General features: G+C 43.0%; 1 protein-coding gene across 1 annotated transcript; it reads left to right on the top strand.

Annotated features, from left to right (window-relative positions):
* The first annotated feature begins 4,146 nt into the window (after positions 1 to 4,146).
* Positions 4,147 to 58,137, top strand: LOC127629290 (protein Wnt-7a-like). Its single transcript, XM_052106447.1, has 3 exons — positions 4,147 to 4,207; positions 26,761 to 27,032; positions 57,655 to 58,137. Exons 1-3 carry the CDS (start codon positions 4,147 to 4,149, stop codon positions 58,135 to 58,137), a joined length of 816 nt encoding a protein of 271 aa, XP_051962407.1.
* The last annotated feature ends 13,952 nt before the right edge of the window (positions 58,138 to 72,089 follow it).

The following is a 72,089-nucleotide window of genomic DNA, read 5'->3' on the forward strand; positions in this document are numbered from 1 at the left end:
CACATGAGCTTTGTGTAGTTTGTTTGGGAGTGGAGCATGCGATGTCAGCCTTCGAGGGGTCTGACTGTCAGCATTGTGAGCGTCTGCGGGGTTGGAGACGGGCTCTGCCTTATCTCCTTCTTTGCTTCGGTGCTCTAGCTCTGAGGAGGTAGAGTTACTGAGCATTTATGAGAGTGACACAAACACTAACACAATAAGGGGAGAGGATTCGCCATCCCTCTCCCCAGCATATGAGGAGCTTATTGAGGTGATAACTCGTGCTGTTGATAAATTAAATATTGACTGGCCAGCAGAAAAAAGAGATACTCGTCCTAAAAGCAAATTAGACGAGCGTTTTCTCACATCTAATGTTTCATCTCAATCACGGGCCCTTCCATTTTTTCCTGATCTACATAGTGAGCTATGTAGATCATGGAATAAATCATATTCGTCACGTCTTTTTAGTCCCCATGTTCACATGTATTCAAATATAAAGGGGCTGAAAGATTTTGGTTATGGGTCGATGCCCCCAGCGGAACAGACGCTCGCGAGCTATCTGTCTCCTGGGTCAGCATCGTCCCTGAGGGATCCTGTGTTGCCGAATAAACCACTAAAAACCACATCCAATTTTGTGGGTAAGGCTTATACGGCAGCAGGTCAAGCTGGAGCCTGTCTGCACACGATGGCAGTGCTCCAAGCCTATCAGGCAGATCTGCTGGGGGATATCGATAGGAGTGAGGGAGTTAGTCCCAATGAAATTCGAGAACTTCGTCGGGCTACAGATCTTTCTCTCAGAGCCACGAAGGAGACCGCCCGTGCTATTGGGCGGTCTATGGCAGCCCTCATAGCTACTGAGAGACATCTTTGATTAAATCTTGCAGAGATTAAAGATAAAGAGCGGGCCTTTCTCTTAGATGCCCCTATGTCTCCCTCTGGTCTTTTCGGTGACTCGGTGAATACGGTTGTTGAAAGATTTCAAGAAAATAAAAAACAATCTGAGGCTTTTAAAAAAATTCCTTCCTCGCCGAGTCCATCCCCCTGGGGATGCTGGGCGTGAGCATCCCCAGCCAAGTTCCTCGCACCGTGTGCAACAGAAAATAAGTGTTGCGTCTCGTGCTCCCCCGAATAAATCTTGGGGACCGAGCCAACGCTCTCAGCCGAAGTCGGCTAAGTCTAAGCCGGATCTGAGGACCGTACTTACAGCTAAGAAGGCTTCGGCTCAGAAAAGGTCCTGACGCTATGCACGTCAGACCATCGAGGACAGCCCCAACCGGGGTGGAGCGGTGTACACCTCAGAATACGGTGCCCGCTCCACTTCGGGGTCCTCATGGGACCAGTCTGCCTACCCCGCCACCCTTGGTGCATCGGGGCGCAGTGGTATCCAGCGAAAGTTCGCCGCAATGTCGACTCGACGTTGCGTCGGATGTGAGCCCTCTGAGGGGGGTTCAAAAACAGTCAGTTCGGTTGTTTCCTGCTAATATGCTTCAGGTCGCCGAAGTGGCTGTTCCTTTAACACCAGAGGCCAGTCTCGAGAGTCTGGTACCCTTAGTAGATTTTCTGACAGAGTGGAAGAATCTGGCGAATATATCTCCTTGGGTCCTGCAGATAATAGAGAAAGGTTACAGAATCCAATTCGGTTCTCCTCCGCCTCGTTACAACGGGGTGTTACCACGGTAGTACATCCCGAGCAGGCTCTGGTAATGGAGCAAGAGTCTCTCTTAGCAAAGGGAGCTATAGAACAGGTGTACTCCCCCGACAGAGAATCGGGGTTTTACAGCCGATACTTCATTGTTCCAAAAAAAGGATGGGGGGTTGCATCCAATTTTAGATCTCCGTTTGCTGAATCGTGCAGTCATGAAATTGAAATTCAAGATGCTCACACTCAAACAGATAGTGACTCAAATCAGATCCGAGGACTGGTTTGTCACGATAGATTTGAAGGATGCTTACTTCCATGTCTCCATCCTCCCTCAACACAGGAAGTTCCTGAGGTTTTCTTTCGGGGGCAAAGAATACCAATATCGGGTGCTTCCATTCGGTCTAGCTCTGTCACCCCGCACGTTCACGAAGTGCGTAGATGCAGCTCTGGCCCCGCTCAGGCTGCAGGGCATACGCATTCTGAACTACATCGACGACTGGCTGATTCTGGCGGAATCAGAGCAGTCAGCGGGTCGGCATCGAGATGTCGTTCTCGCTCAAATGAAGAAATTGGGGTTGAGACTCGATGCCAAGAAGAGTGTGCTTTCTCCATTACAGAGAACCACTTTCCTTGGTGTGGTATGGGATTCAGTCACGATGCGGGCCACACTATTGCCCGTTCGTGTAGCTGCTATCATCACAGCCACAAAAGAGTTGAGCTCCAGAGCTCCAGCCATGAGGAAATTATATACACTTAAGTGGAAAGTTTTCACGTCTTGGTGTCACCAGCATCAGCGAGATCCAGTTAACTGTTCAGTCAACACAGTACTTGAGTTTATCCAGTATCGTTTTACATCAGGTTCATGTCCTTCTACCTTAAAGGTTTATGTGGTGGCCATTGCGGCCTTCCACGCCCCTGTGGGTAGTACATCTTTGGGTCGAAACCCCCTGATTATTCGTTTCCTTCGTGGCACCTTGAGGCTGAGGCCTGCGGTTCGAACTAGGGTGCCGGCATGGGATTTGGCGATAGTTTTGAAGGCTTGTCTGGGGCTCCCTTCGCGCCCCTAGAGTTAGTTTCAGAAAAATTTCTGACGTTCAAGACTATCTTTCTGTTAGCCATTTCGTCCCTAAAAAGAGTCGGAGACCTTCAGGCTCTTTCGGTGTCTCCCACCTGTTTGGAATTTGCACCGGGTATGGTTAAGGCGTTCTTATACCCTAAGCAGGGTTACGTCCCTAAGGTGCCAACCAATATTCCAAGGCTTACTGTACTGCAGGCATTCTGTCCTCCTCCATTTACATCCTCGGACCAGGAAAAACTGAATCTCTTGTGTCCAGCGCGAGCACTGGACACTTATGTCCACAGGGCTGCCCCGTGGAGAAGATCTGATCAGTTGTTTGTCTGTTTTGGTTCACCTAAGAAAGGTCTTCCTGCTTCTAAACAGACAATCAGTAAGTGGATAGTTGAGGCTATTTCTCTTGCATATGAGTCCTCTGGCCAGCCCTTTGGTGGTCAGAGCTCACTCTACTCGAAGTATGGCGGCCTCTAAAGCCCTCTTATCAGGAGTTTCCCTCCAGGAGGTTTGTGATGCGGCAGGTTGGTCCTCGCCGCTAACTTTTGTGAGGTTTTATAGCCTGGACCTGGAAGCTGCCCCAGGATCCCGGGTGCTTTTTACTTAATTTGCCAACAGTTTTTTATCATCTGGCATTTTGTAATTATGGCGGATTGGGTATTATCGTTCCCAAAGCGTCATCGACGCATCGCGAGTTCCCTCGTAAGGGAACGTCTCACCCTAGTTCCCTGAGAAGGGAACGAGACGATGCGTCGCCCTGCCATACTTCCTGCATCCCGGCGATCGACTTTGCTTCGGCTCTAAAAGCTAACGCGAGTAACGCACCGGATGTGCTTATATCCTTTCCTGGTCCTGACGTCACCCGCCCGTGGCGTTCATTCATTCCATTGACTAGTTGACATACGTGCTTCAGAGGTAATCACGCAAAGGCGTTCCCAAAGCGTCATCGACGCATCGTCTCGTTCCCTTCTCAGGGAACTAGGGTTACAGTCGTAACCTGAGACGTTTTAGGTGTGGGGAATTCTCTCGTCAATTTCAAAATGGCAACAGATTAAGATTAAAAAAAAAGTTACTTGCGTTTCAGATCGTTAAAATAGGGTCCAGAGTGTGTAAATCTAATCAGTAAAGATCATTCTACACATGTTGTGTTGGATGTTGTGAACAAATACACAGGTTGTGTTAATTTTAAAACGACACATATGTGTAACACATCTGAATACTTCCAACACATTTTTATCTAATATTGACACAACATGTGTAATCTAGAGTGCTACACATAATGTGTCATTTTTCTACACATTTCTTCTAAGAGTGTACATCTATTTTGCAAGGTAAACAAATAAATGTACTTGGGCGATTCTCACGAAAACCTGTCAAGAAAGTGCACTGGTCCAATTTTACTCCAAAATCAAAGGAAACAAAGAAATCATATTTTGCATTTAGAAAATGAAACATATTTATGTTTCATTTCAGCTCGGCGCTCGGCGAGATGACCGTCTTCGGAAAAGAGTTGAAAGTGGGTATGTTGGAGATTTTCTCAAGCATGTCTAAAAAGAAACATGAAAATGTTGCAGAAGTATTACCAACGTGGTTATATGCGGTTTTTTAATCTGAGGTAAAATAGTTACTTCCTTTACTTGTCACAGTTTGCTCTCATAAAATTCGACAGGTGAAGATTTCCGTGCCACACGCCTGAGATGTCTGCCAGATGAGATATATGAGCGCATGTTTCTTCCCTGGGATCATACATGTTGATGAACCTACAAACCCTTCATTAAAGATACAGGCGAGGGGGGTATCTCTTAAAAATCATGTGGGTCTTTGTAGCACTATTAAAAAGAGAACCCTCTTCTTATCAAGAACCATTTTGGTGTTGTAGCCTAAGGGTGCTTAGGAGATTGAAAAAGTTTAACTTGCCCCTCCTTTTATTTGAAAAAAAGAAGCAAAAATTTAGGTATAGTGAGGCACAATGGAAGTTAATGGGGCAATCCATAAATGTTAAAATACAAAACAAAATTAAAAGTAAAGCTACAAGACATAAACAATGTGTGTGTTAACAGAAAAGATTATAAGTGATTTTATCACAATAAAATCATGTGTAAATTTATATCCAATTGTACAACTTCGTTGCTTTGACGACATAGCGCTGTAAACCGTGTAATCCCGCAAAAAACATAAACAACTTTACAGCTCAAATAATACATTTTACAAGTGTCGCTCACTTCGAGATTTAACAGAAGAATTAATTTAAGTGCTTTCTTTCTTTTTTTTTTTTTTTTTTGTATTAACAATTTTTATTGATTCCATGGAGCAACTCATACATTACAGAAAATGCTAAAATCAAACCACATGAAATCATAACATTTTCCCCCTGAACATTAACCCCTCCACCCCCACCTGACATAAACAAGCACTCCATTGGTCAAAAGCTAACTTACAAAGACACACAAATAGACAATAAAACTGAAAATATTTAGAGACATAAAAATAAATAATTTATTATTTAATAAAAAAAAAACACTTGTCCCTCCCTCTGCCCCTTCCCGAGAGAACCTCCAAAAAGGCCAGATAGCCAGCCCACTTCCTGATGTATATATCCAGGTTGCCCAGCCTTCTATCAACCATCTCCTCAAACGCCACCACCCTGCCCAACTCGATGCACCACTCATGAAATGAGGGTGCACCAGATGACCTCCATCCCCTGAGGATTACCCGCCTGCCGATCATCATGCTGGTCAGGACCCAGCTCTCCATATATCTATCAGCCACATTCAGGACTGCCCATCACCCAAAACACGCAACCAAGAGTCAACTACGTCACACGCGAAGCTCTGAACCCGTGACCAAAACTCTTGGATCTTAACACATCCCCAAAAAAAATGGGTGGTGTCTCCATCTTCTGGATGGCATTGCCAGCAGATTGGTATGTCCTTAAGACCAAGCCTATACATTTTAGAAGGGGTCCAATAAAATATATGTAAACCTTAAATTGCATAAGGTGAACCCTTGCATCTCTAGATGCAGACTTGACATTTTTTAGAATCCCAGCCCACACTCCCTCCTCCAATACCAAGTTTAAATCTTTCTCCCATAGTCTTTTAAGAGAATTTAAAGCTCCATCCCCCAGCCTCTGATTTAACAGGGAGTAATACACTGATGCCTCATGATCCTTCCTAAAAGCAGCAGTAACCACTCCCAGAGTATCTGCCGCTACTCTGTGTTCTACTCCCAAAAACAGTGCAGAGCAGGTGGCACTGCTGTAAATACTTATAAAATTGAGATCTGGGAATCCCAAAACGTTGAAAACAATTTTCAAAAGATCTCAATACTCCACTCTCATATAGGTCACCGAGTGTATTAACCCCCCTCACAATCCAATCTGACCAACAGAAAGGGGACTTATTAATACATAATTTAGGGTTCAGCCATATGCTTGAGGCTAAGTTTAAATAAATATCAGATTTAAACACTCTGGACACTTTTGTCCATAACAAGTGTAAATGCGAGAGAACGTGTGTGACTTCTCAAATTAGTTTGATAGCAAGGCTTTGCAGTGGCAAGATAGGGGCAATAACTTACTTTTCAATACAAAAACAGGGAGGGGCTCTCTCAGGTGGAAGCGACCAATGAGCCAAATGTCTGAGACTGAATGCATAATAATAAAACAAAATCTTAGGTAGGCCTAGCCCACCTTTGTCAATCGGCCTATGTAGCTTATTGAAATGTAACCTGGGACGCTTTCCATTCCAAAGGACTTCGCAATGCTGTCAAATTGCTTGAAGTAAGAGAGGGGGACATCTACAGGGAGAGATTGTAGCAGGTAGTTACATTTTTAAATACAATTCATTTTAATAACATTAACCTTCTCAATCATCGATAAATGTAATGAAGCCCACCTACCCACATTGCTCGGAAAACTTTTTATTAAAGGGTCAAAATTATCTGTAACTAAATATCATAAATTTGCTGGCAATAAAATGCCCAAATACTTAATGCCCTGTTTGGGCCATTGAAAGGTTGCCCGGTTGAAAAGCCATTGCTGGGCAGTATTCAGCTGACAAGCCATCTGGCAAAAAATCAAAAGATTTTTTTTTGCTTAGTCATCAGTTTAGGGGGGTTCTAATGGTTCCACAAAATTTCAAATATCTTCATCAATAGATGAAGATGTGGAACTATAAAGATCAAGATTTTATCAATGACCAAGGTAAAAATTTCCCCACCAGCAAATGTCACTGAGGGAATGGTAGAAAAGACTCTTTCTGCTTTACGCAGAAATATGTATATATGTAGCCAAAAGCTTCCCTGCTTTGTACCCCGACTCAAAGTATGACTGTCCTACCCTGAATACATTTATATTTATGCATTTGGCAGATGCTTTTATCCAAAGCGAGTTACAGTGCACTTATTACAGGGACAATCCCCCCAGAGCAACCTGGAGTTAAGTGCCTTGCTCAAGGGCCCAACAGTGGCATTTTGGTGGTGCTGGGGCTTGAACCCCCGACCTTCTGGTCAGTAACCCTGAGCCTCAACCACTGAGCCAGATATAAAAAAAAAATCTATTCTAGAATAAATCCTATGAACTTGAAACCCTACCAGATGGGTTCAAAAGTCTCCAAATATCTGCAAGACCAAGATTTTGACACATCCTGTGAAGCGTCAATGTTGCTCTAGGGAGCTTACACATTTTTGCTTCACTATGATCTTATGAGTCCTTCAAAAGATTAAAGTGTCCTCCCAGTATTGGGTGCCATGAGGGGTGCCATCCCTTCAAGATCTATAAAAAAGCCCTTATCAGAATTAGGTGCGTAAATATTACCCAAAATCAACCTTTGCCCCTGAATTTCTCCTAAAACAATAATGATTCTCCCTAATTTATCTTTACTCTGTTTGAGATATTTGAATTGTAGATGTTTATTTATCAGTATAATGACTCCCTTACTCTTACTTGAGCCAGCACTAAAGGAAGCATGTCCACCCCATATCTTCCCCAATTTTTTAGCTTCCTATGGGGAAAGATGCGTTTCTTGAAGAAACACTATATCATATTTCTTACGCTTAATAAAATAAATAACCTTCCTTCGTTTTATGGGGTACTCCGACCCATTCACATTCTATGTGGAGAGAGATAACCTACTCATAATAATAAAACATTTTTGTGTCAAAAACAAGATAACACAGACCGTCTAGGTTACTATTGTAACCTCTGTTCACTGATGGAGGAAACGAGATGTTGTTTCGAAGAAGCGACCCTAGGGGTCTCTCTTGAGAGCCTCGTGCATCACTGAACTTGAGAAAAGGCCAATGAGAAATTGGAAGACAGAATTTGCATGTCCCGCCCCCGGACATACGGGTATAAAGGGAGGGAAATGCATCTGTCCATTCAGGATTTTGCCCCGAGGAGCCAAGAATGAGGCCGTAAGAGTGGCTCAGTTCAGCATCGTGACACAACGTCTCGTTCCCTCCATTAGGGAACGGAGTTAGATGTTCCACGCATGTGCGGGCAGGCAGTTGCGTGCCAAAGCGACAGGCTGTGTCAGACTGCACATACACTTCCCCAATGCCCCATAAAATCGTAATAACCTTCTGGTTACTGACACCCCGAAGGGGGGAACAAGGCGACGTGCCAAGCATGGGAGCAAACCGTGCCTGCCGCGCCTTTTCTCTCTCTATGTTTCTTGCATAGAGTTAAAGTGGTTGGGGCCATCTTAACGCTATCACACGCATTGGGGAAGGCGTTCTTTTCCAATTCCTATTCTTTCAAGGGGAAAGACCCTGCAGAGACCACACCTACTCATGCTAGGGGAGGTAAAGATTGGTGAAATACATCACATGGGTTTTAGGCCACATGTGGAAAATGGCGTGGTGGTAGAGGGAGGGGTTGCTACAACACGGTGACCGGGGGGCAGCGGGGACTGCCCAAGGGAGATGCGGGTTTGCGGAAAATACACACAGGGGGATTAATCTACACAGGGGCCCATCCTGTGGAGCACCTATTCCAGTACAGAGTAGTTTCAGTACTCGTAGTGGGTCTGGTCGGGTAATTCCTCCACTGGAGTCATCCAGGGAGCCAAGTTAGTGGGATCTCCTGGGATAAGAGCGCACGTGATTGCCTCAGTGGAGGGATAAGGAGCTAGATGCAAGCGGTACACCCGGTCAGTTGTTTCCGCGTTACCGAGTTCTACTGGCTCGGACCTGAGGGAACACGGGATGAAACCGACTCAACCCTTATAGACTCAAGTTATTTGGTGTTGCCAATCCTGCTGCTCTGCATATGTCTGCTAAGGAGGTGCCGTTGACCAGTGCCCACGAGGATGCCACACTTCTCGTCGATTGTTCTCGAACCCGTCTCTTGGGAAGTGAACAGGTCTACCTGTGCGTTGCCGAACCATTTCCAAATCAGCTGGACAAACTGGGGGTGAAGCCTCCACTCTCAGCTGAGCATACCTTGTTGTGACAGCGTGTCAACTGCCATGTTGAGGCTGCCTTGGATGTGAGTGGCGAGCAGCGACCTGAGTTGTCTGAAACGTATCAAGACGTGCTTGCCCCTAATTAGCATGAGGAAACGCCGTAGGGCAAGAAGTACAGCCAGCAACTCTTGGCAGTTGATGTGCCAACGCAGCGGGGGCCTTTTCCAGAGGCCAGCGGCTGCATGCCCGTTGCACACGGCGGCCCAACCCTGTTTGGAGGCGTCTGTGGTGACCAGAACGCGTCAGGACATCTGCTGTAAGGGGAATCCTGTCCGTAGAAAACAGAGGTCTGTTTAGGGTTTGAAAGTCTGGCGGCAGGTGGGTGTGATAAACGCCTGGTGTGTGCCGTGGTGCCATGCCCTTCTCGGGACTCGAGTCTGGAGCCAGTACTGAAGCAGTCTCATATGCATCAACCCCAGTGGCGCAACCACCGCGGAGGATGCCACATGCCCCTGGTGAGGCGCGCAACCATTGAGACTGAGTCTAACTAAGTCTTGGGAGTGGGCCAGGATGAGCCAGTTGTCGAGGTAGTTGAGTATGCGAATGCCCACTTCCCTTAGTGGGGTAAGGGCTGTCTCTGTGACCTTCGTGAAGACGCAAGGGGACAGGGAGATGCCAAAGGGGAGGACCTTGTACTGATACGTACAAGCTCCGTGCTAGGGGCACTAAGGGGACAACCGTTTTTGACGTACCCAGTGGGGTGGAGCAGCGGGGCAGAGCAGGCAATGCGGCGTCGGGAGGCAAAAGCGCATCCCGAGGCTCTAGTGCTGAGAGAAGACTCAAAGCACTTACCTTGCTCCGCACACCCGGCAGGTCCGGAGGCGGGGGGGTCCATGTCTGGTGTGCCGGGACTGTTGAGGTATGGCGCCGCAAAGAAAACAAACTGAACTGAGGATTCTGCTACCGGCCCTCCACCGGGGGACAGAGTGGTCTGCTTACCAGCTCCGGAGCAAACGTCTCGATCTCAGGATCATCCGTCTCAGGAATGCTCGGGTCCTGGAGGATGTTCGATTCCTGTGGGGCACTCGACGCTGGGGCTGAGAGCTGGGCCAAGGTTGAGCTGCAGGTTTCCTGGAAGCCGCAGGAGGATGCCCTCGGCGAGCAGACGGAGCATGACCCGTGCTGGTTGCGTGACGGGGCATGATGTGAGAAATGGCCTCCGTCTGTTTCTTCACTGCTGAGAACTGCTGGTTGAAGTCCTCGACGGTGTCACCGAAAAGACCCGAACTGGGTGACGGGGGACGTTGAGGAAGCGTGCTTTGTCCATGTCCCGCATCTCGACCAGGTTCAGCCACAGGGGGCGGGACATGCAAATTCTCTCTGCCAATTTCTCATTGGCCTTCTCAATTTCTCAAGTTCAGAGATGCGTGAGGCTATCAAGAGAGACCCCTAGTGTAGCTTCTTCGACACAATGTGGAATTAGTGCAACAATCAAACCCTGAACTTCTCCCTAAAAAGAACAAACAGAAAAAAGAAAAATGTATGCATGTACCCTGCGCATGACACTGCCAAACGGCGTCAACCCCTCTAAACTTAAAAGGTCTGTGTATGCCTACGAGAGCCCCTGTAACAATTTTGACATTGGACTGCTCAAGTAAACAGAAAATACTTTGTAAAACAGACCTCAGCCAACAGGCAGAATAAACACAAAGAACATGTAGATTCATTCACAGAACTGTCTCGAAAGTGTGTTCCTCCACAAAACAAACTCCAGCAGATATAAAGCCATTCAATTTCCTCGGACAGACAAAACATTTTCAGAGAGCCGGCTGATAATACAAGCTCCAGCCGCTAGGCAGAACAGCACAAAAATAAACAAAACAGGCATCCCAGTTCCTCGGTTGAATAAGAGACAAACTCACTCGGAGGCCGCATAAAAAAATAAAAAAATAAAAAAAACACCATGACCAACTCTATATGAGCCTGTCAACTTTATAAGAGGCGTACTTTATGTGAGCATGTAGATATTTTGCGTATAGATGTAGATATGTAGATCATCTATAGTGTCCATTCTTAATCTGGCTGGGACATTCAGTGTAAAAACGATCTTCAGTGCAAACGTTTCTTGAAGGAAGTGTCATTCCACAAAACAAACTCCAGCCACTAGGCTGAACCAATGCAAAAAGAAACAAAAATGGTGCCCAGCTTCCTAGACAATCGAGTCACTGAACAGCGAGACGGTCCATTTTTATTTATGAAGGAGAGTGTCTGTTTCGGACATGTAAATACTTTGCGGCCATCCTTCGTTTCTATTATCAGTTTGGCCGGAAACATCAATGCAAAAGCTATCTTCCATTGATGCAAGAGTTTCTTACATTCCTTGAACCGATCGGGTTTCTCTCTTGTCAAATTCGCAATGTCCGGGAACAAGATAATACTGTGATTCTTCCAAAAATATTTCCTTTGCTCCTCGCCTGGTGCAACATGAGATCTTTATCGGATGATCTCCGAAATTTGGCCAGAACTGATCAGGGCTGTCTCCCTCAGCAGATCTATGAGCTCGATTTCCAGTTTATGGCCTGTTATGTCGAGCAGACTCAGGAAGAGCTCGTCAAGGAATTTCACCATATCGCTGCCTTCTTCATGCTCAGGAATTCCAACAATCCCTTTCCTTTGGCTCATATTTGTGATATATTCCAGTGTTCCAAGTCTGTTTTGGACTCTAGTGAGATTTCCAAGTCAGCAACAACCTTCGTCAGCATCACCGAGATGTTGGACAGTTGATGCTAAATTTCTTCTCCCGACGTGCCTTCCAAATCGAGTCCCCGGTCCTCAGGGCCGCCAGAGGCCCCAGCTTGATTATGTAAGTGTCTTTTAATGTCTCCAGAGTCTAAGGATTTTGACTTCTTTGCAATGTTTACCTCAAAGAGCAAGTATGTAACTGGGTGTCGAATCTCACCGGATTATAACATGAAAATAATTAATAAACTAGCAAAGTGCACAGAGCTAGTCGCTCACACGTCTGCTTCTTCCACGGCATCACGCGTCCTCATTTAAGTGCTTTCTATCATTATAATAAGCTTCACATTTCTACCTTTAAACCCTCCGTAAGTGCATCAATGTAACCTCTTTTTTGTGTGCTTTTTTTTTTTTTTAAAGAAAAGGAGGGACGAATAGAATAATAGTCTAATAATTTAGGTAATCAACAATATACCACAAATGCATTATGCCACAAGAGCTTAACTTGTTTTTGAACCCAAAATATTAATTTAATATTACATTTAAATCAGTGTAATGGTTTATGGGTTATTTAAAGTGTCAGTATACCATCAGCAGATTTTTTTTAACGAAATGGAAGCATGAGCTAGGAGACTCCTATTAGCTGCATGCCTTTTAATCAAATCAGGTATCTCATCCAATCATAATCCAGTCTCTACGTCATAAGCTCCAGCTGTTGTTCATCTGTCTTTATGTCGCTGCTTGTTTTCATGCATGTGAGTGGAACACACGCTATGCCTTTGCTCTCAAGCAAATAATCGGCAACTTTTGAAATATACTTTGAAACGATGTAATGCTTTTCCTTGCTTCTCAAGCAAACAGTCAACTTAATATTGGATTATACATCTTCAGTTTACTCACCTTGATGTTTCCACTCTCCAGCGCAACTCTGTTAATTCTTCTGATTGGGTTTAAAGCTTTTTCAATATTCTCTGTTATTTTACGGTACTGCTTCCCAAATAGTTTTTACAACAATGTTTTACTTTCTGTTTTACTAGTCGGCCAACACCGATTTTCATGTTGCAGGTAAAATTGTGTGTCCCGGCATATTCCAGCATGGGATAATTTTGTCCACATTCTTTGCTCGTCTGTTTCAACAGTGTTTGCATGTTGAAATTCCTGCATTGGGCATCAACATGCATGCACATATATTTATGCATATGTCTTCAGTGTATGGTATGATTATGTCTTTTAGTCAGTTTTCTTTCAGTTGCTCCTCACACAAAACACAAACACTTATGCTTGCAATGCAACTGGTCCCAACATTCAAGATACGCAAGTTCTCAGTTTCTTTTCTTTTGGGGGAAACAATTATCATAGATCTAGCTGGTGGCTGATGGGGTTTTAGGTTCCCCTGTTTTTCATTCACTGCTCATTATTTTCATCATACATAATAGTAAATGCTTTTCAAGCAATTATGTCTCCTTTTTACTATATTGGCGGTGCTTCCATTTTCAGCTCACATTTCCTGCATTTGAGCAATTAGGTTTAGTGTTCATGCATTTATGTATGCACCTCTAGTATTCATAGTCATTTATCTCTATTAAACGTAGACATGTTAATCATAGTTCATATTTCTTTAGTGTTTTCTGTGGCTGTGTTTTTAAAAAAAAAAAAATAATTATTTATTTTTTTACAGTCATGTATCTTTCTAAGCAATTTCAGCTAGACTTGTTGTTATATGTCACATTAATCTTAACTCTTCCTTCTATTCATGATGGGTCTATCACAGTTCTCCTTAAAGGGCACCTATTATGGCATTTAAAATGTTCCTAATATTGTTTTGGGAGTCCCCAACAACAGTTTTACATGCATGCAATGACAAAAAACACTTTTGTTGTCTTATAATATGCATGTATGTTTACCTGATTTGCTCACCGACTCCCAAATGATTCGTTCAACGACTCATTTTTCCAAACCCCTCCTTTGCGTGACGCTAATCTGCGGTGATTGGTCAGATGACCCAGTCAGTTGTGATTGGTATACTCTGTGCAGAGATTGTCGGAAACGGAACGCCCATCACCGCTTTGTAGTAAAAAAATCAAAATCAGAGAAGGAATTTGAGTTGATTTATGTTAGCGATCATAGCCCAAAGTTCGGTGGTAAACACCCAATCAGTTATTGTTTGCGTTAGCCTAATGCATAAACATATTGGTAAAGCACTGCATTACTACAAGTTATTGCTCTATTCTTTATGACAACTCCAATAACATCGACAAACATTTCACATATTTCAAAAAAATTGACATTGGAGACCTAGAAGCTGCGCTGAGCGTAACTTACACAACACACACTAATACTTATTAAGCATGCTAAAAAACACATAAAAGCAACAATTATTAATAATACTTACAGGTTGTGATTCGGAGGAGGAAGCTGATCCAAATAAACTTGGTATTGAACCTTCCTTCAGTATCAACCGGCTCGCGAATCCACACTTGAAAGCGTTCATGTTCGTAAAGCAATCGTCATTAAAATGACGCGAACACAGCACAAGGTTCGGGCTATACTTGTGTGGTATAGTTGTAAATATATACTCTAGCCACTGATTCTTCACATGCTCGTCCCTGGGCAGTGAAAAAAGGTCGCTTTTGATATGCACTTCAGAACACAGCGTCTTGTTGTCGACATGATGTTTTCAAGTTTTCCCTGGTGCCTGCGTGCACAATGAGTGGGCGCGGCCAATTTGATAGTTTTTCGTCTTGACGTCACAACGAAAAGGAAAATGACTCGTTGGAAAAACGATTCATTACATTGACTCAGAGTCGACTCCTACATTTGAGAGACAATAACTTTTTTTACGGTGAACTTTCATATATAAAACTTTGCAGGATGTTTTTGTTCACTTAAATCTATGTTACACACTACATGAAAGGTAATTTTCAAAATTCCATAATAGGTGCCCTTTAAGGGGACCTTCGTCACTGCATATATGCCTTCTGCCACATAGGATGGGCATCGTACAACTATACCATTGAATTATTAAAGCAGCAGGGAATTTCCATGGCAATGTCAATCGTACCATGGAAAAATTCAAGTTTTATTGCTATTGCTATTTAAATGCTATTTTAATTCATCATGCGGCCTTGATGGACATCATAAATATGTTTGGGGTGTCGATGTCTATAGATTTCAGGCATTTTTGATGTTTTTTCCTCATGATGTACGTCTGATTTCACAACTGTTACGTCCAATGAAGAGATGTCACGTCTGTAATGCTGGTTTTCCCCATTTATGTGAAAATGACAATGAGTGGAACTTCGCTTTGCATGATCGTGGCAGTGCCAATCCCTTTCGCATTGTGCCGGTTGTTGTTCCTGGTTTGTGCATTTTGGTTCAAAGGATTTTTTACACAGGGTGTTATCTGCAAAAAAAAAGAAATAAAAAAAAAAAAGAAATGCAGAACTGCTCAAGTGAGCTTACAATATACCTATTAAAATATCAGCGATCGCTTTGAAAATATTGACATTACATAATCATAAACAAGTGACAGAGCACCCAACAGCCGGTGCAGTGTGTTTTTATGGGTAATTCATGTGTGTATTTTCTGTTTACTATAATGTCTATGCATTTTTATATTTGATGTCTTTTGTAACATTGCCAGTGCAGTTTTATTTGTACTGTTATTGGTTATACTGCTTTATACTTTTCTTTTGAATACGGCATTGTTGATTTTTGTAGGGGTATTTCACATACATTGCTCACTATAGCTAAACATCGGTTACCCTTTTCAAGAGTATTGCACAACCAAGGCCCCCCCAACCCCCATACATGCCAGAAGCATTGCTTACTGTTTTCATGTGTATTGCACAACCAAAATGCTCACCCAGTTTGTGGCTCATATACAGTCAGGTCCATAAATATTGGGACATCGACACAATTCTAATCTTTTTGGCTCTATACACCACCACAATGGATTTGAAATGAAACGAACAAGATGTGCTTTAACTGCAGACTTTCAGCTTTAATTTGAGGGTATTTACATCCAAATCAGGTGAACGGTGTAGGAATTACAACAGTTTGTATATGTGCCTCCCACTTTTTAAGGGACCAAAAGTAAGGGACAATTGGCTGCTCAGCTGTTCCATGGCCATGTGTGTGTTATTCCCTCATTATCCCATTTACAAGGAGCAGATAAAAGGTCCACCATTTCAAGTGTGCTATTTGCATTTGGAATCTGTTGCTGTCAACTCTCAATATGAGATCCAAAGAGCTGTCACCATCAGTGAAGCAAGCCATCATTAGGCTAAAAAATCTAAACAAACCCATCAGAGAGATAGCAAAAACATTAGGTGTGGCCAAATCAATTTTTGGAACATTCTTAGAAAGAAAGAACGCACCGGTGAGCTCAGCAACACCAAAAGACCTGGAAGACCACGGAAAACAACTGTGGTGGGTGACCGAAGAATTCTTTCCCTGGTGAAGAAAACATCCTTCACAACAGTTGGCCAGATCAAGAACACTCTCCAGGAGGTAGGTGTATGTGTGTCAAAGTCAACAATCAAGAGAAGACTTCACCAGAGTGAATAGAGGGTTCACCACAAGATGTAAACCATTGGTGAGCCTCAAAAACAGGAAGGCCAGATTAGAGTTTGCCAAACAACATCTAAAAAAGCCTTCACAGTTCTGGAACAACATCCTATGGACAGATCTACTTGATCTACTAAGATCAACTTGTACCAGAGTGATGGGAAGAGAAGAGTATGTAGAAGGAAAGGAACTGCTCATGATCCAAAGCATACCACCTCATCAGTGAAGCATGGTGGTGGTAGTCATTACTCTTGTGCTGTGATGTAATATCTGGTTCTGTTGAGGCTTTATTCCTAACCAATTTAGCCACAGTACTGAATAAACATCTAGGATTGTTGTGGTTATTTTCTCTGAGTTTACTAAAATATGCTGACCTGGCAGCTTTTAGTGCCTGTCTGTAGCTATAGACACTATCCTTCCATGCTCCACGAAATTCTTCTAATTTTGTATTTTTCCACATGCGCTCCATTTTGAGAGCATGAGTGTGATCATTGTACCATGGTTCAGGGCTTATTTCTTTAATTTTTTTAATCGATGTGGGGCTATAATATCAAGAGTGGATTTATATTTTTTGTTATTTCATCAAGTTATTCTGGGCTTTGGGGTTTATTGAGTGTATGAGATAGATCTGGAAGATTATTAGTGAAGCTATCTTTAGTGGTCGAAAGAATAGTTCTACCTGAATGATAGTGTGGTGTAGATTGAGTAACATTGGCTGATTGCAGCATACAAGAGACGAGGTAACGATCCGAGATGTCATCGCTCTGTTGCAGAATTATATATTATCAACATCAACTCCATATGACAGAATTAAATCTAGCGTATGATTATGGCGATGAGTTGGTCCTGTTACATTTTGTCTGACTCCAAGAGAGTTGAGAATATCGATAAATGCTAATCCCAATGTGTCATTTCATTATCTATGTGAATGTTGAAGTCACCATCAATTAAAGCTCTATCTACAGTAACTACAAGATCTGATAAAAAAAGGAAATCAGAATAAGGCCTGGGTGATCTATACATTGTAGCAAGGACAAAAGAAGACAGAGATTTTTTATTTATATCTGATGGTGTCACATTAAGCATTAATGTGACATGATCAAAGCATTTATATCCTGTCCTCTGAGTAACACCAAAAACTTCACTGTAAATTGTAGCAACCACGCCTCCTCGACCCTTCAGACAAGGCTCATGTTTATAACCATAACCTTGGGGAGTAGATTCATTTAAACGTCTAGGTTACGTATGTAACCTCAGTTCCCCGATGGAGGGAACGAGACGTTGTGTCAGAGAACGACACTAGGGGTCTCTCTTGAGCGCCGATATTCACCTCTGTACTATGAAAAAAGGCCAATGAGAGTTGGCAGCCAGTATTTGCATGTCCCGCCCCCGGACATACGGGTATTTAAGCGGCGCAAATACGGGAGTTCATTCAGGATTTTTCTGAGGAGCCGGAAATGGTTCGGCCACAACAGGGGCTCGGCTCAGCGACGTGGCAAGGGGGACACAACGTCTCGTTCCCTCCATCGGGGAACTGAGGTTACATACGTAACCTAGACGTTCCCCTTCTGTCGCTCTCTTACGTTGTGTCAGAGAACGACACTAGGGGTCCACTTAAAAAGCGCCATGCGCTGAGTCGTGTACGTGATCCGCTGATACAGGAGCGAGCAGGTATTCCTACGTGCAGAACGACCAACTGTATCAGCCGTACCCTTCCCCAATGCCCCATTTAAGCCATCAGGATTCCTTATCGTTACCCCGGAGGAGGGAACAAGGTGACGGCCGCCAACATGGGAACGTGCCAGCCTGGCTGGGCCTCTTTTCTCTCTATGTTTCTCGCATAGAGCAACTACGGCCGGGGCCCTTACACGCATTGAGGGAAGGGGGTCTTAGCCCTTGGTAGGGCGGGGAAGACCCTGCGGAGGCCACACCTACCCGGAGGGGAGGCAAATTTGAGTGGCACATACATCGCATGGCCTATACCTAGGCCTTATGCGGAACAGTAGTGCGGTGGTAGCACCAGCCTCAGAGAGGGGGGAGCATACAGCACGGCACCTGAGGCAGCTGTGACTGCCTAAGGGAAACACGGCGTCAACTCACGTGAGGGGACATAACCGTGGTTTTACACACAGGGGAGTCCGAGCAGGAGGCCTTACCTGTGGGGCCCCTATACCAGTACAGGGTAGCTAGCGGTACCCGCAGTGGTTTGGGTCGGCGAGTCCCTCCGCGAGAACTGCGACCCGCAAGGGCTAGGGGAGGAGCCAACCAGTGTCCCAAGCCTGGGATCTCCTGGGAAGAAGGCGCACTGTTTCCCCTGGTTAGGGGAAGGGCTGGGTGCAAGCGATCCACCCGGTCAGATCGTCGGCGTGTCACCGAGTTCTCACGGGCTCGGTACCTGAGAGAACATGGGACGAAACTGACTCAACTCGGAGATTGTAGAATCTCGCAAAAGTGTTAGGTGTTGCCCAGCCCGCAGCTCTACAAATGTCTGCTAGGGCAGTGCCCCTAGCCAGTGCCCATGAGGACGCTAACACTCCTGGTGGAGTGGGCTCGGACCCGCAAAGGGGGGGGCACGGCCTGGGTGTGATAAGCCAGGGAAATGGCATCGACAACCCAGTGGGCGAGTCTCTGCTTGGAGACAGCGTTCCCTTTCTGCTGTCCCCCAAAGCAGACGAAGAGCTGCTCAGAGCATCTGGTGCTCTGTGTGCGGTCCAGGTAAATACGTAAGGCACGTACCGGACACAGCAGTGAGAGGGCTGGGTCTGCCTCCTCCCGGGGCAGCGCTTGCAGGTTCACCACCTGATCCCTGAAGGGTGTGGTAGGAACCTTGGGCACGTAGCCCGGTCGCGGTCTTAGGATCACGAAAGTGTCTGCCGGACCGAACTCCAGGCAGGCGTCGCTAACAGAGAACGCATGCAGGTCCCCGACCCTCTTGATGGAGGCGAGCGCGATCAGCAGGGCAGTCTTGAGAGAGAGGGCCCTGAGTCCAACTGAGTCAAGCGGCTCGAAGGGGGGTCTCCGGAGTCCCCTCAGGACGACCGAGAGATCCCAGGAGGGAAATAGGTTAGGCCGGGAGGGAATCATCCTCCGGGCACCTTTTAGGAACCTGACGATTAAGTTGTGCTTGCCAAGAGACTTTCCGTCTACCGTGTCATGGTGGGCCGCGATAGCAGCAACATACACCTTGAGGGTGGAGGGGGACAGCCTCCTCTCCAGCCTCTCCTGAAGAAACACGAGCACTGACCTAACTGTGCACTTCTGCGGGTCTTCGGCTCGGGAAGAACACCAGTTCGCGAACAGACGCCACTTCAGGGCGTAAAGATGCCTGGTCGAAGGGGCTCTGGCTTGGTTAATAGTGTCTATGACGGCTAAAGGTAGGCCGGCTAGACCCTCCGCGTCCCGTCCAGGGACCAGACGTGGAGTTTCCAGAGGTCTGGGCGCGGGTGCCAGAGCATGCCCCGTCCCTGAGAAAGAAGGTCCTTCCTCAGGGGAATTCGCCAGGGAGGGGCTGTCATAAGGAGCGTGAGATCCGAAAACCACGTCCGGTTGGGCCAGTAGGGGGCCACCAGAGTGACTTGCTCCTTGTCCTCCCTGACCTTGCATAGCACCTGTGCAAGAAGGCTCACTGGGGAAAAGCGTGCTTGCGCAGCCCCACGGGCCAGCTGTGAGCCAGAGCATCTGTCCCCAGGGGAGCCTCTGTGAGGGCATACCAGAGCGGACAGTGGGAGGTTTCCTGGGAGGCAAACAGGTCTACCTGGGCCTTGCCGAACCTGTCCCAAATCAGCTGGACCGATTGGGGTGGAGCCTCCACTCTCCGCCAGGCAAGGTTTGTCTTGACAGCGCGTCCGCTATCACATTGAGGTTGCCGGGGATGTGAGTGGCGCGCAGCGACTCCAGTCGCTGCTGACTCCAAAGGAGGAGACGACGGGCGAGCTGTGACATGTGGGGGGAGCGTACTCCGCCTTGGCGGTTTATGTAAGCCACCACCGTGGTGCTGTCTGTCCTGACCAGGACATGTTTGCCACGAATCATCGGAAGACATTTCTTCAGGGCAAGACGAACGGCCAGCAGCTCTAGGCAGTTGATGTGCCAGCGCAGCGGCCTTGGTTCCACCGGCCTGCGGCTGCGCGCCCGTTGCACACGGCGCCCCAACCCAATTTGGAGGCGTCGGTTGTAACCAGAACGCGACGGGACACCTGCTGCAAGGGTACCCCTGCCCGAAGAAAGCAGAGGTCTGTCCAGGGTTTGAAGGTTTGGAGGCAGGCAGTGGTAATTTCCACGCCGTGCGTGCCGTGGCGCCATGCTCGTCTCGGGACTCGAGTCTGGAGCCAATGCTGAAGTGGTCTCATATGCATCAACCCCAGTGGCGCGACCGCCGCGGAGGATGCCATATGCCCCAGGAGCTGTTGGAAATGTTTCAACGGGACCACGGTGCCTGGCTTGAAGGAAGCGAGGCATTCCAGCACTGACTGAGCACGTTCGTTGGAGAGACGTGCTGTCATTGAGACTGAGTCTAACTCCAAACCGAGAAAGAGATGCTCTGGACTGGGGTGAGCTTGCTCTTCTCCCAGTTGACCTGAAGCCCCAAGCGGCGGAGGTGCTCGAGCACCTGGTCTCTGTGTGCGCATAGTAATTCCTCGCGAGGGGCCAGAATGAGCCAATCGTCGAGGTAATTGAGTATGCGTATGCCCGCTCCTCGTAGCGGGGCAAGAGCCGCCTCTGCGACCTTCGTGAAGATGCGAGGGGACAGAGACAGGCCAAAGGGGAGGACCTTGTACTGATACGCCTGGCCGTCGAATGCGAACCGTAGAAAGGGTCGGTGTCGAGGGCGAATTGAGACGCCCAGACACACGAGACAACGCCTGTGGCCGTCGGAAGCGGAGAGTACTCTACCGCATCCAGAAACAACACAGGGGCGGAAAGGCATCTTTAAAAAGACGCATCCTGAAAAGGACGTTCAACGCCGCTGTGTTTTTGTTCTTTTAGAGGAAATTACTCTTTTAAATAAAATCACTCTTTTATGAATGAAAGACTCGTGAGAGATCTTTCTATCTGCAACTGTTGATGCGCTCAGGGGCAGGAAGTGCACAGCCGTGCAACCAGGAGAAAGCCACTGTTGTGCGCCGCAGAATCCAACAGCATGCAGCAGAGGATAGCAGGAACTCGGTGTGTAGTAACGCAGCAGACTGCAAACACGACCATCGGCTCCGAAGAAATTTTCTGAATGAACTCCCGTATTTGCGCCGCTTAAATACCCGTATGTCCGGGGGCGGGACATGCAAATACTGGCTGCCAACTCTCATTGGCCTTTTTTCATAGTACAGAGGTGAATATCGGCGCTCAAGAGAGACCCCTAGTGTCGTTCTCTGACACAACGTAAGAGAGCGACAGAAGGGGAACTAATATATTCATCCGGTATAAGCCAGGTTTCAGTCAAACAGAGTGCATCCAATCTATGATCTGTAATCATTTCATTAACAACTTGTGCTTTGGTAGAAAGAGATCTATTGTATAGTAGCCCTATTTTTATATGATGTGTATCTTTAATTTGTTTGTTTTTTTTCAAGTTTTACCTTAATAAAATTTTTTCTAAACGATTTAGTGAGGGTTTTGTGTTTGGTAGTTCGGGTAACAGACACAGTCTCTATGAGATATCTATGTGTTGCAGTTTATGTGACCTGTGTCACGTCTCAAGGCAGCTAGCAGGCATTCGGATTAACCAGTTTGTCTGCTTCCTGACCTGGGCCCCAGTAAGTCAAATACTTGAATTATTAAGAGTATGAGCCAAATTAATAGAGAGGAGAGCGGCACCTTCCCTGGAGGGATGGAGTCTGTCTCTCTTTAGCAGGTCAGGTCTACCCCAAAAACTCATCCAATTGTCTATGAATCCTATTTTATTCTTCAGACACCACTCAGACATCCAGCTATTCAGTGACACTAATCTACTATAAACCTTGTCACCACGACGAGCAGGGAGGGTACCAGAGCATATTACAGTGTCTGACATAGTTTTTGCAAATTCACACACCTCTTTAACATTATCTTAAGTGAACGCCGATTGGCGAAGCCGGACATCGTTAGTGCAGATATAACAATGAACGATGAATATAATGATGAATGTTTGAGAATAAGAATAAGCAATGCTAAGCAACCTAAGCAGGTTACAAACAAACACCTGTGCAGCGTGCCATCAGCAGTCTACAATTCTCAGGGTATGGTACATTTAGTGCTCATTTTGTCATACAGGATTATGTTCAATATTTTACATAATATTTCTCTTTCAGATTTGTTCCTGCTTCTGAAGATCTTGTCTGTGCTGTAGTTGTACTAGTTCTCAAGTTTCAAGTTTTATTTGTCACATACATAACCATACACAGTACAACATGTAGTGAAATTCTTGATACGACTTTTCTCCCCACAGTTTACGATAAAGAGTATATATGTATTCTGTATATAGATAAGGAGTAGAACTACAAGTAAAACCACAATATAAAAAAAACTATTTAAAAATGCCCATTTAAAAACAATAAAATACACAAAATAGGGGAAAGAGAAATATAATACATGTACAAAGTATGCATATGAAATAGTGCATTGTGACAGATTTTGTTTGATCAGCCTAGTTGTGTTTGTGTCTGTGTCGTTGTTCAACCGGAGTGCATGGCTGTCTTGTTTGTCTGCCCACGCGCTTCGGCATGTGGTGTTCGTTCACCATGTTTGTCTGGATGTGTTTTTCTATTTTCTTTTCCCCTTTTTTTCTCTCTCCAGTCTCCCCGTCTCCCAGACTGCTGGACAGAGCTTATTCCCCCGCCACCTCCGGCCTCCCAGCAGCCATCTCCATTCCCCTTCGCCTGACACCACTGCCCATTGCTCCCCCTGTCTCATTCACCACCATCCTTGACCTCTTGTCCGCACTGCTCTTGGCTGGGAGTTACCGTTCCATGGACCTAGTCTACGCTTTCTGAGGCCGTTATTGTCTATGGACCTTATCCTCTCCGTCTTGTGCTTGTTTGTTTCACAATAAAACGTGGTTTACCCTGCAAATTGAATCCTCTTCTTTCTGATCCCTGACAGATGTAGAGTAGCAGCAAGAGTTTGAATGGCAATATATATATATATATATATATATATATATATATATATATATATATATATATATATTGCCAGTTGAATCGACAGGGCTGTAGATTTAACACATTAATAACATGCGATTAATTTGACAAAAATAACGCGTTAAAAAATGCTTTTCTGAGAAATTCCTGAGAAATGCAAGCTTGTAGTACAACCTGTTTACTCCAGAGGGGAGTACATGAAATTTCAGCTGTGTGAGCAATACACAGTTTATTAAAGTGAAGAAAACATTAACAACCTTTCAGCGGACACACATCACAAACATGTGTTACATTCTTGCGTTCAAAACACTTGAAGGAGCGCAAATGCGAACTAAGGGATCTCAAGATGTGTTTAAAGATTGAGTATTAAACTATATTTAACTTGACACAGTGACCTAAACATTTTATTTTTATGACGCAACACACCCGAGGTGCGACACAAGCATGTCTGAAGCAGGTCGTATGTTCTTTACCTCACAAATATTTAATTACCAACAAGGTTAAGGAGGTGTCCTTTAAACTGTTACACCGTTTTTACCCAGTCAATCTTTATTTAAGAAACATGCTCCCTGAAATAGATCCACTTTGCTCCTTCTGTAATGCTGTAGATGAATCTGCCCCTCACCTTTTTGGGTTGAATATCTCTGCAAACACCGGTGCTAGCTGGTCAGCGCAAGTTGAGGACCTGACCTGAGATTCCATCTGGTCCTGCTGCCTTCCTGATGTTCACTCTCTGGAAAGACTTCCTCACATAGCACTCTGTGACGGTGAACATGTTTCCAGCGTTAATGCTCTCCACATACAAGCAGCCGTTATCACTATTGGCGCTGTCAGCACCGTTAGTGCGTGTGTTGTAAGACAATTCTTGGGGGGATATAATGAAATTAGGTTCTAATTTCCATTTGAGGTGAGCTCCTCTCCCCTGCCATCATCGTTTTCCAATAGGTTCTGATGGTTTGAGTAATGAATCTGAGCCATGAGACGGGGCTTGCACCAAGGGAAGTTACTCTATCACTACTTAGTGATCAATTCTCATTGATATTAGTCTTTCTGAGAGAAATGGAAGTGTAAGCAGTAGTTCTCGAAGGGAGACACCTAGTAATTCCATGCCTTTTAATCAAATCAGGTATTTCATCCAATCATAATCCAGCCTCTGCTTCAGAAGCTCCAGCTGTTGTTCATGTCTCATTATGTTACCCCATCCACCCCATCACTACCAGTTCAGGTCCCTTCATGCCAGTGTTTCAGGTTCCGTCCTGCCAGTGGGGTAAGCTCCTCTCCCCTGTTGTCATTGCTTTCCGGCAAGATCTCATGGTTCGAGTGATAAATCTGAGCACTGAAACATAGGACGGGTCTTGTGACAAGGGACATTATTCTATCACTACTTAGTGATTCTCATTGACATGAGTCATTCTGAGAGAACTACAGAATATAAAGTACTTTGTAGATCGTGAAAAGATTTTCATATAACATCAGGCTATAAAATCCTTTATGCTTCTTGTTTGAACCTTTATTTTATCAGTGCAATCCCCTTTTCAAACTGAAATTCATCCTATGAGGTTGATATTCAGATGTGTTTATGCATGTATCAGTGTTTGGTATGGTATTTTCTTTAGCCTGAGGAGTTTTTCCACCGGTGTAAATCACAGAGCATGAAAAGATGTCAACTGAGACAACTGTGCTTTTCCTTTGCCAATCCTAACTGCTTAAAATATTGTGGAACTACAGTGTCAGTTTAGAAAGTGTTTGAGGTCTTGCTCAGGTACATTTAACAAAAATTTTGTAACTAGAAAGTGCAATATTGTGTAATAAGAAATGAACAAGGATTTATATTTTTGACTAACGGACAAAAGTTTGACTGAGTTTGTTTCTCACAAATCTCAAAGACCTTTTGATCTAAAGCTTATGTTTAAATGTTTGAATTGTATTTTGAAGACAAACAAATATTTTCCACAAATAAAATGAATGCATTTTTTCATCTTTAAGTGTCCAGCGTACGTGTGAACTCCTACAATACTGTTTAAAAAGCATCTCACGATGAACCTCATGAAATTGGTTGGGAGAGATGCACATCTACACAAAGACTTGAAACTTTGCAGAATCTTAAATTATATATTTTCTTGGTCGCTATGTTAGTTCATAGTTTGAATAACATTACTATTAATCTATAATGGTAAATAGTACACTACCAGGATAGTACAAGCTTTTAGTCAACCAGTTATGCCATTATTCATGTAAAATGTTATCTTGGATGACAGCTTTAATTTACAATTCAAGTTAACTTTTATCCTGTTGATTATACAAATACTGCAGTGTTTGTAAATGATTTGTAGAGCGAGGAATGTGTGATAACCTCAGGATGTAGATGTTCAGAAGTTCATTCCTTTACACAAATGTATCAATAGTTTCTCCTTTTGAGCTCATTCATAGAGCACCATCTGTTCCACCAGGAGTATTGTGCCTAATTTTAAACTCATGTGTTATACAGTATGTTATTTGTGTGTGGAAGGTAGATTCAAAATGTGATACTACTTTTTAAAAGGTTTTTCCTTGATTATTGAACTCACAAATTAATTTCCTACTCCAATTGTTATTACATAGCCAAATTGTCACATAAATCTGGATATGATACATTTGAAGTGTTCAAAGCAAACAATTTGTTCATTTAATGTGATTTGTTTTTGAATATATTCAAATACCTCTTTTTGTCCCAGCTTAATATGCAGAGACAACTATAAGTAAGCCATTTGTTTGAGCATCCTGACCAGCCTGACACAGCAACATTTCTCAACCAATAGCACTAGTTTGGGGTTGTCATATCTGTGTAATCGACCAATAGAAGGCGGAGATTAATATAATTTTTTTTGGTGACACAGTGACGCAGATATGACATACCTCAGCTTTAATACCATTGCTTATGCTTATATTTATAGACCTGTTTTTTAATTTTTGCCAAATGGATGTGGTTCATTAGACGTAGCAGCAGTTCTGAGTTGAAATGTCCAATGTGTGGCACGAAAAGCGATTAGGTTTTTAAGATTAATGCTCTTAAGTTCGAAATCAACAAAACTGACCTCCCTACCCTAAACGGGCCACTTTCAATAATTTAGCAAAAATGTACAATAGATATAGTAACGTGATTGAGTTAGATCAGGTTCCTCATGACTGTAATATAAATGTTATGTCATGAAGTCTTTGTGTTTTGTCCTTTAAAGCATCATTTGTATCTTTCTCCTCTGTGAACAGGAAGTAAAGAAGCAGCTTTCATGTATGGCATCATCGCAGCAGGGGTGGCCCATGCTATAACAGCCGCCTGCACGCAGGGTAACCTTAGCGACTGCAGCTACGACAAAGAGAAGCAAGGCTTCTATAGTCATGTAGATGGCTGGAAATGGGGTGGCTGCTCAGCGGACATCCGTCATGGCCTGGGCTTCTCCAAAGTGTTTGTGGATGCTAGAGAGATTAAACACAGTGCAAGGACGCTTATGAACCTACATAACAATGAAGTCGGACGAAAGGTGCGTACTTGATTATTCAGGGATAAGTTTGGCTGTGTTTTTTGTAAATATCCATACAATTTTCTTTCTTCTGTGTAATACAAAAGGAGATATTTAGCTGAATGTTCATGTTGTTGTTTTCTATACAATGAAAGCAGACAGTGACCAGGGGCTGTCAAGCTCAAAAAAGGCACCATTAAGTAGTCTAGATATTTCATGTCTTCTATAGTCATATGGTCAGTGTTGGTAAAGCTACTTTGAATCTGTAGTTCCCCTTCTGTCACTCTCTTGATGTGTAGATGTAGTGACACTAGGGGTTGCTCTTTTTATTGCTTGTACTTTGAATGCATGATTTCTTGTGAACCCACTTACATCTAGACTTAGTTCACACTTGCATGAATATACCAAAACATCTAGGTTACGGATGTAACCTCCGTTCCCTGATGGAGGGAACGAGACAATGTGTCGAAGAAGCGACACTAGGGGTCTCTCTTGAGAGCCTTTCACATTTCTGAACTATGAGAAAAGGCCAATGAGAAATTGGCAGACAGAATTTGCATGCCCCGCCCCCGGACATACGGGTATAAAAGGAGGGAAATGCATCTGTTTAATTCAGGATTGTTCTGAGGAGCCGACAATGAGGTTCGGCCGCAATAGTGGCTCGGTTCAGCGACATGGCCGGGAGGACAGACGTTCCCCGTCTGTCGCTCACTTCGATGTTGTGTCGAAGAAGCGACACTAGGGGTCCAATTGAAATCACGCCATGCGCTGAGCCGTGTTTGTGTACTGCTGACACAGGAATGGGCAGGTATTTTACGTGCCAAAGTGACCGGCTGTGTCAGACTGCACGTACCCTTCCCCAACGCCCCATAAAGTCGTCAAAGCCTTCTGGTTCTTTACCCCAGAGACGGGGAACAAAGCGACATGCCAAGCATGGGAGCAGGCCGTGCCTTTTCTCTCTCTATGTTACTCGCATAGAGTTAAAGCGGCTGGGGCCATCTTAACGCTATCATACGCATCGGGGAAGGCGATCTTTCCCAGTTCCTATTCTTCTGGGGGAAAAGACTCTGCGGAGACCACACCTGCCCAGACTGGGGGAGGTAAAGCGTGGAGAATACATCACATGGGTTTTTAGGTAACATATGGAAAGTGGAGCGGTGGTAGATCCTGCTTCATTGGAAGGGAGGAGTTGCTACAGACACGGTGACCAGGGGGCAGAGGGAACTGCCCAAGGAAGACGCATGTCTGCTCACAAGGGGACCGTACCATGGAAAATACACACAGGGGGATAAGTCCACGTAGGGTCCCTTCCTTCCTCTGCTGAATTCGCAGACCAGAGGGCTCGGGAAGAGTCATCCAGGGAGCCGAGTTAGTGGGATCTCATGGGATAAGAGTGCACGGTTTTACCTCAGCGGAGGGAAAGGGCGCAAGGTGCAAGCGGTCCACCCGATCAGTTTTTTCAGCGTGTACCGAGTTCTACCGGCTCGGACCTGAGAAAACACTGGACAAAACCGACTCAACCCTGAGATTGTAAAATCACGCAAAGGTATTGGGTGTTGACCAACCCACTGCTCTGCATATGTCTGCTAGGGAGGTGCCCCTGGCTAGTGCCCATGAGGACACAAAACTTCTTGTTGGTTGTGCTCGGACCCGCAAGGGGGGCACGGCCTGGGTGTGATAGGCCTGGGTGTGATGGCATCCACTACCCAGTGGGAAAGCCTCTGTTTGGCGACAGCGTTCCCTTTCCGCTGTCCTCCAAAGCAGACAAAGAGCTGCTCAGAACATCTAAAGCTCTACGTGCGGTCCAAGTAGATATGTAAAGCATGTACTGTACACATCAACGAAGGGGCTGGGCCTGCCTCCTCCCGGGGCAGCCCTTGCAGGTTCACTACCTGGTCCCTGAAGTAAGTGGTAGGAACCTTGGGCACATTGCCCGGTCGCGGTCTTAGGATCACATGAGTGTCTGCCGGACCGAACTCCAGGCAGGTGTCGCTGACAGAGAACACTTACAGGTCCCCGACCCTTTTGATGGAGGCGAGCGCGATCAGGAGGGTCGTCTTCAGGGAGAGGGCCCTGAGTCCGACTGATTCTAGCGGCTCAAAGGGGAGTCTCTGAAGGCCCGAGAGGACCACTGAGAGATCCCAGGAGGGGAACAGGCTTGGCTGGGAGGGATTTAACCTCCGGGCGCCTCCTTAGGAACCTGATAATTAAGTCGTGCTTACCCAAAGACTTGCCATCTACTGTGTCGTGGTGGGCCGCTATTGCAGCTACATACACCTTCAAGGTGGAGGGGGACAGCCTCCCCTCCGACCTCTCCTGCAGGAATGAAAGCACTGACCTAACTGCGCACCTCTGTGGGTCTTCAGCCTGGGAAGAACACCAATTTGCGAACAACGCCACTTCAGGGTGTAAAGTTGCCTGGTAGAGGGAGCTCTGGCTTGGTTGATCGTGTCTACGACAGCAGGTGATAGATCAGCTAGATCTTCCACATCCTGTCCAGGGGCCAGATGTGGAGGTTCCAGAGGTCTGGGTGCGGATGCCAGAGCATGCCCCGTCCCTGAGAAAGAAGGTCCTTCCTCAGGGGAAGCAGGCTCACTGGGGAAATGCGTACTTGCGCTGACCCACGGGCCAGCTGTGTGCCAGCGCTTCTGCCCCGAGGGGAGCCTCTGTTCGGGTGTACCAGAGCAGGCAGTGGGAGGTCTCTCGGGAAGCGACCAGGTCTACCTGGGCCTTTCCTAACCGTTCCCAAATCAGCTGGACTGACTGGGGGTGAAGCCTCCACTCTCTGCTGGGCAAGCATTGTCGTGATAGCACGTCCGCTACCACGTTGAGGTTGCCCGGGATGTGAGTGGCACGCAGCGACTTGAGTTGCTGCTGGCTCCAAAGGAGGAGACGACGGGTGAGTTGTGACATATGACGGGAGTGTATGCCGCCTTGGCAATTTATGTACGCTACCGTGGTGGTGCTGTCTGATCGGATCAAGACGTGTTTGCCCTGAATTAGTGGGAGAAAGCTCTGCAGGGCAAAAAGTACAGCCAACAACTCTAGGCAGTTTATGTGCCAGCGCAGCAGGGCCCCTTTCCAATGGCCTACAGCTGCGTACCCATTGTACACGGCGCCCCAACCCAATTTGGAGGCATCTGTGGTGACCAGGACGCATCGGGACACCTGATGCAAGGGGACTCCTGTCCGTAGAAAGCAGGGGTCTGTCCAGGGTTTGAACGTTTGGCGGCAGGCGAGGGTGATAACCACTCAGGACTTGAGTCTGGAGCCAGTGCTGAAGAGATCTCATATGCATGTGTGACTGCCGCAGAGGACGCCATATGCCCCAGGAGCCTCTGGAAAAGTTTTAAAGGGACCGCTGTGCCCGGCTTGAATGCGGCGAGGCATTTCAGCACTGACTGCGTGCTTGTTGGGTGGGGATGGGGGGGTGCTGGAGGAAGGAAAGCCACGACCGCAACGTTGCCATGGTCATGTTCTCGCAGTGAGAACATGAGCCATCCACAAACGCTGCCTCGGTGTGATCGCTGCCCAGACACACGAGACAGCGCCTGTGGCAGTCAGGAGCAGAGAGCACTCTACCACATCCAGGAACTACACAGGGTCAGAAGGGCATCTTTATTAAGACGTGTCCTCAAAAGGATGTTCAACGGCAGCTGTGTATATGCTCTTTTAGAGAAATAAACTCTTTTACTGCGCTGTCGAAGCGCCCAGGGGCAAAACTGCACTGCCATGCAGAGAAGAGAGAAAGCTGCTGATATGCGTAGTAGATCCAACAGCAATCGTATTCAGAGATGGGAGGAACAGTGTGTGACTCGCAGCTCGCTGCATACACAACCAGTTTGGCCTTTTCTCATAGATCAGAGATGCGAAAGGCTCTCAAGAGAGATCCCAAGTGTCACTTCTTCGACACAACGTCAAAGTGAGCGACAGACAGGGAACTTCATAGCCATGCACACGGATTTTGTGCTCATGGCATATTGCATATCACTGCACTAAAGTATGTCTTGTTGCAGTCTTAAAATAGAGCTTGAAATGTTATATGTATATATATATATATATATATATATATATATATATATATACACTCACCTAAAGGATTATTAGGAACACCTGTTCAATTTCTCATTAATGCAATTATCTAATCAACCAATCACATGGCAGTTGCTTCAATGCATTTAGGGGTGTGGTCCTGGTCAAGACAATCTCCTGAACTCCAAACTGAATGTCAGAATGGGAAAGAAAGGTGATTTAAGCAATTTTGAGCGTGCCATGGTTGTTGGTGCCAGGCGGGCGGTCTGAGTATTTCACAATCTGCTCAGTTACTGGGATTTTCACGCACAACCATTTCTAGGGTTTACAAAGAATGGTGTGAAAAGGGAAAAACATCCAGTATGCGGCAGTCCTGTGGGCGAAAATGCCTTGTTGATGCTAGAGGTCAGAGGAGAATGGGCCGACTGATTCAAGCTGATAGAAGAGCAACTTTGCCTGAAATAACCACTCGTTACAACCGAGGTATGCAGAAAAGCATTTGTGAAGCCACAACACGCACAACCTTGAGGCGGATGGGCTACAACAGCAGAAGACCCCACCGGGTACCACTCATCTCCACTACAAATAGTAAAAATAGGCTACAATTTGCAAGAGCTCACCAAAATTGGACAGTTGAAGACTGGAAAAATGTTGCCTGGTCTGATGAGTCTCGATTTCTGTTGAGACATTCAGATGGTAGAGTCAGAATTTGGCGTTAACAGAATGAGAACATGGATCCATCATGCCTTGTTACCACTGTGCAGGCTGGTGGTGGTGGTGTAATGGTGTGGGGGTTGTTTTCTTGGCACACTTGTAACACTCCCCAAAATCGTTAAGTGGAGTTTACACTAATTATGGGATCTTCCGTACCGTTTCTAATGATAGGTTGTGGAGTAGAGAAAATAAATACCAACACTGATGAAAAATCAATAAACCCAAGTGTATTAACAAAACCAATAATATTTACAACAATAACAAACAAAGTGTATGTACATGTAAAAGTGAAGTCCAGAGTGCACAGAGTTATATACAGTGTTCAGATCAGCCTCACCGGGTGTTTGTATAGTCCGTGAGCACGATCAAGTGATGGAGTGATGAATTGATGAATGACCAATGTCCTCTGATAAAAGGTAATCCTGGCTGCGAGCCAAACGAATAACCTCCAGGAAGAACGGCGTCTCAGCGCTCCCAGGTCAATCACCAGCGTAATCCAATTTAATGAATGAACGGGTTTGTAGTGAGTGTACTCGCAAATGAGCGCTGACAACCGGCATAGCGGTTCTTTAAATAGCAACTGAAAGTTAGTTCCTGTTTACGTGGCAGGAAAACACGTAGATGAATTCACGCGAAGATCTCGCGTGAACAGAGATCGGGAAATAACACACAACAGCTGAGGGATTAACAGAAATACAGGGGAAAGCAATATAACAAATAGGCAAAAATGACAAACATAATTAGTTTTGAGTAATTGAACCAGATATAAAACCTCCCCTTATGTGGCCTGCAAAGTAATGCATTCTTAGTCAGAGTTAGCATTCAATAAAACCTTGAAGCCTTGAAAACACATAGGCCTAGCTTACTGAAAAAAGTGCATCTTGTAATTCTTCTTTCAGATTAAAATAACAACAACTTGATGTCTAGCATTCAATAAAAAAATAAAAAGGTCACCCAAAATACTTGTTTAGAGCAATTGAAAGAATACAGTAACCAATGTAAACTTGAGGGCTTTAAGCTAATACAGAAGTGCTTTTGAAGCACAGAAGTGCTGAACCAACAGAATTGAACATTTATGTTGAAAACACATCGTCCTAGCTTACTGAAAAAAGTGCATCTTTTAATTCTTCATTCACATAAAAATAACAACAACATATAGTAGTAATACACTCTGCCACTCACCTTTTTCTTAAACTCAAAAATAAAATTCAAGTAAAAGTGTACAAGAGCAAAATAATCCATTCTGATGTCTAGCATTCAATAAAAAAAATTAAAAGGTCACCCAGCCACCCTTTCTTAGAGGTATTGAAAGAATACAGTAACTATTGTAAACTTGGGGGCTTTAAGCTAATACAGAAAGTGCTTTTCCAACAAAAAAATAAATAATGAAAATAAACATTCAGAATTCAACATTTATGTTGAACATACTGAAAAAAAGCATCTTCATTCACATGCAAATAACAACTTACACTATGACACTTTCCTTTCACCTTAAGAATACTGTGCGTGCGTGCGTGCGTGCGTGTGTGGCGCCTCTTCAGGTGCTGGTGCATTGCCGTGGTGCTAGAATGGAAGGCCATCTCCATTTTGCAGAGACGACATATCACGGAATTGTTTCCTTTAATGTAAAAGAATTCCCATACTTTAGAGGAACGAGTGCCTTGCACTTCTGATAGTCTGAGGAGCCACTCGTGTTGCTACTACTCTCGGGCGCTGCCATCTTTGTTTTGGGTCTGACGAATCGACGCGCATATTTTGCGTCGACGTATTTTTTGCGTCGACGTCATCGCCGTTGTCCCAGCCCTAGTCAGAATGGATTTAACGGGATATTGTGTACGTCTGTCAGTCATCCGCGCGTGTTTACATAATGTCCATAAATAAAGAAAAGAAGGCCCAGAGCTTCTACAGTGTGCGTGATAATTGCAGTGATGGGTGCAGTAGTAGTTTGAAGCTGAAAGTTTGTAGCCACAAAACATGAGCAACATTGACCATGGTTCATTAAAAAAGGCAACCCTCTGGGGAATCACATGTTTATAAAATAAAGAAACCTTGAACCGAGAAGAGTCTGCAAGCAAAAAGGGAAAGCGACAGAGCCCATAATAATAAAACACAAAACAACATCAGCTTGGTGATGGTGACAACTCTGAGATCTGAAAGGTTCTAAAACTGACCCAGAGATGGCTTTTTCTTGCTCGACAGGTAAGAGATCTTATTGGACCAATACAGGCGCGCCACTAGACCCCTTTTACTGGGGCACGTGCCCCAGTATAAATCTGCTGTGCCCCAGTAAAAGCTCAAGTTTGAGTTTTAACAATTTACTTTATTTGTCAGTGCATTCATTTAGATTGATAATCCCGGAAAAAAGAAATGGATCTATCTAAATGAAATGCAGTAACCCACCCAATCAATGCTTTTAAAAGCAATGCAGTTTAACCTAAAACACAAATCTGATGCATGCTCGCAGAAATCCATGTCCGTGTGGCACGCTCCTGTGCTCATGTTATAGTCCAGGTCCAGGGGCTGCACTAGCTATACGTACATTACAACTTACATTTACATTTATGCATTTGGCAGACGCTTTTATCCAAAGCGACTTACAGTGCACTTATTACAGGGACAATCCCCCCGGAGCAACCTGGAGTTAAGGGCCTTGCTCAAGAGAAAAGAAGCAAATTTTTGTGTTCTATAGTTCGCTCTTTGATTATGAAAACATTGAATCAATCTTTTGGATATGAAATTAATCATTTAATTCGCTAGCACTAGTTTGGACACTACATAAACAGTTGGCAGTAACTATGGCTGCTGTGTCCTAATTACCTAGCGACTAAAAAAAACTATAGTTTGACTTATAGTTTGACTTGAAACCAAACTCAGCAAGTTTTGCTACCAACTCTGCCTAGCGACTTACTCTCTGCTCATTCTGAGACCTTTTTGTGTAAAGCCGTATCTTCTGAGGCCATTTTGCCTGATCAGAATCAGAATCAGAAATCAGAATCAGAAAAAGCTTTATTGAAAAGTAAGTTTTTTTACGCATACAAGGAAATTGTTTTGGTGTTGTAGGTGCGTGTCACACAATCTCTAAATACTGTATATGAAACAAGAATTAAAATATAAGCAATATAAATATAAATATGTCCACGCAGTATCAATTAAAAATAAGTAGAAAATAAAAGAGAGCAGAGTTGGAGTGTGGAGAGTGTCAGGGTGGGTACCTGGCCTTGTTGATAAGGCAAGTGGCAGATGGGAAGAAGCTGTTCTTGTGGCGTGAGGTTTTTGTACTGATGGACCTCAGCCTTCTGCCAGAGGGGAGTGATTCAAAGAGATTGTGGCCAGGGTGGGAGAGATCAGCCACAATCTTTCCAGCACGCTTCAGGGTCCTGGAAGCGTACAGGTCCTGGAGTGGCGGCAGATTGCAGCCAATCACCTTCTCTGCAGACCGGATGACACGCTGCAGTCTGCCCTTGTCCTTGGCAGTAGTAGCAGTGTACAAGATAGTGATGGAGGATGTGAGGATGGACTTAACCTCATCAAGAAAGCACAACAGAGAATGTACAGGAAATACATTCTCTGTTGTGCTTTCTTGATGAGGGCGCTGATGTTCAGCACCCACTTGAGGTCCTGGGAGATGATAGTTCCCAGGAAGCAGAAAGAATCCACAGTGTCAATTGTGGAGTCGCAGAGGGTGATGGGGCAGGTGCAGGTGAGGCTGAGTTCTTCCTGTAGTCCACAACCATCTCCACTGTCTTTAGAGCGTTGAGCTCAAGGGTGTTTCGGTTGCATCAGGTCACTAGGTGGTTAACCTCTCACCTGTAGGCGGACTCGTCACCATCAGAGATGAGTCCGATGAGGGAGGTGTCATTCGCAAACTTCAGAAGCTTGACGGACTGGTGACTGGAGGTGCAACTGTTAGTGTACAGGGAGAAGAGCAGAGGAGAAAGAACGCAGCCCTGTGGGGATCCAGTGCTAATGGTCTGTGAGTCGGAGACGTGTTTCCCCAGCCTCACATGCTGCTTCCTGTCAGACAGGAAGTCAGTGATCCACCTGCAGGTGGAGTCAGGCACACTTAGCTGGGAGAGCTTCTCCTGGAGCAGATCTGGGATGGTGTTAAATGCAGAGCTGGCGTAGGTTCCTGCAGAGTCCAGGTGCTGGAGGATGTAGTGGAGGGCCAAGTTGACTGCATCATCTACAGACCTGTTGGCTCTGTATGCAAACTGCAGGGGGTCCAGGAGTGGGTCGGTGATGTCTTTGAGGTGAGAATGCACAAGGCGCTCAAAGGACTTCATCACCACAGAGGTCAGGGGGACGGGTCTGATGTCATTAAGTCCTGTGGTCCTTGACTTCTTGGGAATAGGGATGATAGTTGAAGACTTGAAGCAGGCTGGCACGTGACATGTCTCCAGTGAGGTGTTGAAAATGTCTGTGAACACTGGAGACAGCTGATCAGCGCAGTGCTTCAAGCTGGATGGGGAGACCTCATCTGGTCCAGCAGCTTTCCGGGGGTTCTGTCTCCTGAAGAGTTTGTTGATGTCCCTCTCATGGATGGAAAGAGTCATCACTAAGGTGGTTACGTGGGGGAGGTGGAGGTGAGGCACTGTGGCTGGAGCTGTTGGGAGGTGTCGTGTGGGATGGTTTCAGGACTGTCCCTTTGTCTTTCAATGTGACAGTAGAACTCATTCAGGTCGTTGGCTAGGCGTCGGTCGTTGATGGCCTGAGGGGCTTTAGGCTTGTAGTTGCAGATGCCTAAGCCCTTTCCAGACAGATGCAGAGTCGTTGGCTGAGAGCTGGTGTTGGAGCTTCTCAGTGTACCATCGTTTAGCCTCTTTCACCATCTTGCTAAACTTGTACTTCGCCTCTTTATATCTGTCTTTGTCCCTACTCCTGAAGGCCTGTTCCTTATCAAACCTTAACCTTCTGAGTTTGGCTGTAAACCAATGTTGGATACCTGATGTTGGATAATGCAACTCTATTGACTTATTTGACAGAGGTTTTCCCGATGTGTAATGTGTAATATAGAAGAATGCAAATGTGCAAGAAAGTTATCTCCGGTTTTGTTATTTGCATATACTGTGTATGCATTTTATGCCATAAAACATGTTAAGAATGTTCATGTACAGTATGTTGAAGATACTTAAATAAATATTTTCATAAAGATTAATATCTCTACATGTTTAAGTTTCCCAGTACTTGTTGCAGTGTAGGAATAGTGGGTTAAGCAAGGTTTTGTATAGTGCATTGTGTTGCACACTTCTTGCACGCTGCAGGCTTTCAAGTAAGAAAAAAAAATTAATGGGGGGTCTGTGCCCCAGTAGACCTTTATGTCTAGCAATGCCCCTGGACCAATAGTTTCCAGGTAGCACTCTTAGTGCGGTAATTTGTAAGATAGCGCTAGCCACTCTAATGGGGCATTTTATTATGGATTGTGATACTGCAGTGCTTGATTTCATTTTTGAGGAAGAAGAATGGAAAAAAAACTCTAAAACAGTTACTTCCTTAGTCTATTTGACTGCTAACCAAGTTATAATAGCCATTTGACTTTATCTGATATGATTAGCAATCATTGTCTAATGTCAGCGTTGCCTAACTTTTGTAACGTCATTTATTTTGAAACAATTGTTTTCAATAAGTCAAAACAACAGCTGAAGATATGCTACTTACCTGCTAATAAGAAATGTTTTGGATATCCTTCTTTTTCTTCCTTTCATTACTTATTTTTAGGGCTGGGATAAACTATTATTTTTTAAACGATTAATCTAGCGATTTTTTTTTCCGATGCATCGATTAATCTAACGATTAATTTTTTTTCCAGTCCGATTCGATTTCGTTTCGATTAATCGACTTGTGACAACACCGGTAATACCGTTTTCATCAGGGGTGGGGGTGTATAAAATGTAAAAAAAAAAAAAACATTTGCCGGGAGTTTGATTGACTGGCGATCTGATCAATCAATCATAATACGCCATTTTTGTCCGACAAAGTAGTCAGGAGAGAGAAGATTAACGTCGGTGGATTTGAATTTGAATAATGGATTGTAGGCTACTGTACTGACATCTTTCCGCAGTTAAAACAACAGTCCTTCTGATGTAGGCTACATTCATGTTTAGCCTATTTGATGCTATAAATTAACCAAGGAAAAGATGATCGGTTCACGAGCAGCTTTAACTGAGGCAATCTGTCACGACACATTAAAGAGCCACAAAATAGTAGGCCTATTTATGGTTTAATTTTCTTTGAATGACCAAATTTGAAAGTTGAGACATTATTAAATGTTACCTGCTTGGTCCTGTCTGTCAGCGCGTTGTCAGTGTCCTATGTATTTTTCACGACATTCATAGCTATAAGCGCATTATTAATAGCTATAAGCGAAGGGGGGCGCATGCGCGCAGTTTATGGAGTAGTCGCTTTTTATAGAGCTCTTCCCCGCTGACACTATATTTTGAATGTTTTTGTAAATTAATCTCTGTGGACTAAACTGAATGACTTGGAAGGATGCTCTCGCAGGCTGAACCTCAAATTTGTGGGAATAAGCGAGGGAGAGGAGCGGGGGCGCCCCTCTGTGTTTATTTCGGACTTGATTACTGAGCTCTTCGGCCGAGACAACTTTCATAAACCTGTGAAAATTGACCGAGCTCATCGGGCCCTGTTACCCAAGCCGTCTGAAGGCCAGAGACCTCGCATTATTATCGCACGGCTCCACAACGATCGGGACAAAGATTTAATCCTTCGTCTGAGCCGTGAAAAGTTTCCTCTGGAATATAAAGGAAAGCGGATTCACATCTTCCCTGACTATACACCGGAGGTGACCGCTCGGCGACGTGCCTTCAGTTCAGTCACGAAAGCTCTACGGGAGGCTGGATTGAAATGGTCCCTGCGTTTTCCAGCGAAACTGACACTGCATTATAACGGTCGGGTGCGCTCTTTTGAATCTCCGGAGGAGGCTAAGACGTTTGTGGATAACTTGTCGAATGATTCGGCGTAACTTCTATGTTTGACTTTACTCATCTTGACCTGTGTGTGGTACTCAACTAACAGAAGTGGACTATTTTTTGGAATATTTAGCTATTTTCATCGTGGTACTTAACGTTAATTCAGATGAATGGTTGTTTGCGCGGGGAGAGCAGGGTTTATTTGGTGTGTGTTACTCCTTGTTTTTCGTTATTTCTGCTCTTTTTGGGCTAAGGTAAGCTATGTTTGACTTACTTTGCACTCTTGTTGTCTCCGAGAGGATGGGGAATACTTGCTGCTTCGGTTCTTGGAGCAGCTGTGGGGAGTTCGTAAGTTCTTTTTATGTTTTTGATTTTTTTTGCACCAGACAATGTTACTCTTGCTACGATTATTACTATTTTTGTGTTTATTATTTTTTTAAGGATGTTGTTGTATGAGTGGCACTATTACTAATAACAATAGCGATGCCGAAATGAATATTACATTTGTCAGTTGGAATGTAAGAGGAATGGGACACCCGATTAAAAGGGGAAAAGTGTTTGCACATTTAAAGTCATTGTCGACTGACATTATTTTTCTTCAGGAAACCCATATTAGACCCAGCGAACAGACGCGGCTTAGGGCAAGTTGGATCTCACAAGTTTATCAAGCCACTTTTTCCTCTAAAGCAAGAGGGGTGGCTATACTTTTTAGGAAGTCTATTCCTTTCCGAATGCACTCTGTGGTGTCTGACCCTGCGGGAATATATATTATTGTATCCGGATCCATTAATAATTTCCCGATTACATGTGTTAATTTTTATGGCCCAAATATAGATGACCCTGCTTTTTTCAGGAAATTATTTGGGCTTATTCCAGATACTAACTCGACTAATTTGATAATTGCTGGAGACTTTAACTGCTATTTGGATCCTCATCTTGATCGTTATTCTTCACAAGTTTCTCATCCTATGCAATCTGTTGGTGTTTTAAATAATTTGATAAAATCCATGAATCTTGCGGATATATGGAGATTACTTAACCCGACGGCTCGTAATTATTCTTTCTTTTCCCATGTTCATAAATCCTATACACGAACTGATTACTTTATTATTGACTCCAAACTTATTCAGGGGGTGACTCGGTCCAAATATCACAATATTTTGATTTCTGATCATAGCCCTATTTCTATGGGTCTGAAAATGTCATTACCAAAGGCGCAGTATTGTTGGCGTTTCAATCCTCAATTATTAGTGGATAAAAAGTTTCAGTCTTTCATGTCTGAGTTTACAACAATTTTTGGAGACTAACGACAAGGGGGATGTTTCAGACTCTTGTTTGTGGGAAACATGTAAAGTAGTGTTAAGAGGTCATATTATTGCATATGAATCCTCGTCTAGGAGGGAGAAGCGCAAGCGCCTGGCTGAGATAGAATCCACACTTCCATCTTTAGAACAAACATTTCGTTCATCTAAAGCTCAGAGTGACCTTAACGCTATTCTTAAGTTGAAATATGAATATAACTCTATTTTGAGTGATCATGTCTCTAACTTGTTAATTAAACTTAAACAGAAACAGTTTGAATTGGGAGATAAGGCAGATAAGCTTCTTGCCAGGCAACTAAGAGGGGTGCAGGCTAGTAGGACCATTCATCAAAATAAAATCTCGGAATGGTACTTTAGTAACACATCCTAAAGAAATTAATAATCGTTTTGTTGAATTTTATAAGCAGCTTTACTCTTCCAACTGTTCTGAGCTGAACACTACAGGGCGCCAATTTCTTGATGCGGTGGATTTTCCAAAACTTAATGAATGTGCCAGAGAGGAATTAGAGGAACCGTTTACTATCTGTGAAATTTTGGAGGCAATTAATTCCTTTTCCAATGGGAAAGCCACGGGCCCTGATGGGTTTGGTGTGGAATTCTATAAGGCTAATGCAAATGCAATTGCTCCTTTGTTACTTAGAATGATAAATCATTCGATTGAGAAGGAAATATTTCCCGACTCTTTTTATGAGGCACATATTTGCCTTTTGAAGAAAAAAGACAGAAATGTTCTAGTTACAGGCCCATAAGTCTTCTCAATTGCGATCAAAAAATGATTGCCAAGATCCTGGCAATTCGTCTGAATAAGCATGTGGCCTCGTTAATTCACCCAGATCAAACTGGCTTCATCCCAGGAAGATTTTCATTTTTTAATTCACGTCGCCTGCTAAATATTGTATACAGTAATTGGAGTAAGATATCTAAGGCAGCTGTTCTTTCTTTAGATGCTGAAAAGGCCTTCGATCGAATAGAATGGAGTTATATGTTTTCTGTGTTGGATCGGTTTGGTTTTGGTGAGAATTACAAACGAATCATAAAAATGCTTTATTTTTCCCCTAAATCTGCAATATTACTAATTCGGATAGGTCTGCTTTCTTTCCTCTTCAGCGTGGTACGCGTCAGGGCTGTTGTTTAAGCCCATTGCTATTTGATCTAGCTTTAGAACCCCTGGCCATCCATCTTCGTAATCATTCTGAGATCAGGGGTATATCATGTGGTCATTCTGAGGTTAAACTGTCCTTATATGCAGACGACTTGCTTTTATATTTGAGTGATCCCTCTTCTGCTTTGCCTTTTTTAATGGAATCACTTGAGGTTTTTGGCTCTTTTTCTGGTTATTCTGTTAATTGGGTTTTGAGTGTATTCATGCCCTTGGGTGAGGGGCTAGATGCTCAGTTTCAGAGGTCATTACCTTTTAGAATAACAGAGGATCATTTCACTTACTTGGGGTTAACTATTCCTAAAAAATGTAAACAAATTTTCAGTCTAAATTTTACAGAAGCCATGAATAAGTTAAAATTATATATTGATAAATGGAGGGCGCTACCGTTATCTTTAATTGGTCGGGTCAATGCTATTAAAATGGTTTCTCTGCCTCGCTTTGTCTATCTTTTTCAGGACCTGCCTATATATTTGTCACATTCTTTTTTTAAACAATTAGATTCCATCATTTTGCCATTTATTTGGGGTTATAAATCGCATAGAATTTCGAAGGCCCATTTGCAGAAGCCGAAAGAGTTGGGTGGTCTAGCGCTACCTGTTTTCCGTCATTATTATTGGGCTGCTAATGCCAGGGCTATGATGTTCTGGCGGATTAGTGATCAAAATGGCGAGAACTTGATGGACACCCAACCCAAGTGGCTGTACATGGAGGCTCGGTCAGTTGTTGGTAGCTCTCTTGCCGCTATTCTTTTTTCGAACCCTGTATCTTTAAAGAAGTTACAATGTAAAAAATTATGTTGTGCTCAATTCCATTAGAATTTTAAATCAATTGAAGACTGTTTTGAATATTACATCCTTCAGTGTTCCAGTCCATTTGTGATAATCATAATTTTTTGCCTGGCCAGTCAGATAGGGTATTTTCACAGTGGAGAAGCAAAGGACTGACCATGATTAAGGACTTCTGATGGAAAATTTGCCACTTTCGAGCACTTGTATAAAACATTTGATCTTTCCCAATCACACTTTTTCCGATATCTACAGGTGCGCCATTTCATTAAACATTCTTTTAATGAGTTTCAGGGGTTGCCTCAGGATCATAATATGTATTGTCTTTTGGGTCAACCCCCTAATGCCAAACAGTTGGTGACACGGTTTGTTTCCTTGTTTGTATCTCAATTTCCAGTCTCTTCAGAGCACATCAAAGTAGCATGGGAAAATGACACGGGAATTAATATCTCAAATGAGATTTGGGAACAAGGACTGAAGCGAATTCATAATTGTTCTATTAATGCAAGATTACAACTTATTCAGTTTAAAGTGTTGCATAGATTACACTATACCAAATTTAAACTTAATAAAATTTACCCTTCAGAAAGCAAATGTGGTGGCCACCTACCCAGGCCTTGTTGAGCTGGAGGGAGGGGATGCTAGATCAATAGCCAGAGCAGTTCTAGCTTTTCTTGGGAAGTGTGGCCTCTGGAAGTCCATTGTACCACCCAGCTTTCATAAATGGCTGGCTGAAATGGTTGCTGCCCTCAAGCTCGAAAGGATTCGTTTTTCTAAAGCTGATGCCTCTAAAAAATTTGATAAAGTCTGGGGCCCCTTCCTTAAGTATCTTTCTAAGAGTTGAAATATGTTTGGGCATATATGTAATATGGATGACTTATCTCTTTTATTTCTTCACTCCATTGTCATTTTTTTTGTTTAAGCTTGATTGAGTGATTTAAAGTGTAATGTCTTTCTCTCTGTCTGGTGCTGGGGTGGGGGGGTGTTTTTATTTTATTTTATGTATAACAATTTTTCTGTAAACATTTTGTGAGACTTGGATATGTTTTGTGTTGTATAAAAAACTGTTACAAATAAAATTATATATATATATATATATATATATATAAAAAAAAAATAGCTATAAGCGAAAACTTTAGGTATCGACAACGTATTATAGCCTACTCCAACATCGAGTGCAAAGTGGGGAGTTGAAAAAAAACTTACGGTGCTCTGTCATTTGCAGCTGCTCCCGGGTGGCGCCTCTTCAGATGCTGGTGCATTGCCGTGGTGCTAGAATGGAAGGCCATCTCCATTTTGCAAAGATGACATATCACGGAATTGTTTCCTTTTAAATTAAAGAATTCCCATACTTTAGAGGAATGAGTGCATGCTGCCTTGCACTTCTGATAGTCTGAGGAGCCACTGAGGCGCCGCCATCTTTGTTTTGGGTCCGACGAATCGACGCGCATACGTCGACGTCATCGATGACGTCGCGCGTTATCCCAGCCCTACTTATTTTAGGTTTTTTGAGGGGAGGAGGAGAGTTTTGTGCATTGTTGCCAACTTAGCGACTTTATCGCTATTTTTAGCGACTTTTCAGACCCCTTTAGCGACATTTTTTCAAAAAAGCGACTAGCGACAAATCTAGCGACATTTTGGACAAACCTTAGCAACTTTCCAAATATCGCCAGTACTGCAAGCGTGAGGTCTTACTTCCCCGCTGCGTCTGCTCTGTTCAGTGAGCAGCTGAGAGGAGCAGCACATTCCGTTGACTGCACGCCAGCGAACATAGACATGAATGAGCTGCGCATGTGCACGCTGTGTTAGCAGGAACCAATCAGTGATCACATAGCAGCTGCCTTCTCCTTTGTTTTAATTCAAAACATTTAATTTGACAGTTTTTTCTTGGCATGCACTTATATTCACTACTAATCAGAGTTTTAGTTAATTCCGGTTCGGTTTCTGAACTCTCCGACTTCAGATCGTATATTTACAGACTCTATACATTTTACTTATCCAAACACAACAATAAACCTTCTTCAAACTCATATACACATACAAAAACGCATATACACACACAATATAAATTCAACTTTATCGCCAGTACTGCAAGCGTGAGGTCTTACTTCCCCGCTGCTACCACATCTCTCTGCGTCTGCTCTGTTCAGTCAGTGAGCGGCTGAGAGGAGCAGCACATTCCGTTGACTGCACGCCAGCGGACATAGACATAAATGAGCTGCGCATGTGCACGCTGTGTTAGCAGGAACCAATCAGTCATCACATATCAGCTGCCTTCTCCTTTGTTTTAATTCAAAACATTTAATTTGACCGTTTTTTTCCCCTCAAACTCTTATACACATACAAAAACGCATATACACACAATATAAATTCAACTTTATTAAACATATGAATATAATATAAATATAAAAGGCGGATATATACACAAGCAAATATAAATACAAATACACACAGCTAGAACATTACAAACATTTTAAATAGCAAACATGTCACACTCTAAGGTATATTTACAAAAGTACAGGAAAGAATGGGAGTTAATGCCTGAATTTAAGGGGTGGCTGAAGCCCTATGTGGGCAATGACACAAGGGCTTACTGTCTGTACTGCAAGACAGAATTCTGTGCCAAGTTGTCCGATATTAAAAAGCATGCCTCAACTCAAAAGCACACTGAAAAGTCCAAGCCCTTCAATCAATCCAAGCAAAAAACTTTAACATTTGCTCCTAAAAATGCAGACTCTTGCAAACATGCAGAGGCAACCATGGCAATGGCGATTGCAGAGCATTGTTCCATTCTTTCTTGTGACCACATTGGTAAGGCATGCAAAGCTGCTTTTTCTGAATCTACTGCAGCCCAACATTTTCGGATGCACCGTACCAAGTGTACAGAAATGATAAATGGTGTGTTGGCCCCATATTTCATTCAAAGACTGGTGGCTGATATTGGGGACTCCAAATACAGCCTCCTCCTTGATGAGAGCACAGACGTAAGTGTCTCTAAATACCTCGGAAACGTGATTCGATATTTTAGTGAGGAGAAAGCAAATGTGGCGGCCACCTACCCAGGCCTTGTTGAGCTGGAGGGAGGGGATGCTAGATCAATAGCCAGAGCAGTTCTAGCTTTTCTTGGGAAGTGTGGCCTCAAGAAGGAGAACTTGCTTGGCATTGGCACAGATAACGCATCTGTAATGACAGGAGTGTACAATGGTGTACACAAAATTCTTAGGGAGGAGGAAGGCTTACAACATCTTGTCCTTATCCGCTGTGTGTGTCATTCACTGCAGTTAGCTGTAAGCTCTGCCTCGAAAAACACTCTTCCACGTAGTGTGGAATTTCTTGTTAGAGAAACATATAATTGGTTCTCTATTTCTCCAAAGCGCAGAGAGGCATACAAGGCTGTCTATCAGACAATAAACTGTGGGGAGAAGCCTTTGCTGATAACAAAGGTCTGTGCCACACGCTGGCTTTCCATAGAGCCTGCTGTGTCCAGAATCCTGGATCAATGGGAGGAGCTAAAATTGCATTTCAGCCTTACCATGTCAAGTGAACACTGTTACATGGCAGATGTTCTACATTCCATGTACAGTGACCCACAGAACCTACTGTATCTCACTTTTTTAAAATCTATTATTAGTGAGGTGCAGTCCGCTGTTAAGGCTTTTGAGGGGGAACAATCAGATCCGCTTAAGCTGCTTGACTGTTTAATGAGGCTAATAAAGTCTGTTTGCAGCAGGGTCATTAACCCAATGGCAAAAATTGATGTCCTAAAAGACTCAATAGATGGCCACATTTCTCCCAAGCCATACCTTGGCTATATATTTGAGTCCAAGGCAACACAGCTAAACCTCTCTCCAGAGGACGAGGACTCTGTTCGAAGGAGATGTGTGAGCTACACCATCTCCTTAGCAAACGAACTGAGAGCGAGGCTCCCAGATAATTTGGAGATATTGCAGCACATGTCTTTGTTCAATGTGGGGGAGACACTAAACTGCAACAAGAGCCTGACAGACATGGTAAAATTTGCAAATCTTTTAGGATATTGCTCGGACACAATTGATACAATTATCAATCAGTAGAGGTATATTCACCTTCAGAAATGGGAGGAAACAACAAACACATTGGCATTCTGGGCTGAAGTTAAAAAGTACAGAGATTCAGCTGGCATAAACCCATATGAAGACCTGGCTTCTGCTGCAGTTTCTGTCCTCTCCCTCCCACACTCAAACACTGAGGTAGAAAGGCTGTTCAGTCAAATGAGTGTCGTTAAAAACAAGCTGAGGAACCGCATGTCCCTGCAGACCCTCAGCTCTATTCTCTACATCCGATATGGGTTGAGGTTGGCTGGAGAAGCATGCTATGAGCACAAACTGCCTGATAAAGTGCTGCAGCTCTTTGGAACATTAGCTGCTTATTCTTTTAAGTCCTGTCCAGGTTCTAGCTCATCCTCTGCATCCAATATCACCCCAGAGGAGGAGAGCACTGAGGGTATGGATCTTGTGGATGAAGATGAATTCGGTCTCAACATTCTAATGATGTGATCTGGAATGAATCAAAGAAAAGTTGTAAAAAATTGTACAAATATTTTCCATTGTCTATGTACATAACTGTGGCACTCGTGTCTGCCAAATTATAACATATAAATGTGTGGTTCGGTTAAATTATCAGAGTAGTATAAAATAAGATTAGATTGACTGAATTGTGAGAATTGTTGTGTAAATATGCACATAGTTAGTTTGTAACTGCATTTTTTTTTGTTGTTGTAAATATACAAACAGTTTGTTTGTACATATGCACATCATTTGTAAATGTGCCCAGATTTTTTTGTAAAATACACAGTTGATTTGTAAATGTGCACAGGTTTGTTTTAGTAAATATAAACACAGTTTGCTTGTAAATGTGCTCAGGTTTGCTTTTGTTTTTGTACATCTGCACATAATTTGTAAATGTGCAGTTTCTTTTTTTTTTCTGTGTGTAAATATAAACACAGTTTGCTTGTAAATGTGCCCAGGTTTGCTTTTGTACATCTGCACATAATTTGTAAATGTGCAGTTTCTTTTTTTTTTTTTTTTTTGTTGTAAATATGCACATAGTTCGTTTGTAAATATATGTAATTAATTCAACCTAAGGTTTACCTTCTAGGGGCAGATTATCCTTAACGTCTCTGACTGGAACTGAATATCATTGTTGTAACTTATAGGCCTACGCTGTGAGAGAATAAGAAACACATTCTGTGGAATCTAATTGTCTCTATGAGTTATCAATGTACATGTAAATATAACTGATAATATCACAGCAGATATGCTGTCTTCAACTTACATGTATAGTGATTTTGTCCAACGACGTCGAGGTTACAAATCTGGAAATTTGTCAGTGCTGTGGAAGTAACTGCTGGTTAACATGTAACGTTAGCTAATTTCCGTTCCGTTCCATTGTCTAACAGAAAATATGTAATTGAGAACCGTTTTACTGGACATTCGGCTGTATACTTATATAAAAACAGTATGAGCACGGTTTAGGGGAGATAACCGTTATTATAAACTGAAGTAGGCTACAGTACCGACAAATTAGGCAGAATGCAAATACGACGCGATGACGTCATTAATATGCTAATGACGCATGACGTCATCTGGCGACATTTAGCTACTTTTCGAGCAGGCTTTTGCTACTTTCCATTGAAAATAGTTGGCAACACTGGTTTTGTGGTTGTTAGTGACATTCGCTTTCATCTGCACAGAAGAGAAGAGCTGAAGCCCAACACACATAATTACCAAAACAGTTTTCCTCTGCAAGTAACTTCTATGATTCAACCGCTAGAGGGACAAAAGTTACAAAGTGTAGCTTTAAAGAAGAAAATATTTTTACACATATAACAATTGGAGGATATTTCTTATTGTTCTGATTGCAGAATTCACTAATATCACATCATAGTTATATATTTAAACCATGGTTTCCACCCAAAAATACGGTTAGTACAATCATGCTTCCTACGATAATTTTCAATATGGTTAAACAAATAGGGTTCAACAATAAATTGAACAGAATTTTATATCTAATATACACTCTATTTTACAGTACAGTTGAAGTCCGAAATTTACATACATTAGGTTAAAGTCATTTAAACCTATTTTTTAAAAACTCTACAGATGTCATAATAATAAAAGTCATTTAGGACATCTACTTTGTGCATTACATGAGTCATTTTTACAACAATTGTTTACAGACAGATTGTTTAACTTTTAATTGGCTATATCACAATTCCAATGGGTCAGAAGTTTACATACACCAAGTTAACTGTGCCTTTAAGCAGCTTGGAAAATTCCAGAAAGTAATGGCAAGCTATTAACCAATTAGCTTCTGATAGGAGGTGTACTGAATTAATACCGGTGGGTGTATATTTAAGGCCTCCCTCCAAACTCAGTGCCTCTTTGCTTGACATAATGGGAAAATCAAAAGCAATCCACCACGAAAACCACATTCATTAGTACAAACAATAGTACGCAAGTATAAACACCATGGGATCATGCAGTCATCATACCGCTCAGGAAGGAGACGCATTCAGTCTCCAAGAGATTAACGTAGTTTGGTGCGAAAGGTGCAAATCAATCCCAGAACAACAGCAAAGCACCTTGTGAAGATGCTGGAGGAAACAGGTAGACACATATCTATATCCACAGTAAAAGAGACCTATATCAACATAACCTGAAAGGCTGCTTAGCAGAGAAGAAACCACTGCTCCAAAACTGCCATAAAAAGCAGACTACAGTTTGCAAGTGCACATGGGGACAAAGATCTTACTTTTTGGAGAAATGTCCTCTGGTCTAATTAAACAAAAATATAACTGTTTGACCATAATAACCATCATTATGTTTGGAGGAAAAAGGTTGAGGCCGAAATACGCTATCCCAACCATGAAGCATGGGGGTGGCAGCATCATGTTTCGGGGTGCTGCGCTGCAGGAGGGACTGGTGGCATCATGAGGAAGGAAAATGATGTGGATATATTGAAGCAACATCTCAAGACATCAGCCAGGAAGTTAAAGCTTGGTCTCAAATGGGTCTTCCAAATGGACAATGAACCTCAAGCATGCCTCCGAAGTTGTGGCAAAATGGCTTTTGACCCAAGTTAAACCATTTAAAGGCAATGCTAACAAATACTAACAAAGTGTATGTAAACTTCTGACCAATTGGGAATGTAATGAAAGAAATAAAAGCTGAAATAAATAATTCTCTCTACTACTTTCCTGAAATTTCACATAATTTTTTTTCTTCTTTTTTTATTTTCTCCCCAATTTGGAATGCCCATTTCTCTAAGTCCTCGTGGTGGCGTAGTGACTCGCCTCAATCTGGGTGATGAAGGAGGAATCTCAGTTGCCTCCACGTTTGAGACCATCAATCTACGTTTCTTATCATGTGGCTTGTTGAGCGCGTTACTACGGAGATGTAGTGTGTGTGGAGGTTTCACGCTATTCTCTGCGGCATCCACGCACAACTCACCACACGCCTCAACTAGAGCAAGAACCACATTATAGCGACCACAAGGAGTTTACCCCATGTAACTCTAACCTCCCTGGTAACCAGGCCATTTTTGTTGCTTAGCTGGAGACATTTCACTTTCTTAAAATAAAGTAGTGATCCTAACTGACCCAAGACAGGGAATATTTTCTATGATTAAATGTCAGGAATTGTGAATAACTGAGTTTAAATGTATTTGCTAAGGTGATTTTAAACTTCTGACTTCAACTGTGATCAACAGCAGCAATACACTAAATATAATGCTTCACAAAAGAAGGCAAATACTCTTATAGGATGTGTGGCTCTCAAGTGAATCAGTGAATCATTTATGTGAATAAGCTCATTTAAATCAAATCAAATCAAATCACTTTATTGTCACACTACCATGCACACAAGTGCAACAGTAGGTGAAATTCTTGTGTGCAGGTCCGAGCAACATAGCAGTTATGACAGTGACGAGACATATACCAATTACAATAAACAACATACTTACACAACACAATTTACAAATCAAATGTACACATACTTACACAACACAATAATTATATACAATGTACAGTAAACAATACACACAATATAGAATACACAATATACAATACAATAAGTAAAGAGTATCCATTATATATATATATATATATATATATATATATATATATATATATATATATATATATATATATATATATAGTAGTTGTATTGAGGAGAATATGTTGACAGTCCAGTGTGAGATTATAGATTAATAAAGTGCAGTGCAAATTATTGATCGTGAGAGATCAATTGTTCAACAGTCTGACTGCTTGGGGGAAGAAGCTGTCATGTAGTCGGCTGGTGCGGGTCCTGATGCTGCGATACCGCCTGCCTGATGGTAGCAGTGAGAACAGACCATGATTCGGGTGGCTGGAGTCTCTGATGATCTTCCGAGCTTTTTTCACACACCGCCTGGTATATATGTCCTGGAGGGAGGGAATCTCACCTCCGATGATGTTTATGGCAGTTCGCACCACCCTTTGCAGGGCTTTGCAGTTGTGGGCGGTGCTATTGCCGTACCAGGCGGTGATGCAGCCAGTCAGGATGCTCTCTACAGTGCTGGTGTAGAACCGTGTGAGGATGTGGTGGTTCATTACAAACTTCCTCAGCCGTCTCAGGAAGAAGAGGTGCTGGTAAGTCTTCTTCACAACGGCCTCAGTGTGGACGGACCATGTGAGTTCCTCAGTAATGTGGACACTGAGGAACTTGAAACTGCTGACTTGGTGCTCCATTGATGGTGATGGGGCTGTGTTCTCCGTCTTTCTTCCTGAAGTCCACTATAAGCTCCTTGGTTTTACTGACGTTGAGGGAGAGATTGTGCTCCTGACACCAGCGTGTCAGAGTGTGCACCTCCTCTCTGTAGGCTCTTTCATCATTGTCAGTGATCAGACCTACCACCGTCGTATCGTCAGCAAACTTAATGATGGCATTGGAGCTATGTAATTTACATTAACCATCCGAAAGAATCGACTCACTTTCTTTTTATTTTTATATACAGATGTTTTTGTTTTCTAATAAATAATCATCAGATCAAATTGAAGCTGATTATTTGTATTATTTTATAGTTATACATAATATGAAGTAGCTTATATGAAGCAGGTTACTTGAGTCATGTAGCTTGAAGTGGACTTGACTTTCTCTAGTCCAGTCAGTTTTAGTTTAGTTATTTCTTTCTGTAGAGTAATTGGAACCTTTGCTACATTTCTGAGGGAGCAACTTGCCCAACACTGACTAGATCCTAGTAAAGGTCCTATTTTCTTTGATCTGTACAGTATAAAACATAACTTTTTAGTGTGCTCTGTACAGTTAAAGGCTATATAAGACAGCCTGCATTGATGCATTACTAATCTCAAACTGAAAAAGTTGATAGGTCACTTTAGATGCTGGCTCTGCCATTGGAAATAAGTTGACAGGACAGTTTTATTATACACATTCTAATTGTCATCATTTCGTATGTTTTTATATAACATTTTTAAACACCAAGTTATTAACATTGCTACTTTTAGTTAACTACTCCCCAATACTGCATACAATAACTTTATGTGAGAAACAGACAGAAATGTGTCATTATTCAATGAAAATATTCCCCTCTGCTGTAGCTCTCAAAATATGGCCAAATTAACTGTGTCACATTTGGTTATGAGACAGAAAACGAATGGCATTTGGTGTCATTCGTATCAAACCACGCACGACATGTCTTGATGCACATTGCAAACAGAGAGAAAGTTACACAGGTTTGGAACGGCATGACAGAGTTTTCATTTTTTCATTGAACTATTTCTTTAAGAGGTATTATTTATCAGTGAATTGATGTTTGGTTACACTGAATGGATCATGTGAAAGTCAAGTTCTGTGAAGCATTCAGTAAATATGGCACTGCTTTTTGTGGCCATCAACAATCTGGCATCCCAGTCAAGACTCAACTGGCACTGCAATAACAGGAAGCTTTTAGAAGTAAAAGTAGAACAAGTGGTAGAGTTTGATTACAAATCAGATCAGGATGAACACACTGAGCACTGTGCAAAACCACTCCCCTATCTCTATACCTCTGGTGGAAACATTTCATCTTTGATGTTGTGCTTGCGTCTCAACTTTCAATGCTTAACCCTGCCGAAACACCTAAAAGGCCTTTTCACTTTTACCTGTATTTAGAGGGCACACTTTTTTTTCTACATATAGTGTTTAGATGTCTCGCACACTGTCTTTGATGTGGAGTAAATTATACATTGATAGCAGAATCACATGTCAAATCCATCTTGAGTTTTTGTTTATAAAAAACGGTACTGCAAATTCCTCCTTTATCTATGGAAGTGTGTTTCCTCCAAGTTAAGTCAAAAATACAGAACACAAGTCATTATTTTGAGATAGTCGATGTCAAAATAATGAGATACTAACTCAAAATAATGAGATACTAACTCATTATTCAATTTAGTCACGGTGCAAATTTAAGTAGAGGGGTGGGCATCTTTTTCTCTTCAAACATAAGGGTGGATATTATTAGTACAGAGGAACCAGTGAAGGGTCGTTTGTTGGTTGTTAAAGCTCAAATTCAAAGAATTCTTGTTTTCCTGATAAATATTTATGCATCAACAGTGGGACAGGAATGCCTACAGAGTGTTCTAGTGAAGGATGTGTTGTCATTGGTGGAGCTGGAATTTTACTATGGACCATAATACTGAGGAACCTCATATACAGTCCTCAAGCATTGTCAAAACTGGATATGTGGATAATTAAACACCCTAATGATAGACAGTATACATGGATTAAGGCTTTTAATAATAGAGTTAGTGCTGCCTGATTAGATAGACTTTATATGTCAAAATATTTTATTTCATTTAATTATTGTGACAACGACCTATGTCAAACGTATCTAGAAAATCAGTTTACTGGCATTTTAATGTTAAATTGTTGCGTTTTGTGATACATTTGTTTTCTTTTGGGAAAATTGGAAAAAGAAAAAAGTTATTTTGAAAAACAGTGGTGGGATGTAGGTAGACCCCGAAGCCGCCGCCAGGCACCGCCATTTGCGCCATTTAGAATTTCAGCCGCCGCCAGCCAATAATTTCGTAAGCCAAATTGAGCCGCCATCTGATAAAGTTTGGCTGAGCCGGCTAGAATTATTTGCATCAAATAATAATTCTATCACATAGAGACATACACACACGAAATATATAAACAATACACAAGATCTATTTTCCCACTGGATTCATAACAGCACAGTCTTGTGCTCGTTGCTACTATACACAGACTCACAGTGAATTGACGACCAATTAAAATTGCTCGTTTTCCGTACAGAAGAAGTGATGCATTTTTTTCTCGCACTGAAGTGAAATGGCGGAAAGAAGCAAGCAAGGTAATTTTGATCTCACTTTCCTAATTCCTACTTACTTTTTTTTTTAACTTAGCCTACCCAGACTTTTGTTAAATCTTCAGGGCACGGTTGCACAAACACCTGAATCAAAGATTGATGTTATGAACCAAATATTCTGGAACGGAGAAATTTATAGCACTGAACGTGATATTAATGCAGTAACAAACCACCGTTTCCACATTGCTAATTCACGACGCATGCTTCAGTGTACATTGAAGTGAAATGTGCAAAACTTTGTCCAAAATAATACTGATAACAGTGTGTGTTTATATTAAAGGCGAGACACGGCAGGCAAAAACATCGGTTTTTTTTTACTGGTCAATTTTGAGATTTTTGGATATTTGTCTTCAATAACATGTCTTCTTTCAGACTTGTGGTGAAAAAATTCCAAAATACACATTTAGGTCTTTATTTTACTACACTTCATCTGTTTGCGTCTGTAGATTTCTCATAAATTCAACAAAAGTTTGCGTTCTTAATCAATACTTCTCCGCAATCTCTGCCGTCACGCAGGTAGTGTGCCGGTGGAATGCATGTTTAGTTCCACTGGCCTACTGCTCAATGGCAAACGATCATCACTTGCTCATCATATTACAGGTGTAATATGATAAGCTTCATCCATGATAATGCCAAGTTATTGTATACAACTTAGCCTACATACATTTAGCCTAAACACAACACATTGTAGGCTATTTGAAAATGTTTAGTAGCATACAGACTACAAATTAAATATGTACATACGCTGTGAAAGTAAAATCTGGTGTTTTCTTTATTACATTGTATTGCATTTTGTAGAAATATAGTGTAAGCCATGCATTGCTTGGAAATATTGGGATCTAGTAAATCAGTATAACATAGACATCTGTAGACATGAAGTGGCAGCTTCAGCCATTTGCAGCTATGAAAAGTTTGGCGGCTGCAGCAGCCATTTAGGTTTTGGCTGAGCCGGCTAGCCAGCCAATAACTTCATCAGCCAGCCATTATTCTCAAAACAAATGGCTTCGGGCTCTAGATGTAGGAAAGACTCAAATAAGACATTTTTGTCAGCAGTATACAGCTAACTGTAGTAGTAGAATAACGAATGTGATTGAATTACTGGAAAAGCTAATTAATTAAATGGAATTGCAGTTGGTTGATGCACACAATTCTGTATTGTATAATGATTTACAAAAGAAAAAGAGAGAGCTAAGTCTGGTCCTAAATGAGAACGTAAAAGGAGCTTTGATAAGGTCCCGTTTCAATTCTTTAGCAGAAATTGATGCCCCAACATCTTTTTTTTTTCCTGGAATATAAGTTGACTCAATAAAAACAAATACCTTGTCTTAAACTCCCTGATGGGAGGATAATGTCTAAGACTATATAAATGAGAAACCATGCTGTGGATTTTTATTCAAGTCTTTTTGCTGCAGAAAACTGTGAAAATGAGGACTGTATGACACAGCTGGACTCTGATTCTAAAACTTGGATGCTAGTATAACATCTAAGGAAATTACTGCTGCTGTGGGACAACTCAGATCAGGATGATCCCCTGGAATAGATGGACTGCCAGCAGACTTTTATAAACGTTTTTGGAACTGCATTGGACACGATTATTTTGATGTTTTATGTGAGTCTATAAAAGATGGTGTTTTACCTACTACCTGTCAATATGCTGTTTTATCATTATTCCCAAATAAGGGGGATTTTGCTGGCTTCCTGATGCCCTTCTTACAACAGAAAATATATATATATATTTAAATGTCTGGCAAATAGATAAAAACATTACTTAGGTTTGGTTGCACACAAGGGTCAATCATTTTGCATTCCAAAGAGATCTATTATGGATCATTTGTTTTTAGTACGAGAGATTGGAGATATTTGTAATGGTTTCAATGTGAATGTTGGATTAATTGCCCTGGCCTCGTGTTGATCACAATTATCTTTTTAACGTATTGAAGGTTTTTGGTTTTGGTGAAAATGTTTAACATTTGATACAGTTATTATATAATGGTGCATCATGTATGGTTAAGGTAGGGGGTGCTTTGAGTTGGCCAAGTCCATTGTCTGGTCAACTATATAGTTTAGTAATTGAGCCGCTGCTTTTTAAACAAGATTGTCAGGTTTTAATGTGCCTGGTTTTTCTTTAGAGTCAAGAATTTCTCTTTCTGCTTATGCTGATGATATCACAGTTTTTGTAAATCACACTGAGGATATTAAGTGTTTATCTGAGATAGTCTTTATGAGAAAACTTCACTTTTAGCCCAGTTCACTTTAGCTGATGAAGCTTATTGGGAAGGTAAAGGGGAGTTTGAGAGACTCCCAAAGTTACCTGGGGACCTTATGTGGGGTAGAGAGGGATTGATGGGAGTTTTTTTGGCGTCTGATTTTCCAAAGCTAAATTTGGAGGGTATAGTGGAGAAAGTGTGCAGCAAGTTGTCTAAATGGAAATGGTTGCTACCTCAGTTGTCCTATAGGGGAAGGATTTTAGTGACCAAAAATTTGGTTGCTTCTACTCTGTGGCACAAAATAACTGTGTTACAGCCACCAGTTTGGAATTTTTGAGGAAATTCAAAGGAAACTTGTGAATATTTTTTTGGCCTGGACAACACTGGATTTGTGCTGCTGCTTTATACCTTCCTGTTCAAGAGGGAGGTCAAGGATTGATAGACATTAGATCCAGAATTATGGCTTTCCAGTTAAAAGCAGCACGGATCACATGGTTGTATCACACGGATGTATCACACGGATGTATCATGGCTAGAGACAGCTTCTGCTCTTCTCAGGCCGGTCAGAAGTATGGGGTTGGACAAACATTTGTTCTTAATGGAGCTTCAGAATGATGATTGTGTGAATCTTACATCCTTCTGTAAGTCAGTTCTGGAGGCACGGAAGGTGTTTACCATTTCACGTTCATCAGATACACATGCTGGAAGAGCCACTTTTTCTTAATTACTTTTGTACATTCAAGACTTATGTCTGGTCCCAGTCTGCGTGCATGTCTAACTGCTGCTGGATGCACAAAGTTGGGACATATTTTGACTATAAGCTCAGAGGAATTGAGTAAAAGGACTGGGGTGAGATCTTTGCGGCTGCTGAAATGAGCTACTACTGAAATATTTAAGTCTTTGCATGTGGATCATAAGACTTTGGCAAATGACTCAGTAGCAATTGATCAATGGAGAAAGGGGGTTCCCATTCTGTCACTCACTCAACGTTGTGTCGAATGAAGTGACACAAGGGGCCTTCCTTGGGAGCCTCGCACACCTCTGAACTTGAGAATTGGCTAATGAGAAATTGGCAGACAGAATTTGCATGCCCCTCTCTCTGGCTTACCAGACCCAGGCCGTGCCCACCCCATTGCGGGCTCAAGCACACTCGACGAGAAGTGTGGAATCCTCGTGAGCACTGGCCAACGGCACCTCCCTAGCAGACATCTGCAGAGCAGCAGGCTGGGCAACACCCAATACCTTTGCGAGATTTTACAATCTCAGGGTTGAGTCGGTCTCGTCCTGTGTTTTGTCAGATCAGGGTCGGTAGAACTCGGTAATGCGGAACAGCCGACCGGGTGTTCCGCTTACACCCAGCGCCCTTCACCAAGTTGATCCAATGCACTTTCTCTCCTAGGTTAGCCAATACGTGTCGCTTCCTGGATGGTCTTCCTCCATAGCCTTCTGGCCTGCGATTTCAGCGGAGCAATTTGCGACCAGACCCACTACGAGCCACAAGTGTTCCGTACTGGGATAGGGCTCCACAGGCTTAATTCCCTCTTCAGGCAACTCCCTGTGATGTATTTTCCGCAGTGCAGTCCCCCTGTCGGCGGACCCGCGTCTCCACAGTCACAAGACATAAACATTGCTCTCTCACCCAGGGCATCTACACTTACATTGTGCTGCTAGTTTAAGAAGCCTTTTTTCTGTAGGACCACGTTCATGCCATCTACTATGAGGAGCTAAATTGCCTCTTGGTGAACTGACTTGCCTCACAGGTTCATGCTAGCTGCTGGTTTTGTCTTGACAGCACTAAAATAATACTCTGTATGAAAAACCCCCTCCCATTTCTAATTTATGGCAGCTAATGTAATGACTTTGTCTGATGGTGCCCATCTCTGACAAACAGATAGCAAAAGCTCTTGGTATTTGTCGCTGGCACATTGAGAGATTTGTGAGGCCATTTTGATTGGGTAAACTCGGTACCTGAGACATACATTAAATTTAAACATGTACAAAGAGTGTCGTCAATATGTTGATGTATTGACATTCAAAATGATGAGACATTTGATTTATTCAGCCACTGATTATTCATACTCTTCATGTTGTCCAGGTCTTGGAAAAGAACATGCATTTGGAGTGTAAATGTCATGGTGTATCTGGATCATGCACATCCAGAACCTGCTGGATGACTCTTCCCAAGTTCTGCCAGCTCGGCGTCATCCTCAAAGACAAATACACAAACGCTGTCCACGTGGAGCCAGTGAAAGCCACCCGCCACAAACGTCCCACCTTCCTCAAAATCAAAAAGCCCTACTCCTACCGCAAGCCTATGGACACGGACCTGGTGTACATCAAGAAATCACCCAATTACTGCAAAGCAGATCCTGTGACGGGCAGCATTGGGACTCAGGGACGGATTTGCAATAAAACGCTGATGCATCATCCAAACGACTGTGACCTCATGTGCTGTGGCAGAGGATACAACACACATCAGTATTCACGTGTGTGGCAGTGCAACTGCAAGTTTCTTTGGTGCTGTTATGTCAAGTGCGACACTTGTAGCGAGAGGACAGAGGTGTACACATGTAAATGAGCAAAGTTTATGGACTGTTTTACCTTAAGCATAGTTTTTGGACCTAAAGGATGACTAGATTAGGTGGTATGTTGTTATGTTGTTTTGCACAAGACCTAAATAAGACATGTTTTCTTTACTTTAATGGAATATAATGGATTTTCAAAGCTTTACTCTGAAGAAAGAATTCATTATGAGAAAGAACATGGATCTAAAGCATGTAAATAATTTGTGAGGCTACACATATCAGTTTCCATCTGTCTACTCTAAATCTAGAGCATTATTCCAGTCTGGAAAATCCTGAGGCTATCTGGAATAAAGTAAGGCTCTCTTGCTGTACATGCTTTTAGACTGATAACAGATACATGCGCCTTGAATTTACCAATGGAGCTATTGCTACAAGGACGTCTTGGTAGAAATGCAATGAAACTCAACACGATATTCAAAGATATTTAACAAATACTCCAACAGAACACATCAGCAGGTATTCAAAAGGTAAAAATTCCATTCATTTTCTCCATAATGCTTCTTAGCATTAATGTAAACCTTTCAAGACAGATCTGCCATGAGCTCTGAGTTTAGGGGATAACATATGCTTCTGTTGAAGCCACAAGTCAACTCTTTTTTCAGATCTTTGTCTGATTTGGTGGACAGCGGAAAGGGAACGCAGTCTCCAAACAGAGGATTTTCCCACTGGGTTGTTGATGCCATCGCAATGGCCTATAACACTCAAGCCGTACCCGCCCCCTTGCGGGTTCGAGCACCCTTGACAAGAAGTGTGGGATCATCGTGGGCACTGGTGTTGCCGTTCTCGGGACACAGGTGGATCGCAACCGCTCTGTCCACCTGGGGTTCTCCGTGTACCCGTGAACCGCCCCGCCATCCAGGGTAGTGAGAGCAGACGAGCGTATGGATCGGTTGCGGTCAGTATAAGGTGCCCTCCACGACCTCGTCAGCTCGTCATGCACTTCCGCTAAGAACGGTACCGGGGGGGCGTGGCTGTGAGCTGCACCCGGAGCCGAGGTACCAGTCATCAAGCCGCGAAGGCTGTGGGGAGGATGGAGGGTTCCAGTCCAAGCCCACGCTCACAGCAGCCCAGGCAAGCATGTCGGCCATCTGCGTGTCCGCCTCAGACTGGGCGGGCTGGCCCAAAGGCGGCAGCCCAGTCTAGTCCTCAAGTCAGACGCCTGGACGCTCTTCGATGTAGCGCCGATTTTGTCATTCAATTCCAGGGGCTCAAGGGAGCCGCACTCATCCCGAGAATGGACGGAAATGAGCGAGCGTGTCGGGGGCGGGTGGTTCGTCGGGATTTACCCGGCGAAACTGAGGCCATTGTTATCCACATATCACTTTCATCACCAGCAGGGTCGTCCTCATTCCCTTGGGAAGAAGGAGCAACATGGGGGGCAGCTGAAGTGGCATTCATCTTAAGGAAGGAGAGCCATGACCACAATGCTGCCATGGTCATGTTATTGCAGTGAGTATATAAACCATCCACGAAGGCCGCCTCATTGTTGGCTGCCCAGGCACACGAGGCAGCGTCTGTGGCCGTCGGTCTTGGAGAGAAATTGACCGCATCCAGGAACTACACAGGGGCAGAAGGGCATCTTGAAAAAGATGCGTCCTGAAAAGGACGTTCAACGCCTGCTGTGTATTGCTCTTTTATGAGTGGAAAACTCAAACTCTTTTAGAGAAAATAAAACTCTTTTAGGAGGAGAACACTCTTTTAAGCAGTGAAAAGCACTGTTGAATCGCCCAGGGGCGTGGCCTTCACAGCATGCAGAGAGAGAGAACGCCAGCTGGAAACGTGCCGTAGATCCAACAGCAATGCTTCTCGCTGATAGAGGTGAGTGAAACAGTGGTGAACTTCAGCTTGCTGTAGCACAACCGTTCGGCTCCGAAGAAAAATTCTGACTGACAGATGCTGGCCCGCTTCCCTTTATCCGGGGCGAGGCATGGAAATTCTGTCTGCCAACTTGACATTGGCCTTTTCTCAAGTTCAGAGGTATGTTTGGCATCTCAGGAAGACCCCTTGTGTTACTTAATTCGACACAACATCGAGGGAGTGACAGAAGGGGAATCAATTCTATCTCTTTGCATTATTATAACTCTCTTTAAACTACGTATATACTGTATTTGCATATATTTGAGTATTTTCAAATAAACTTAAATATATATTGTTGTTTATAGTTATATTCAATGAGTATATGAGTTTAATTTGGTACCATTGTTTCTGTTTCGCGAACATCATTTGATTACATCATTCACAATGCTTAATGGGATGAGTAGTTCTCAAAAAGAATTCCTCAAAAATAAATTTAATAGCACATCTTGTATACCAAGTTTTTAATGTTGTGTTTCGTCTGTGAGCTGGTTGGTTTGGTTCATAATGACTTGGATCTCTTTATTGAAGAAATTCTTAAAATTCTTATGGAGAAAATGAATGGAAAAAATATTTTGGAAACCAAGACGTCTGGAAAAAGCGAGAGGTCACTATTGTTGTATGTGTTGTTAAATTCCTCAAAACAACTGATTTGATTTATTTATTAAAAAGCCTATTGATAACTGTAATTCATGACAAAATGTGGATATGGGTAGAAAGCAGCTCTGCATGTTTTTGAAAGCTGAATTTATTCAGAAATTCTGACAAATAAGATTTACACTTAACTCTATTGTATCTACTGAAATAGCAGGTTTTATTAGTTTACATGATGCATTTTTATGAGAAAACAAGTGATGTTTCTTCGAGAAATTCCCTGTTTGCTGCTAGTCTGGAATAATCACATTTGCTGTAATATCGAGAAACTACTGACCACAAGCTTTTTGTAACTGGAATAGTGATAAATACAGACATATAGAATTTACACTGAAAATATTGGTAAGAGAGTATATTTTGTGAAAGAGTATTTTTATATGAATGTTTTATTTATGATGTCATGTATGAAAACTCAAAAAAGTGCATTCCCGAATAACTGTTATTTGTTGGTGACAAAGTTGGAAAGTGGATGTTAGTTATTAAAATCTAAATTAGATTGTGATGTTATATCATCTGTGTCTTAAACGTTCCTCATGTGCCTGAACACAAACACACATAACTTATCAGGCTAAACATTACACAACAGTAATAAGCACAAGCACTCAGTTCTGGACAGTAATTCTGGGTTTCAGTTAATAGTAGTAATTGAGGACCTCAGTGAGTGTGCTGGTGATGACTTGCTTTTGTGGGCGGAGCTGCAGCTGTCAGGTGATTTATCGCTCTGACATTTCTTTCATTCAAAGCTTTGCTGCTAGTTGCTAAACAACTCCACTGAATGTTACAAAATCTTGGCCAGTCACCCAGAGAAAGTCAGATTTTCCTTAAGTGCTGATGTGGCTTTACAGTCTCTAAAAAGGAAAAACTTTACACTTGAAAAGACTGCAAATAAAAAGAATACAAGGTACTGCTTTCAAGATCAGATGGTGTTGGCATGCCATTTTATAAATCAGTTAAGTTTACATGGCATTGAACAGCTGAAGTATTAATATAAAATTAAAGACTTCTGAATGACAATCAATGCAGTCTTTAGGAATCAAAGATTGGTGTTTTTCACACATAGTTTTATGGAAGCTTTGTCAAATGCTTTGCATTTACTCATTGTGCAGAATGTTTGTTGCCTGAACACTCTTATACTGTATGTTGACCATGAAATTCACCATTGGAAAGATGCATTTCTGCCCACTTAATGTCCAGTGATGCAACAGAATTTCTCGAACTTACTTAAGTTCAACCAAATTAATCATTGTACACACCACAAACATTAAACCATTGAATTCTGCAGGCAAGTCTCTACCATTATTTTTCAACCTGTGAGTGTTTTTGGTTACTATAAATGTTTTAAAATCAACTGGCACACAAGTACACAACTTTAAGAAATAACTTTTTATTAGAGGATTTTCATGATGCCATGTCTACAGCATTTTTAAACTCAGAAATACAACTAACACCTTTAGTGGTCAGTGTACAAAACCCCTTATTAGTTTCATCTTTGCACAGGTTTATTAAGAGGTTACTGACAAATAAGTTTGTCCGAGGGGATAAAAATTAGAAATCTTTGTTAAAAATTTAGTTTGACCTGAGTAAAATGTGCCTTTTCATTAAAATGTCATTTTCATGGAGAGTCACATATCGCTATGTGAGGGTTAGTCGCTTAAAGGCTAACTATGCTTAAACTTTGCTATAATTATCAATTTAAGCTATTTTAAATAGAGAGAACTGTAATAGATTTATTTGTTAAACTGTGGCAGGATGTCGAAAAATTTGAAATTGTCGGCCTCACAGGATCAAGATGGAAGCGGTCCAGTCAATAGTGACAGCAGCAAACTTTGTGAAGTAGGTCGAAATATCTCGAACATTTATGCAGCGCTGATGAAAATCTCAACCGACATGGAGGGACAAATATGTTGTGTGATCACATCTATGGAGGTGAAACATGAATGTACGATTTTGAAAAATGGGTCAAGTTTCTGGCATCGGCCAAAAGAGAGCTACAGGCTAACTCTCCTGCTACCAAGGCTGATGTTGAATGCATGTGGGTTTAAAACTAGAGGATATGGAAAATCGGAGCAGGAGTAATAATGTTTGTTTCATTGAAATCCCTGAGGGAAAGGAAGGTCAGGATATGGTGAAGTTTTTGGATGGGCTTGTTCCGAATTTGATCGACACAGTGGAGTGTTGGATAGTGGTCAATATAATTTAGCCTTGGGTACACAATTTATCTTTACATGTCAATATGGCACACTTTAATATAGGTAAAATGTTTCTCTCCATGTGGAATATTAATGGGCTCAGGCATCCAATAAAAAGAAGGAAGGTTGTATCTTTTATTAAGCATAAAAAAAATGCATAAAGTGTTACTTCAAGAAACGCACCTTTCTTCACATGAAGTTGAAAAATTTGGCAGGTCATTGGGTGGGCATGCCTTTGTTGTGCAGGTTTGAGTTAGAGCAGGGCAGTCATCACATTGACTAGTAAACATTGACAATTTAAAAGTCTCAAACAGATCAAAGATAATTTCTGGAAAATTATTATTGTTTTTGCTGAAATACATTAATGAACCCAATTCTGATGATCAAATGAATGTAAAATTTATCGTCCAATTTCCCTGATCCATTTAGAAGTACAAATATTGTCTAAAATTCTGGCTAATCGATTAAGCAAAGTAATTACATCGATTATGCATGTAGATCAAGTGTTTTTTTTTCTTGCTCGGGGAAACAGGCAAGGCTGTCCTCTCTCCCCTTTATTATTCTATCTTGCCCTGGAACCATTAGCAGCCACAATAAGAAAAGAGTGTGATTTTCCTGCATTGTAGCAGGAGGTGTGGTGCATAAACTTCTACTCTACGCAGATAATATATTATTATTTGTCTCCAACCCTCCGATCTATGCCTAGCCTCCATAGAATTATTCATTCTTTCTCCAAATTTTCATGATATAGGATGACTTGGTCTAAATTGGAAGCTCTTGCTCTGACAGCATATGCCCGGCTTTCCAACTGGGCACCTTCCAATGGCCCAAGCAAGGCATTAGTTATTTAGGATTTGTTTTCTCCAGAAAACGTTAGAGATTTAGTTTGAGTTAATTTTGATCCAATGAAATTGGATTAATGAAAAGGTTCTCATGTGATGTCGATAGGTGGGCTTCAACTTCATTTGTCTATGGCAGGGAAGGTCAATGTAATATGAATTGTATCCTCAAATTCAATTATCTACTATAGTCTCTTCCTCTTACCTTCTTATTTTAAACAATTTGATAGATTATCTAAGTCTTTTATTTGGAATGGTAAATTACCTCGGTAGCATTTCAGTAAGTTACATAGACCGATTGACAAAGTAGGCTTAGGCCTCCCCAAATGTTTATTTTATTACTCAGACACCTGGCCCATTGGTCTCTTTCACCTGAGCATTGAACAAGCGTTCCTTGCCCCAATTTCACCATTGCAGTCTTTCTATTAAATTGCCTAGAGAAGTACAAATGCATCCACATTACATTCAGTATGTTCAATTTTGATTATTAATTAAATGTTTCCTCAAGCATATGACTGAACCCCAAATTGTGTATTAAAAAGTCCTCCTTTTGCTGGAAAGAATGGATTGAGAGGGGTGTTGCTACACTTGGTGACCTTTATGAAATCTGAGCTTTGAGATCATTTGAAAATATAACCCAGCAATTTGGGATTTCTAGGTCTCAATTGTTCAGGTATTTACAGTTGTGCCATCTACTTTGTACTATTTTTAGTGGTAGTGCACAGCCACATAAAGCTGACTCCCTCTGTACAGTGCTCACAGCCTTTGTAAAGGGGCATGAAGCATCAGTGTATTATTCCTCGTTGATTCAGAGTCTTGGTTATGTGGCCTTAACAGCTCTTAAGAGGTTATGGGAAAAATATTTGAACTTGGTATTGGAGGATGGAGAGTGGGAAAGGATTTAAAAAAATAATAAAACTATGTCTAGGGATGCAAGAGTACGCCTTATTCAGTTTAAGATATTGCAACATTTCTACTCGACTCTAGATTGTTTAGGCTTGGTTTAAAAGATATACCTACCTGCTGGCAATGTCAGTTGGAGGATGGAGACACAGCCCATCCTTTGTGGTTCTGCGCTAAGATAGAAGAATTCTGGGTAAGATTCCAGAATCTTATTGTTAGGAATTCTTTGTCTTGTTTCACTGTTGCCCTCTGTCTGCCATTTTTGTCACCTTTGCATTCCTTAGTTTTCACTTTTGTCCCTTGTGTAGCCCCTTAGTCTCTTTGTTAGCCTTCATGTTCACTTGTCATTGTTAAGAACTACATGTTCCCGAGGTTTCCTTGTACCTGCCTTGTTTGTTTGGTTAATAAAATTGAACTGCATTTGGATCCGCATCTTCTCGTCTGCCTTCGCTGCCCATTCGTAACAGAACGAACGACCAAACATGGATCCAGCGGTTCGAAAAGCCAGCTGTCAGCTGCTCAGCCTTAGTCAGGGAAATCGTCTGGTGGAGGACCACATCTGCGATTTCCTCGCGATTGCGAGTGCCACCGAATTCCCTGACTCCGACCTGGTGGGGTTTTTCCGGGCGAGCCTGAACAGTGCGCTCAAGGAGCGGTTGCCACAGGCAACGCACGGCTGGACGCTCCACGCGTTCGTGGAGGAGACTCTGCTGGCCTGCGGTTCACCGTTTACTGTGGGCATCATCGAGGAGAACCCTGCCACTCCTCCCACAGTGGTAACCCTCCATTCACCCGTGGTTCGTCCCTTCACGCCTGCCACGGCCAACGAGCCAGCGTTGCCAGCTTCGTCCGCCCGGCGGAGGAGGAGAAGAGGAAAGACTTCTGCTCCCCAGTCTCCGCCTGCCACGGTCAGCGAGCCAGAGCCCACGCCTGCCACGGCCAGCGAGCCAGAGCCCACGCCTGCCACGGCCAGCGAGCCAGAGCCCACGCCAGCCACGGCCAGCGAGCCAGAGTCCACGCTTGCCACGGTCAGCGAGCCAGTAGCCTTCGATGTCAGTGAGCCAGCGCCTGTAGCCTCCGACGTCCCTGAGCCAGCGCCTGTAGCCTCGACCGTCCCTGAGCCAGCGCCTGTAGCCTCGACCGTCCCTGAGCCAGCGCCTGTAGCCTCGACCGATCCCTGAGCCAGAGCCAGTAGCCATGACCGTCCTAGATCCAGAGCCAGTAGCCATGACCGTCCAAGAGCCAGAGCCAGTAGCCATGACCGTCCAAGAGCCAGCGCCATTAGCCATGACCGTCCCAGAACCAGCGTCATCCGAGCTTTCCAGAGCTCCGCCTCCCGAGCTTTCCAGAGCTCCGCCTTCCGAGCTTTCCAGAGCTCCGCCTCCTGAGCTTTCCAGAGCTCCGCCTCCCAAGCTTTCCAGAGCTCCGCCTTCCGAGCCTCCCGAGCTTTCCAGAGCTCCACCTTCCGAGCTTTCCAGAGCTCCGCCTCCCGAGCTTTCCAGAGCTCCGCCTTCCGAGCCTCCCAGAGCTCCTCCCGAGCTTCCCAGGGCTCCGCCCCTCGAGCCTTCTAGAGCTCCGCCCCTCAAGCCTCTTGAGCCTTCCAGAGCTCCGCCTCTCAAGTCTCTCGAGCCTCCCAGGGCTCCGCCCCACAAGTCACTCGAGTCTTCCAGGGCTCCGCCTCTCAAGCCTCTGGAGCCTCCTATGGCTCCGCCTCTAGAGCCTCCTATGGCGCTACCTCCCTCGGCTAGGCCTCCTGAACCTGTCCCTGTCCGGTGGCCTTCTCCCAGGGCCCCAGACCCTGTTTCTGACCTGTGGCCTCCTCCCAGGCCTCCTGACCCAGTCCCTGTCCTGTGGCCTCTGCCCAGGCCCCCTGACCCTGTTCCCATCCTGTGGCCTCCTCCCAGGCCTCCTGACCCTGTTCCAGTTCTGTGGCCACCTCCCAGGCCTCCTGACCCGGTCCCTGTCCTGTGGCCTCTTCCCAGGCCCCCTGACCCAGTTCCAGTCCTGTGGCCTCCTCCCAGGCCTCCTGACCCGGTCCCTGTCCTATGGCCTCTTCCCAGGCCCCCTGACCCGGTCCCTGTCCCGTGGCCTCCTCCCAGGCCTCCTGACCCGGTCCCTGTCCAATGGCCTCTTCCCAGGCCCCCTGACCCGGTCCCTGTCCTGTGGCCTCCTCCCAGACCTCCTGACCCTGTTCCCGTCCTGTGGCCAGCTCCCAGGCCTCCTGACCCGGTCCCTGTCCTATGGCCTCTTCCCAGGCCCCCTGACCCGGTCCCTGTCCCGTGGCCAGCTCCCAGACCACCTGAACCTGTCCCTGCCCTGTGGCCAGCTCACAGGCCTCTGAACCTACCCTTGCCCTGTGGCCAGCGAGCCAGACCACCTGAACCTGTCCTTGCCCTGTGTGCCCCCCAGGACTTCCTGCCTGCCCTGTGTGCCTCTTGGACTTCCTGCCTGCCCTTTGTGCCCCCCTGGACTTCCTGCCTGCCCTCTGTGCCCCCCTGGACCTCTTGTCTGCCCCTTGTTGCCCCCTGGACTGCCTGTCTGCCCCTCGTTGCCCCCTGGACTGCCTGTCTGCCCCTCGTTGCCCCCTGGACTGCCTGTCTGCCCCTCGTTGCCCCCTGGACTGTCTGTCTGCCCCTCGTGGCCCCCTGGACTGCCTGTCTGCCCTTCGTTGCTCCCCTTGGTCTGTCTGCCCACCTCAAGCTCCCCCCAGTCATGGACATTTTTTGTTTTGTTTTATGTTACTGTGATCGTCTGGAATCCGATCCTTGAGGGGGGCTATGTTAGGAATTCCTTGTCTTGTTTCACTGTTGCCCTCTGTCTGCCATTTTTGTCACCTTTGCATTCCTTAGTTTTCACTTTTGTCCCTTGTGTAGCCCCTTAGTCTCTTTGTTAGCCTTCGTGTTCACTTGTCATTGTTAAGAACTACATGTTCCCGAGTTTTCCTTGTACCTGCCTTGTTTGTTTGGTTAATAAAATTGAACTGCATTTGGATCCGCATCTCCTCGTCTGCCTTCGCTGCCCATTCGTAACACTTATCTTTGAGCTTTTAGATACAAACATTTTATTCTGCCCCAGACTATGCCTTTTGGGTGATGGGGTGGTCATTAATGTAGGTGACCAATGTACAAAAAGCTGGGTCCAAACTAGTGTAATGATTGGCAGACAGATAATTCTTAGAGGATGGATGTCAGTTGGCGCTCCCTCATTTCAAGGATGGTTCACCGAAGTGGATAGGGTGGCGGCATTTGAATAGAAATCATATAAACAACTTGGCAAAATAGACACGTATGGTAAGAAATGGGACACGTATTTGGACTTTCTGGAGGCCTCTCAGTGAGGACCATGCAGAGAGAAAATTGTGGTGGTAATTGTAAATTCTATTCTTTGTGGAATTATTTATTTTCTCTTTGTTTGTTGATTTTTATATTTTTATGTTCGCAATTAGTTTCTTTGTTTGCTTATATGTGTACATAGGTTTTGACCACAGGGATATTTGTTGAGGGACAGAGTGGGCTTGGGGAGGGGGCTATAATGAGAGTTAAGTTGATTCTATGTGTTTATTCCACATTTCACATAAGAATCAATACAAATGTTAATAGCAAAAACCAAAATGTCATTTTCATAAAAAGTTTTTGTCAAATGGCAAAAAATGGCATAAAAAATGGTTCACTCTTTTTTTTTTTAAGAAATAATAATGAAAGATTATTCTAGATTTTCTAGATGGAGATATTTGCCCACTGGTCACTATAATTGTTGTATTTAAATGATCTTTATTTGAAAAATACATCTGAGTATTAACAAATTAAATTACAAAACTATACAACATAAGCAACCCTAAATGGCTGGGTTTGGCAACTACATTACTTTATAATCGGTTCATTTTGAAGACAGAGAGCACGACGAGATCCCTCCATCCTTTCATCAACAGTAAGCTTCTGTTTTATCATGAGAGCATTTTCCAGAGATCACAGTACATAGTGATCATTTAGATCCTCAGAATTAAGTTCTCAGCTGTGTTTCTATATAAATATATTTGATTGCTAAAGCAGACATTGCGAAATCATGCACTGTATCTTCATTTGCTCCATGTAATCTCTGTGCTGTCTTGGAGAAACATTAAAGAGATCTGATATTTTTAAAACATGGACAGGTTGTGTGACATGCCCTCATCCTCAAAATCCATGAACAAAACTACACAAGGTAAAATCAAATTCGACCCAGACTACACTAAATGGTCAATGACGTGATGTGCATTTTATTTATTTTTTGTCTAGATCAAGTAAATGATCCAAACAACCATTATAAATGCAATTCACAAAACATTAATTACTTAAATACACCTCTACTATGACAATTAACCTTTTTTCTTTTACTGAGTTCAAGGTCATTTTTTTCTTAAAGTAAAAAATGTCATGTGGTGTAACTGTCCAGAGATATTAATATTTAAAAAACGTTTTTTAACCACCAAATCAAAGTCATTTGGCATAACCAACAATGTGACTAAAAACAAAACAGAGGAGACCCCTTTAGACCGTCATGGTTTTGTAAAGTAAACATTTATGTTTATTTTTATGAAATAATTTTTTATATTACTCAGTTTTGTACTTATTTTAGTTATTTTTTTTACATTTTAATGAAAACGCAAATTGTTTTCAGGTCATATGGTGTAACCCTGAGAAAACTTGAAAGATGTTTGTAAAAAAAAAAAAAAAAGAATTATGTACAGAGAAAGTATTTTAAAACTTTTATTTGATGGTTACACCAATTCACAAGCAATTTAATCTTTTTTTTTGTTCTTTGTCTTGTCTTACAAGACATTGTAAACCTACATGGACACAAAGATTGTATTTTTATTAACCTGATACATGTGTTTTTTCAGACAACCTTATTTGTCAATCAGTGACCCTAAATATGGGTTACAGGTAAACCACTCTTCTACTTTTGTTGATGCATTTACAAAATTGTCATTTGTTTTCCATGTCATGTTAATAATTTGAAAGATTGTTAGTTCTATCAGGAAGACTCGCAGACAGAAATGTAATGTCTCTCTTTGGCGCAAGCCCCGTCTGGCGGTCTGAAGAAGTTATACTCCAAACTGTCATATCTTGCCGGAGATAGGAGGCAGGGGTGAGGAGCCTACCCCCATGCAGGACGGGACTAAACTGGTGGTGAAGGTTGCCGTGTTAGCACACTGAAACTGCAATGTGATAATTTGTTAGCAGACATATAAAGCATTGGCATCATGTGATTGGCTAGGAGTTACCTAGCTAATGGTGCGATGATGTACATGTTCTATTCTTCCCGCTAGAACTACACTGTACTTACATTTCTATGCAATTGATTTTAGAGACATTTTGTTTACTTTTGTACAATAGTCAATTTCAATACCGTGTTAACCAAGGACAGAACTAAATATTAAAAAAATATGCTATTCAACAATGTTTATTATAACTGTATGCAGCTTTGAATGATCCTTGTTGATTATAAAGGACAGAAAATGTCAATGTGAACAGTTTTCACTGAGGGGAATGACCACAAACAATCAGAAGTCAGAAGGTAATAATAACATCAGTAATTGCATGTAGTGAAGTGGGGAAGGAAAGTTTGTTTTGCACCCGCTGCCTGTCTATAAATCACCCAACACATAATTCCATCAGTCATAAGTTTGTTTTTCATTGGTTGAGACATGCACATGCACCTCAGAAGAGCAATGCAAACTGCACGGAAGTTGCTCTCTAGTTTCATGCATGTGTTCAATGAATCTCAAAACATGATTGTGTGTGTTTAACTTCTGAAAGAAATAACTTTCAGAAGTTATTTTAACTGTTTTCACCAGCACCAGCCCATGTGAATGCTGAATTCCTGTTATGGATTGCAAATGTTTTATGTCTAATTTATGTCTATGTTTGCTTGTAAACTTTCCAAAAGGTTAAAAAATTGATAAACCCCACAGGAAAATTGTCTAGACACTAAGATAGATGTGTGAAGGTGCAGCAGATATTGTTTCATTTTTTTAAACCTTCACTTTAGGTCTGTGGTTTCTAAGAGCATTTGTGATATGGGAGATGGTTTTGTGAATGAACTTTAGTAAAAATTGTGCAAAAACTCTGAAGATTGTGCATAAATTCTGGCATGTGCTCTGGGATTTGTAAAAATCAGTGAGTCCCATATGATACTTTTTCATCTTTTGCTGTGTGGTTTGTTTTGGGGTACGGTGGTCCCTCATACACCCCTGTACACTTAATGTCACCTGAGCCATGATTACTGAAAACTTCACATGTCTGAAGCATCTCAGTGTGGAAAACACAAAAAACTTACTGTGGATAATTTTTCCATTTTTCATTTTTCTTTTCTTTTTGGTTTGAGCTTTCCTGACACAGGAGAACATGGCTGAATCTCATCAAAACATACTAAGGTCACATTTCACCCCAAAATCTCACAAAGAAAATTAAGCTTAGTTCAGAATTAGATGTTTATGAGATGCATTATGGCATTATTTTCATGACAATTAAGCACATTTGCACATTTGGGACAAATTCTCATAACTATAGTGTGAAAAAATCTAATTCTCATGAAAATGATCCTGTCCGGACACAATTGGGCTTTTCACACTTGAAATTAGTAGCACAGGGTCATTCTTAACCCTGCATTAATTTAATCCTGGGTGATCTTCTGGCCTGGTACTAGGATGCGATCCTTGGGTGTCCCTCTTGGTTTTTCCGCTGTCCAACTGGGGGCACATGGAAAATCTGTGTGTGTGTGTGGGGGGCAGCAATGCTTTACCCTTGGTTGATTATTAATCCTGGTAATTACATGGCTTTCTGGAATACTTGATTCTGATTGGTCAATCACAGCATTCAGCAGTCAAATATTTCTGAATAATCATAGCTCATCTGGGCTATATTTTGTTTCGTCACACTGCAATTTCTACAAGTAATCTAATAAAACAATTTCAACTCAGATCAATATTTCAGGTCTCCGTATTTAAAAAATTTAATAGCCATGTAATAAGTGGGATAATTTAGAGTCAGACAGTCACTGAGCACAGCAAAACTCTGATAACTTCCAAAAATAAAATTTTTCAGACAACAAAAAAATCAGACAACACAAGATAACTGTTTACTTGAGATTTTGAGATCATTTGATTATTCTCGGCTTTTTCGCACAACACTTGCACACATTGGATTAGCCAGTAAGAATGCCGGTAACGTCTAGGTTACGGATGTAACCTCTGTTCCCTGAGGGAGGGAACGAGACGTTGTGTCGAAGAAGCGACACTAGGGGTCTCTCTTGAGAGCCTTTTGCATCTCTGATCTATGAGAAAAGGCCAATGAGAAATTGGCAGACAGAATTTGCATGTCCCGCCCCCAGACATACGGGTATAAAAGGAGGGAAATGCGTCTGTTTCATTCAGGAGGAGCCGACAATGAGGATTGGCCGCAACAGTGGCTCAGTTCAGCGACCTGGCCGGGAGGATAACAACGTCTCGTTCCCTCCATCAGGGAA

The sequence above is a fragment of the Xyrauchen texanus genome, chromosome 35 (assembly GCF_025860055.1).
Source record: "Xyrauchen texanus isolate HMW12.3.18 chromosome 35, RBS_HiC_50CHRs, whole genome shotgun sequence".
Classification (NCBI taxonomy): Eukaryota; Metazoa; Chordata; class Actinopteri; order Cypriniformes; family Catostomidae; genus Xyrauchen; species Xyrauchen texanus.

Bases quoted from the DNA above. Each gene is read 5' to 3' on its own strand.
- LOC127629290 (XM_052106447.1), top strand. From the start codon at position 4,147: ATGTTTCATTTCAGCTCGGCGCTCGGCGAGATGACCGTCTTCGGAAAA. The intron at 4,208-26,760 runs GTATGTTGGAGA...CTCTGTGAACAG, and splicing joins CGGAAAAGAGTTGAAAGTGG to GAAGTAAAGAAGCAGCTTTC. The intron at 27,033-57,654 runs GTGCGTACTTGA...CATGTTGTCCAG, and splicing joins ACAATGAAGTCGGACGAAAG to GTCTTGGAAAAGAACATGCA.